The sequence below is a fragment of the Numenius arquata genome, chromosome 5 (genome assembly GCF_964106895.1).
Source record: "Numenius arquata chromosome 5, bNumArq3.hap1.1, whole genome shotgun sequence".
Classification (NCBI taxonomy): Eukaryota; Metazoa; Chordata; class Aves; order Charadriiformes; family Scolopacidae; genus Numenius; species Numenius arquata.
This window is the reverse complement of record NC_133580.1, coordinates 5,572,099-5,633,046: the sequence shown is the minus strand read 5'-3', so window position 1 is coordinate 5,633,046 and position 60,948 is coordinate 5,572,099. Positions and strand designations below refer to the sequence as shown.

The window sequence follows — 60,948 nt, the reverse complement described above, 5'->3', positions numbered from 1 at the left end:
CGGTGATGGGGCAAGGGAGTGATGGACATCAGGTGGGACTGGTGTTGGTGAGACAGAGGGGACTATATGAAACACCTCCCTCTGATGAACCAGAGACCCCAGGGATGCCCTCGGAGCCACCCAGAGAAGCGGCAAAGCCCCTCCGTGAGCATCAGCTGGCAGTGTGGGAAGGGAGACAGCTACCTACAAGCGGGCTCTGTGCCCTGCAAACCAGCCCTGGGGAGCGCCCGCGTGGGGAAAAGCTCCAGTTGTGTCAGTCATCACGTTTAGGCATTTTAAAAAAGAAATCCCTTTGGGGCAGGGGCTCTGTTTTCATTCAGAGCTGCACATGATGGGACATGTGCCTCTGCTCTAGTTTCTGAGTGCCACTGTTGTTGTAGGTTAATTATCGCTAGTAATTAATCATCACCACTCACAGAAAGGCTTTTCCCTGCTGGTCAGGAGTCGCATGGAGCATTAACAGCTTTTTCTCTCTGCAAGCACAGCTCCAGTTTGGCCCAGGGACTCCTCTGGCCCTGGCAGCTGCCTCAGACCTTGGCAGACCCTTGGAGGGTAGTTGGGGGGAGTCTGGGTTGTCCTGCCTGGTGATGTTTGTGGTTTGGGTTTGGGTTTGGTTTTGTTTTGTTTTTTTTTTAAATTAAATACAACCAGCTAAAATCTCTCCATGCTCATGCGCAGTTTTGCACAGGGTCTCCTAGACTAAGTCTTGTTGACTTTTTCCTTCTTTTAATAAGTTTCCGATGCGGTGAGACAGCCAGAACAAATCCAGTGATACGTCCAGTGGTAACACATCAGTTTTCAAAGATGTAGCTGAAAAAAACCCTAATAACTGTAGTAATTGCTTTTGCTATACTTAAAAATTAAAAAAAAAAAAAAATTAAAGAGAAAGAAAGTGGCATCAGGATGTTTCTGCTAGGGCCACCCCAGGGAAGGAGAGACCCTGGGAGACCTACCTTGGTGTGACACAGGTGATGGTACGGCCATGAGCCGTCTCTCCTGGCAGGAGCCACTTCCACCATTGGCCTCTCCAAGGCACTTTGGGATTGTTTTTTTTTTTTTTTCCTCGCAGATCCAGCCGCCCGATTCCTAAAACGGGTCAGGCATATGGGATCATGGCATGAGCAAATTCGGCTGGCTCAAGTTCAGGTTTATAGGGAACTTACTTCCCTTTTTATCTTTTTTTTTTTTTTTTTCCCCCCAACTCAAACCAAATCCCAAACATAAATTACGGGAACCAGGCGCTTCCTGGCGCCTGCAGCTGCTCAGCAAAATTGACTTTTCCGTCAGCGCTGCCGCTCGTAGCACAAACCTGGCAGCTGAGCGCCGGACCCAGTTGGAGCCCCGCTTTTCGATTCAACAAAAGTTCAGCCAACTTGGAGCATTTTCAGACTCAGCGAATTATTTTCTGACAAAAATGTTGGTTTATTGGGAAATTTCCGGCTGGCTCTAATTGGGACAGCTGTTAAGGCGGCAGTTTTCACAAGAACGAAAAGTCGCTTTCAGATGAGTACAGCTCTTAAAACGGCTGCTGCTTTGATAGCTGCTCGTTGCCTTTCTTGTCTGATTATTGAGCTTAGTATCTCCCTGCAAGCTTAAAAAAAATCCACTTTGCCTGTCTCATCTCTCTCTTCTCTTTACCAAATATTATCTTCTGCCCCTCCTCCTCCTTCAAGGAGACTCTGTCAGTTCGAATTTGACCCTAAATTTGAGCTTTGCAAAAATTAACGTGGATAGCATTTCAGATTAAGGGAATTTATCTTTTTATTATTATTATTTCCCCAAGCTTCCCAGGGTTCACAAATGCCGTCGAAAAGTCAAAGCAAACATTTGCCTTGTTGCTTTAACATGGGAGATCCTGCCAAGAAAATTAACGGGGCCTATCTCCACAAAGGGAACAAACTCATCTAATTCTGGCGGTGGCACTGAGAGACGTGCAGCTTGCTAGCTTTCTGTAATGACTTGTTTTTTAATTTAATTGTTTTTCCTTCCTAATTCCACATACATTTTTGCCACCAAAGCAAGGAAGTTGAATAAAGCATATGAAGGTTCTTAAATAGCTCATACAGTCCCAGAGTCTATGAGCTGGAAATTTTTTATCCTTTAGGGAGCTGGGAGCTGTAAGGGCTTGACAAAAGCCTGTGATAAGACAATGTTATGAGTCTTAACTCTGATCTGCTGGGAATTCTTACCAAACTCACCTTGCTCCTCATGTCGCAATGGGAAGACCTGGAGCTCCAGAAGCCCCTGGAGTGTCCTGGCTTTGTAGCTCTTGCAGGAAGGATGAGAGCAGGGATGTGGTATCCCTGACTGTAGCCCAATTGTCCAGGATGCTGGCAGCCGCTTAGGCTTGAGGATGGCATTGTGTCCCCATCCCAACCAGGGATGTGCTGCTGCTGGTCTTCCCCCGAGAACAGGGCCAGCATCTCTGTTGCCCCGGCTCTGCCCTCGGCCATCTCACCGCTTAGGGGTCTTAATTTCTGCTGGAGTTTTGCCACCGGCGGTCACTATTTCTCTTGCAAAGCTGGCCCTATGCTGGGTATCTGATCACTGCTTGAACAAAACTGGCCGAACATTGCTTGAACATCCCCTTTGTGTCGGCCGGGCACGCGGAGCTGGGGCTGCAGTGAGAGCGGCTCTCCAGAGAATACACATTGCAGATATGGAAATTGCTCTGGAGCAGAGTGAGGAATGGATTAAATTTGGTTGAGATTGAATCTAAACATCTTCGGGTTTTTTGTTTTGTTTGTTTGGTTTGGTTTTTTTTTCCAATATGGCTTTCCAGTGAAACAGGAAAAATGAAAAAAATTCATCTTGTCATCTCAGTATGTTTGCAAACCAAAACAGTCGTTCTTTCTCTACCTCTTTTTATTTAAAGATGGTCGAGTTTTAAATGAACAATGGTGTGCTGAAGTAGAAAAACCTGAAGCATTTAATTTACAAAATAGATCAATGAAACATTTTGGCATTCTTAAGCAAAACATTTCATTTCAAAACAGGTTGAAAACAGCGCTTTGATTCCAGCTGTTTTTTTCTTGGATTGTGGTTTTGTTTGTTTTTCTTCTTGCTTAAACTAATTGCCAGATTCTGCCTAAATTTGCCAATTGCTTAGGTGCCTCGGGGCTCTGTTGTGCACCAGTTCATCGAAGATGAAAAATCTTTGACTGCAAATCGGAGACATACAAGGAGTTAATGGGAGACCCCTGACTTTTGGCTCCTGATGTGCAGTTTTCTGCAGCTTGTTCTGGGAAGGGCTACCTGATGGCAGTGCATCCCATAATTTCCCTACAGGCATTGGTCCATGGAGTGCTGTTTTGCTACTGGTCATAAATAGGCTGCTAGAAAACCCTGTGATGCCAGCACTGTCCCTCTGGACTCTGTGCTAGTGTCCCTGCTGCTGAATGGCCCGTTCATGGGAAAAGAGTCCAACAGTCTCCCTGGGGTCCCCAGTCCTCCCTGGGCAGGTCGGGGGTCCCCTCTGCAGGACTCTGGCACCTATGGGATACATACAGTGCCTTGCACCCAGCTGTCGACCACAGTCCTCCCCCTGGGTGGCAGAGGGAAGGAATTTAAATAAAGAGGAGCGAAGTTTATATTTAGAGCCGGAGGATGCTCCTTCATCAGATTACGCCAGTTTTAAGTAGGTCAGGCGGGAGACCCAAGATATCCGAGTCCCCTTCAAAGGCATCCGTCCGTCACTTATTATTCCAGGCATTTCCCTTTCGCTCTGCCTTCCTTTCACAGCCCTGGCCCTTTGTCGCTGCTTCTGGGCTGCGCTGGCTCTTGCCGTTCTTCCCAACACTTGCTCCTTTCATTGCTTTTCCTGGTCTTCATCCCCCCTGGCTCCGGTACAGTGGTGGGGACAGCAGTGGCCTCAGCCACGTCATTAAGCTGCGGGGTGCTCATGGCCGCTGTTTTGGGGTGCAGCCCAGCAGCTGGAGAGGCTGCATGTGTGTGATGCTCCTTGCAGCATCATGCGCCCCCCCCGCCCCATCTGGGTTTTTAAGCTGAACACAAATGTTTTTAGGTGAAAGCGAGCAACAATAGAAATGAAAACATCCAAAATGCAAAAGAATTCCCCAAATCTCCCTGTTTAACCCTTTTATTCTGGGAAAATTATTATCTGCCCCGATCAGCCTGAGACCTCCTGTCAGCTCTCCCCCGCAGCACCGCCATCCAGGCACCCTTTCCAGCCAGTTACCCCCGTAACAGCCTAACAACAAAGGCTCTGGACACGTACAGGACCCTTCCTGCGCGTTCCCCGTCCGCCTCGCAAACAAATGCACAGCGAGGAGGAGAACGGCTTACAGGGTCTCGTTGCACAGCTCTGAAAGGCAACCCTGTCGCCTTCGTTACCCGGAAAAATTAAGTTCCCCTCTCCTTCGGTATAGGCAGCTCTGACAGGGGAGAGGGGACCAGCGAGGAGCAGACCCGGGGGGCTGATCCTCCAGCAAAGCACTTCAGCGTACATTAAGTCGTTCTGGTTTTTGGTTTTGTTTTTTTTTTTTTCTTTTTCTCAGCTGACTGGGGTTATTTGAGAGCTTGTGATTACGGGCTTTGTAGGGTCGCGGTGGGGATCTCGCACCTGGGGGGAGCGGGGTTTTGCCGCTGATGGGAAGGAGCCTGCAGGCAGGCTGGGCAGGTCAACGGTGGCTCGTGCCGTCAGCGAGGGCTGGCATTTGTGCCAGCCTCTGAGCGGGTCCAGCAGGTCCCAGCATCCCTGTGCTGGGGCCAGGGATGCTCCGTACCCTTCTGTCGGCTCCACACGTTCCCACACTAAAATCACCAGCTGGTAATACCTGCTTGTTTTTATTGAGCCTTTTTCCTTGCTTGCTCTCAGCCTATTGCATTTTTCCACTCTCGGTGGAATTTTTTATTTTATTTTTTTTTTAACTCAAGGCCTCCTTCGAGCTGATCACACGGGAACGCTGAGTGCTTGTTTTTTAATATTCTGACAGGTGCTATTTTGCTATTTGCTTGTGATGATTCAGGACATTTGCATCTCTTTGTCCTTAATTAAAAAGCACTTCACCCTTGCTGCAGGGGTATGGCAGATTTCTCTTGATCTGTTCATTTTGGGGGACTTTTAATCAATGTATCCACTCTATCGGTGCGGGTGCATTTCTGACAGGGGGGTGAAGCTTAGCGCAGTGTGGAGAGCTGTGTGGGTGTAATTATGGCTTGCTTTTTTTTTTTTTTTTTTTTTTTTTTGGGTGAATTTGACTGCTGTTGAAAGGCATTTTCTAACAGCCTCCAAGAAGACAGGAGTCCCTTGTCCACCAAACACATGGGCAATGACAAAGGCGAAATTTGCTGCAGAGCCCGAAGCTGGCAGAGCTACCTGGGGAGTAGATTCTTTGCCTCCCCACCGCAGGCTGTAGCCGAGACCCTGCAGACAGGGTGCCCCCCCCCACACCCCTTACAGGGCCCCCATTAGATCCCACCCTGCTTGCACAGACGTGATCTGGTTCAGTTTATCTACATCTCTGCACCTGAACCCCTTCCCTGAGGACCCCAGGGCTGGTCTCGTCCCTCCATGGGCTGTCAGGGGGGGTAAAAGTACTTGTGAGCTGAGGAAGGGATTCAGCAGCAGCTCGGTGGGCAGTGACACGGACATAGTCTGGAAACAGCTTCCACTGCAGGAACCCTCCAGGGCTCAGGGAAGGATACAAGGAAAGGAGAGACCCCTCCATGTTGGCATGGGGCTGTCTGCAGGGATGCTGCAAGGCAATGGGATGCGGGAGAGGTGAGGAAGCCCCAGGCAGGGTGGTGGGAACAGGGTGCTGCCCTGGCCTGGCTCCTTGACCTGAGATCCCGGGATGATGGGCAGCAAAAGCCCTGCCTGGATGTAGGCAGAGGTTGTCTGCCCGAGGTGACTCCTTCCATCCCTCCAGAACAGGTTGTTTCTTTGCAGATCCTTCCACCTGGCTGGATCCCACTCGCAGGTGGGGCAGTGGGAAGGGACCCCCCTGCCTGGGGGGGGTCTCACCCAAGGAAAGCATCCAGCCCCTCACATGCCACGGCTCCGGCTGGTCCCCAGACCAGTGGGGAACTTGGAACTGGGCTTTGTCTCGGGGACCTGAGTCCACCAAGCAGCAGTGACCCCAGGGATGGGGTCCCAGGGGAGGGGGTCAAGCTGAGAACCTGTAACTTGCTTCCTGATATTCTACCTTTAACTCTTCTGTCTCCTCCCTCAAAATACCAGACTGAAAAACAACTTCAGCAAAGCTCCCGCTGCTGTTCTGGGTGTTTATCTGTTCCGCTTTTAGCGGCTGAGGCGTGCAGGCTCGTGGGAACCTTTGAAGATTATTTCTCTTCAGTTTTCTGAAGAGACTTCAGCCTCCTCTTGAATCTTTTTATTTTACCTCCTTTCAACGCATCGGCTTGATTTCTCTGAGACTTAACAGCGACGAACAAGATTAAGATTGGAGCTTAGTGAGTATTAGGAGAAGATCTCTCATTCCTGACGTGCTGGCAATTACCAGATCCTAGTGCCAGCATCTCTCCTTCGGAGAGGTGCTGCGTGTGTGGGCATTTCTGCTCCGATGACTTTGGGAGCGCAGGAGCTGGAGGGCACCGAGCACGGAAGCCACGGCTCACGGTGTCGGCTTCTCTCCACTTCAGCTGCCGCTGATTGCCCTCGGCAAGCGGAGGGGCTGGGACAAAGGGGGAGAAAACCCAAGGTGAGGGGGGGACAGTGGATGCTGGGCACTGTGGCACCGGTTGCGTTGGCCAGATGGGGTCTGGGTTTCAACCCGATGGGGTGCGAGAAGCATTTGGTTGGAAAGAAAAACCCCCAAAAGGGGGGGTACCCGAGCGGGGCTCGTTGTGCCCGGCAGCCACGGCAGCACAGCCCCAGCTCGTGTGCGGCACAGGGTTGAGTGTTTCATGGGAGATCCTGGAGCTGAGGAAAAGAGCAGTGCTGGCATTTCTCCATGTACTCTTGCAAGCACGGGCTGAGGAGCATCGTGGATGCTCACAAGGGTGTGGAGGTGGAAAGAGTGCCCGTGGCAGTGTCAGCAGCAGAGAACAGCTGGCCGCTGGATGGAGTGTGGACTGGGAGAGCAGCTAGTGCGAGGAGCTAGAGGAGTTCCATACTAGCAGATCTAGTGTGTCTCTATCCAGAGGCAGCTGCATTTCTACAGTGAAGAGAAGCAGCTACTCTTGTTCCTGCAGCTGCATGTCCCCAAAGTTTGTGTCAGCAGTTGCACAGTACTTGAAATATGGATGTACTGCCTGGGAGTTATTCTGGGGGTGACGCCAAACTACCAGCTCGTGGTCCTGTACTGGGCATACAACATCAGATGTATGGATGGCATAGCTGCGAATTCCATTTAAAAAAAGTATTGAAACACCTGGTGCTCAATTTGCTGATATTTTTCCTTTTTTTTTTTTTTTTTGGTCAAATGCTGCCAATTCTCTTCCCCTCCCTGCTCTTTCCCATGTACGTTTTCTCTTTTCATATACTGATCCCTAGGAGGAATGTAACGCGTTAAGCCCTGAGCTGAGGAGAGCCCCAGAACAGCAGAACCATAAAAGACCAGGAAACGGCATCTTCCCCATGCCCAGGACGACAGCGAGAACTGTTCTGACACCCGGGATCAGATCACCTATCAGTTTGGTGATCTCTTCCCACTAAGCAACTAATTTTGAAGAGGGACTGTCCACGGTGGAAGGGATGTGGAGACTCCTTCAGGCCTGGCCTGATGTAGCAGCAGAGGATAAAAGTTAAGTTCTCCCATCAATGCTCTTGTCACCCTCTGGGACAGCTCGCACCAGCTCTTGCTACGGCCTGGGTTGTCCTCCCACACCCTTCATTCTCCTTGGAAAACATTCATGTCACATTTGCTCAGGCTCCAAACACATTTTTTTTTATCTGTCGGTGCCACAAGTTCGCTTCAGCACCTAAAAACTGAACTGTGTCCTGTCTGCTTCATATATCATCGCTGTCCATAATGGTGGGAAGCCCGAGCCCAGCTGGAGCAGTTATTGATGTCGTGTGAGCCCAGATGCAGCATCTGCTGCTGTGCCCGGTCTGCCTGGTGAGCCTGAAAAAGACAAAACCTCGGCGATGTTGAACAAATGCCCTGGCAGAGTAAACAAATGTTTCTCCCATGCAGGACATGCCCCAACCAGGAGAAAAGGCTTGAGGCTGAGACAGGGTTTTTAATCCTCCAAGTTTTCCAAAGGGAGACCCTGTAACCAGCTTCTCCTCGGTTGCCCTTCACCACTCTCGTCCCAGGCGTGTCGGCATCCTCAGCCTCACGGATGCTGCTGTAGGAGACTCACAGCCCCACCACCCTCTGCCTTCTGCCAGACCCCACAGCCCTGGGCACGGGGAGGAGATCCACGGGAAACCTCAGCGTGGGAAGGTTGCTCCTGGAGGATGCACTGGGTAGGTAATGGCACGAGCCCCAGTTCGTCACCAGGAGGAGAGTAAGTATTGAGGAGAGTGAGCATCAAGGACAGTGGCTCTAACTGTGCTCTGTCCTCAGACAGATGACGTGGAGCGGTGACGGGAGGAGGGGAAGGCAAATTCACCTCCATGCAGCCCTTCAGAGCTGTCTGCTGCATGGCCCTGGCAGTGGCTGCCTGCAAATACCCTGGCAGCTCCTTGTCCTGGCGTCCCCAGCTCTGCCAGCAGTGCTCAAGCCTGACCCGCTCCTGCAGTGCCCCGTGGGATCAGTGCCCAGGGTCCTCTCATACCACTGTGGGTCGCCTTGCTCCTCCACCCTTGAGAGATACCTGTCTGAGGAGGAACTGGAAATGCTAAAAGCCTGAGTTTTCTCAGAAATGAGTTCCTAAACACCTCAGGTTAATACTTTTCTCCACTTGTGTCTGTTTTCCCTCAGTATAGCGCTCCTGACTTAGCCCAGAAGAGCAGTCTGCGTGGAGAGAGACACTCCTTGTCTTTGGCGTTGCCTGGGGCAAGGAGCGAGCAGCCCCTGGCACAAGGAAGAGGAGGGCAGAGCGTTGCCTCCGTCCTCCACCTCCTGCTCCAGCCTGCAGCCACAAACACCACCCACCAACGCAGGAGCGGGCAGCACAGGTTTCCCGACTGACACTGCAAAGCAGCTTTGGAGAGAGCACAATGCGATTCAGAAAGGGTTGCAGATGTGCCCAGGGTCGTACAGGAGACTCTGGCTACGGGGCATCTCCCTCTGAAAGCACTGCCAGCCTTGCGAGATTTGGAATTCTTGGCTAGGGCTGGAATTGCCTCCTTGTCTCCCAGGGCTAAGTCCTGCAGTGAGGACTGCACGATCAAACCCTCATTTACTGTGGCAGCAGCCCCCCCCAGGCTCTGTGCTCATGAGGACTCTGTAAATAATAGGTTTTATCAGTTTGCCGGTTAAACTGAAACACCAGAAGGGACAAAAAGCATCTTGAATAAAACATTTCATCTCCTGTTTAAGTTTGGAGAATCCCCTGACAGCAGACCTCAAAACAAATGTCTCTTCAAAGTGGAAAATAGGGGCTGTTTCCTCCCAAAACATTGGTGCAGGACATTTTGTCCTTCTCAGCATTTGGACTAAGGTTGGTTTTCCCTGGTCAAAATTATTCACCATGAATTTAAAATGGGTTTCTCCCAGGCTGAGCCTGTGCTGTTGACAAATATGGTGTTTGCTTGAAAAGCAGCACTCCCCCCTTGCTCTCCTGCACCATGAAAACACTTCATTCTTATCCTTGGTCCAAGTAAAACACTCGATACCAGTTACAACAAGAAACCACTGTAGATGAAGGAGAAGACCAGGGAGGACAGCTGCTCAGATGCTCCTGGTGCATACAACTGCCTGGAAGGTGTCCCCAAAACAGCATCATAAATAGATGTTGTGATTCCCTAACACTGCTCGGACCATCTCCAGCTCTCCAAGGAGCAGTCCTCCCCAGATCTCTCAGGTAGCAGAAGGGGTGGTCAAAAGAAATCAGTCCCATGAATTTCCCCACATACCACTTCACATCCTGCGTCTTGAGGGGGAGCTGAGAGCACATATATGAACCCCTGGATTTTCTGTGATCTGTTCATGACCAGAACCCTTAACTGCTACGTCCTCCCTGTGGCTGCTCTTGCACCCTCCCCAACTTCGGCTTCATCTGGATCCCTGAAGAACTTCTGGGGCAATCCAGTGGCTTGCTTTGATGCTTTAAGGGCTCTTTTCACCTTCACTGCTGCTTTGATATTCATTATTTACTCTTTTGACATGTGCTGCCTGTAAAGCTGGCTTCTTTGCATGCAGTAAAGGAAACATAATCTGCAGCTGCTTCGTTACAGGGAAATGCCACCTCGGAGCTGTGATGCCTGCAGCTGGCTCCCATGGCTTTGAGGCTGCTCAGATCTCATGCTTGAGGGCTTAAGGTGATCATTGCAAGAATCAGCAAGGGAGAGCCTGCGTAGGAAGAGCCTTGAAAAAGTCACCCAGATGTGCTGCTGTTATTTACTGCTTGTTTTCCTGCAGCACTCCTCGTCCCCACTGAGACTGGTCCTGGCTATTAGGCACTAGACGTGCCTAGGAAGCAGGTATCTCCCTACCCTGCCGAGCTGAGCAAATGAGACACTGATTACCAGCACGATGCGGATGGAGAGAAGTGATTTGTCCATGCTCGTGTGAGGAAGGCTGTGACAGGACCAGGAGCAAGAGAGTCAGTTGTCCACTGTCCCTCTCTGGTACCAGGGACGGTCCCACTCCTGTCCGGAGGAGTGACACCAAATCCCCATTTGTCATCAGTGTTACCAGACCCTCTGGGAGATGCTGCTCCAGGCCCTTCTGGGGATGGACTCCTGCAACTCACGGTTGTAAGCAGATGAGGAAAGGACAATTATTGGTACCTCATGTAGCCGTCACAAAGTTGGTTCCGAGCAACTCTCACCCAAAACTCGCCAGGAAGTAATCTGTAATTCCTGTGTAGAAGCCGGATGCCAGCACTGAACAGAACAGCCCAAGCGCAGCTTGGCAAACCGTGAGAGCAGAGAGCCACAGGCTGGAAAACCCAGAGCCCACCCGTGACCCCCGGCTGTCCCGCAGCCCCTTACCCAAGCACCCTCCCGGCTTTTTTTTTGCGGGACAGCAGCCCCAACAGTTGGGAAAGGACCCTCTCCCCACGGCGGCTCAGCCCAGCGGGGACTGACGCCTTGCATATTTTAACAATAATTATCGTCTCTTTTTTTTTTTTTTTTTTAAGAAACAAACCCTGCTGTTGTGCATTAAAGAAAAAAAAAACAAAAAACAAAAAAACCCCAAAAAAACAAAAAAACAAAAACAAAACAAAAAAACCCCCAACTACTATTAAGAGAAATCAAGCGCCTCGTTAACGCAAGGAGGGAGCGAGAGATCCTTACAGCAGCTGACGGAGCTGGCTCCCCGGCAGCAGCAGGCTGATGCGCGGGTTGGGCTCTGCCGTACGCCCCCCCCCCCGCCGGCGCTCAGCCCCCGGGGGGGTGCGGGGGGGAGCCAGCCCCTGCGCGGGGAGGTAGGACCCTGCGCCGAGCCCCTCCCCGCCGCCCAGTCGGAGAAGAGATGCCCAACTTTCCCCTTCCTCCCCGCCGGCGCGGAGCGGTGCGCGGAGCGCGGAGCCGGGCGGGCGGCGGCGGGGCTGGTGCGCGGCGCAGCGGGCAGCGGGGGGGCCCCGCCGCCGCCCCGGCCCCCCGCTGAGCCCCGCCGGGGCGGGCGAACCGCCACCGCCGCCGCCCCCCCGGGGCCGGTCCTCGCCTCGCCGAGATGCCCGGGACGGTGCTGCTGCTCTGCCTGGCCCTCGGGCCGGTCCTGCGCGCCAGGTGAGCCCCCCCCACCCCCCCCCGCCCCTCGCCGACCGGGACGCCCCCTCCCTGCCTCAGTTTACCCGTCAGGGCAATGGGAAGGGAGAGGGCTGGAGTCGCAGCATCTCTCCCCGTAACCCCCCCCCCCCCTCCAGCTCTCCCCCCAACCGCAGCCCCAGGCTTCGGCAGGGGGTTTGGGCACCTCTGTGCCCCCAGCGGTTCCTTCCAGCCAGCCCCGAGGCAGGATCGGGTCCGGTGGCGGCAGCACCTAGTGCCTGCATGTCCTTTGCGCCCCAGGTCCCCCCCTTCGCATGGCAGGAATCAAGAGGACATCCCGTTTTCCACCCCACCATCGCCTCGCTGGCTGAATCCTGCCAGGGGCTGAGCCCCTTCCAGGGATGCCCAGAGGAGGACCAGAGGGAGCTCGGCACCTCCTGGGGCCACCATCTGTGACCAGAGCATTTCCACGCGGAGTTGGACTGGGTGGGAAGGAGCTTGCATCCCTTTCCCTGCGCTCCATCCCCTGACACCCCCACCCCCCCACCCCCCCCAAAAGGCTTGCAGCCTGGCAGGAGAAGGGCAGTGCAGGCTCCTGCCTTTGCTCTACAGGTTGGCCTCAGGTCCCAGCTCCGGGTGCCGGTTGGGAGCCCGATGCCAGCCCGATGCCAGCGGTGTGATGAGGAGGAGGCAAGCGGGGGCATGGGGCTGGCAGATCACGGTGCTCTCCCAGGGCCGGCGGTTCGTAGCGCTTTTCTGTAAACAGCGATGAAAGGCCCCGCGTACAAGGGGTTTTCAAGTTTCTTCCCCCCCCCCTTTTTTTTTTTTTATAATTTTTTTTTTAACAATTCCTAGCTCTGCTGGTGAGTTTAATGGCTAGATCGGGGAAAGAACATGTTGTCAGCAGATTGTTGCCCCCAGGGCTTGGGGGAAGAGGGATTTTACTGGCTGAAGCTAATTGGCAGAATAAGCTGCCTTAAAGCCGATCAAATCCCATTACAAATGCAGTCAGGGACAGGGAGCATGAATCCTGCTACTAATGGTCTGCTCTGCCAAGGCTTCCCGACCTCGGGTGCGGGCAGAAAGTCCGTCCCTGCCGTGGTCCTCCGGGGCTTGGCCTTCCCGAGGTCGAGGCAGCGAGAGCTGCCCCACGGCTCGTGCCCTGACACCCAGCCTCTTGCCAGAATTTGAGGGCTAAGGCCGGGGGGGTGGTGGTGTGGGGTGTCTGTGGTGGTCCCGGTTCCTGTGCCCTGCCGCCCCTGCAGCGCGCTGCCACGAGCGCTGCATTTTGAGAGGGTGAGTCGTAAGCTGCAGGATCACACGGAGGAGCAGTTAAGTCATGTATTCACATGCCCTTGAGCAGAAAGATTTACCCCGTAGCTGTCCCGGCTTCCCTCCTGCCCCATCCCTCATGTCTACCTCTTCCCTGAGCCCCGCTTTGCCAGGAGCAGTGTCTGTGCGTGTTGGGGGGGGGGTGATGGAGTGGGAGAGGAAGCCTGTGGGAGAAGAAGGAGAAAAGGAGCAGGTTACATTAGGGTCTTGCTCTGCGTTCACTGCATTTCTCCTGGCTGTACCTTGGCGGGGGTGAATCTTTCCTGTCCTACACTTGATGGTGGGCGCTGGGGTGAGGAGCCCAGTTCAGGTGCTGCGTGTGCGCTAGCTCTTCTCCCGGCACAAGCTGTAAGACCTGTCCCCTGGCGCTGGGGCGGGCTGGGTGCTTTGTGCCGGGTGACTCAGCATTCCCCAGATGGTCCCCCCCACCGCAAAGCCTCAGTCACCAGCATTTCCTGGGGCATTCCTGCAGTTGGGACCAAGGTACCCAACTCTGAGCCCTGGAGGCAGGATCCCTGCACAGTATCGCACCACCGGAAAGCTGAGCTTGGCAGATGGTTGAAACCTTGCAGGCTTGACCATTGGGGCTTCATGGAGAGTTCTGTGAAAGGAGAGGTACAAAACCATGCAACACGGGTGAGGGTATAGTTTAATGAGCCACTTGTCTTTAAATCCTCTGCCTGCTTCTAATTTAGAGTAATTTGCCTGTGCCCTGTGCCTGTCCCCTTGAAGGCATTGGGATGGGTGGCTAGAAGGACACATTAGCATGTGGTAATTAGGATTGACCACAGTGCTTTTCCACCCAGGGAAATGTTGTTCTTGCATTTTGTTTCTGTCTGTTCCTCAGGAGCAGGGGAGGCTTTGAGTTGCGTTTGCCGAGGGGCTGGACAATCCCAGCCCTGGTATCTGCATCTGCTCCAGGATGTTCCTTCCTTAGGGCTAGGGATGGCTGAGAAGGGTGTGTGTCACCTCCCCAGCAGGTGCAGGTCTCAGTACGAAATTTTACTGGTCTCAGACTTCATTAACACACCAGGTTATAGTATACCAAATATATATAGCATACCAAATAGTAGTGGGTATGCAGCCTGGTTAAGCACCATTGGCTGTCCTACCAGGCAAGGAGCAGAAGTGTCTTCTGGCTCATGGCACATGTTGCTCTTCCCCTCGTGCCAAGGGAAACCTTGTCAGACAGCTTGGGCACTTGGGGGAGGGAGGGAGCCAGCCACCAGCTCTTCAGGTAGCTTTGACTTTGACCATCAATGTGCTTGGAAACCTCAGCAAAACAGGTGTCTGCTTGAGTGAAATGGAATTAGGGAGGCACGGCAGAGCACTGCCCTGCTGTAATGCCAAGGGTTGCCCAAGGAGGGTCATCCAGCCCCATCCATATCCGTGAGTGCGTCCAAAAGGACATCTCCCTGCCATGCAGGTCTCCTGCGAGGGCCCCGACCATGTCTACGGGACCAGGGGTTTCCTCACAATGTCCCCAGCTCTGCCCTGCTGCCATCCCCCTGCCCACGCTTGCGGCTGCGTCCCAGCCCCGTGGCCGAGCGCAGGAGTGCTGTGCGGCCGATGTTTTGACATTTCGACAAGCGGAGGTGAGGAAACGTGGCTCTGCCTTTCCTCCTGGCTGCACGGAGACATATGAGAACTGGCTGTCCCCTGTCACCGAGCCAGTCACTTTGCATGAGGAGATGGAGCCGCCGGGCCAGCAAGTATTCACAACGCGTTGGGGATCACTGCAGGTTTGCAGTGTGACATTTCCATTAGCAGCTGGGGGGGGGGGGCACATGCACATGTCACCTTAATTCCTCTCCTCTGCAATAGCTCTTGGACTCTTCCCGTCTTTATTTGAAGTGGGGCCACTGGGACAAGAGATTGGGGAGGAGGCAGGGGCTTGCACAGGGACACGCTCCTGGCCAGCAAGAGCTGGTGTGTGTCTGCGTGTGCTCAGACACCCAGCAAAAGCATATTTTCTCCAGCAAAAGCTGGCTTGCTTATGCTAAGATGGCTTAGTATGGTTTAGTAGTCCAGGATTAGCTGCATTAGCAAAAAGCATATTTTTGGTGGTGTCACTGCATCTGTAATAGGGATGTGACTCCCTGGAAATGCTACCCCCGAGCCTTGGGGTGTTAATCAGCGACACTAAAGAGGGGGAAGTCAAAAGGTGGAGGTCAGTTTTGTTCCACCCTGGAGGGTTGTTCCGGTCCCTACGGCTTGCAGGAACAGGATTTCGGCAGGGCAGTGGGACACACAGAGTCCAGTGCTGGCAGGTGACCTGTCTTGGGCTGGCTTCACGTAGGGTCAAGGGAACACTGAAATAAGGTTTCAGTGTAGCTGTTCCCACTCTGCTACAGGCAGCCTGCATCACCCAAAATCCTGGCAGCAAGGGAAAGCATGCAGGATTTCTTTCCCCTGCCCTGAGTTGGGCTGTGGGCAGAGACACGTGTCCCTCTGTGCCCTGCAGGAGCGGGGCTGGCCCCAGATTTCGGCTCTCGCCAGCTTTTGGGTGGGCACACTGGTGGTCCCCTGCGCCTCCCGCAGCCACTGGATGTCACAGAGCTGGCTGCTCGGCTGCATCTCGAAGGCACGCCGGCCAGGCGAGCCCCTCGCTGGCGCTGCTCGGATAGGGAAGCGCATCCTGACAGTGTTGCTTGAGACTCCTTAAGCATCGTTAGAAAGTGTAGCGCAATCAGACAGGAAACAACAAGCTGATGTACCAACACCTAATGTGCGGTGGCAGGCAGGCAGCTGCAGGCAGCCCAGCCCTTGTCGGGGGACACATCCCCGGGCCTGAAAGCTGGGGAGATGCAAGGAGTTTTAAAGCGATTGTGAAAGCAAGTTTTATCTGGGGTTTTAAAAGAGGAGCATCTGATAAATCGACTGCAACATGTCAATTTAATGCTTTTTTCCACCCCCTCCCCTTCAAGTACCTTTGCCAGGCTCTGCCTCCCCAGGCACGGAAGGGAGATGTGTTTTGGTGGTGCCTGATTGCACCTCGGAGCTGCGAGGCTCCAGCTGGGAAGTGTCAACGGAGTGGCAGCTCCCGCTGCGAGACCCTTTCTGGAGCTGGAGCAGGTGACACGCTGACATGGCAGACGTCGAGGGGGGTGTGCCGGGTGTGGGATTGCTCAGCATCCTCTCCCGCATATGGCTGTGTCATTCCGGGGACAATCTTGTGAATGAGCTTGCCCAGCACAGCAGCAGGTGGTTAGAATTTCCCGGGTGACCATGTGGACCTAATTTAATTAGAGGGTTTAGGAAAACTCCTTCAGGAAAAGGGAGGGGTGCGAAAGGTTTAGAGAGGGCAGATTTGAAAGGCAGGGGGAGAAGCTGCTGCAAAGTAGATCATGTCCAAAGGAGGATGCAAGCTTTCCTTGCCTGGTTTGGAACGGGAAGATCAGAAAGATGGAGTGTCTTTAAATGGGAGCTCACGCCAAAGGCTGGGGAGGAAGGTTTGGTGAGCACAGGGAATGGGTTGTGGCAGGGCTTGGCCTGAGGGCAGAGGAGTTTGCATAAGGCTTTAATTTCTGAGGATCTGTGCAGGGCAGATGGCTGGGTTCCTGGCAAGCCAGACGTGCATTCTGCCTGCTTGGTAGTTTTAGGACCTCTTTTCTCTGTAATGCTCTTCTTGTAAATGCCTTGTTCCCCAAAATGCTGTTTGGTCACTGTCTTCTTCCTCAGAGGAAGCCCACTTCAGGTGCGAGCAGCAGGCAGAGCAGCTGAGCAGTATTTGGGGTTAATAGGCAGCTCCAGGAGCAGGAGCTGCTGGCAGCAGAGGAGGGTCAGGAGTGGGAAGAGCAGGAACTGCTTCCCGTGGTCAAGGATGAGCAGTGTGTCTGCACTCCCTTTGAACACCCCGTGCCTGCTAGTCCTGACTGCTGGCAGCAGGGCCTCTGCATGTCTGGGGACCCTGAAGGGAGCAAAGATGCCAGGTGAGTTGTGTCTTCTTAGCAAGGTGGCTGAGAGGAGATCCCTGAGCTCTTCAAGTTCCACCTTTTAGCAGTGCTGCATCCTCCTTTAGTATCTCTGAAGCCCACAGGGCACCAGAGAGCTGCTGCAGTGATGTCTCTCTCCTTTTGTCTCTCCGCTCCAGGTGTGAGAGCACAGAGGAATACGATTATGATTACCTCAGCATCAATAAAACCTGGGTCCTCACACCCAAGGCACAGGAGACTGATGCCACACAGATCCTCAACTCGCTGCTGAAGAACTATGACAACAAGCTGAGGCCTGACATTGGCAGTAAGTGTCCCCTGAAGTTCCCTGGGGCCACAGGTGGTGACCTGGTCTGGCTGTCTTGTGTTTTCCACACTTTTGTGGCTGCTGTAGTTGGGATTTTTGGTGAGATTAAGCCACGCTAATCCCAGATGTTCCCCCGGTCCTCAGCCCTTCACAAATGATTGTAGCTCCAGCTATTTTTTTTTTTTTTTTTTTTCCCCAGTCAAGCCCACGTTTATCGATGTGGATATCTACGTGAACAGCATCGGGCCGGTGTCTGTCATCCAAATGGTGAGTGGTGGTGTTGCTGCTGGGTTGTGGTATCACCGCAACTGAGAGTGTGGGAGGTAGCTGGCCCTGCGCTGCTGGCAGGCTGCGTCATGCTGGCTAGACGTGGTGAGAAGGTGGTGTTGTCATGAGAAGAGGTGGATTTGTTTCCCTTCCCCTGGGAAGAGGTGTTCTGACCTGCTGATAGCTGGAGCTAGAAAGGCTTGGCAGCCATCCCTGGGTAGGAGCAAGGTGGTCCTCGGGTACCCCTGGTGAGCTCAGCAACCCTACTATTCTCACAAGCTCAGGGAGAAGGATGATGATGCTCTTTGGTCTCCACTGGCAATGTGTGGACAAGCACCTCTGCCTGGTGGCTTTGCCCTCTCCTGCCTGAGAAGTATGTGGACACCAGGATGCTTGGGGCAAGCTGCAGCACCCTGGTTGAGCCAGTGCAGTGTTGGCTGGAGGGGGAGCAGTGCGCTTCCCAGGAGGGCTGAAACAGGTACCTGGAGATGGTTTCCATGGCAATGGTCTGATGGTGTGAAACATGGGTGCCCCAGCTTGGCCTGTGGTGCTGGGGAAGGACAGGCAGGGCACCTCAAGTCTGATGGCTCTTCTTCAGTATGTAGCACCTTAGACTGATGCCACCACGACTGCGACAGTTTCTCCTTATGGCTCAGGACCCTGCTGTACTGGGAGCTGCAGAAACGCTCAACAGAGATGCTCTTTGGTCTGAAGAGCTTCCAGGCTACCCACTGAAGAGCAACTGTTAATTATTTATTTTTCACAGGAAACTTCCATATTATTTCCCCTGTGAAGTAATTTTTCCCTCTTTTCTAGCAAGAAATAAACCTGACTGCTGTCAGGTTTTGAAAGACTTCTTTGGCCCACTGGGCAGTGGGGTAGAGAGGACAAAGGAGAGGTACAGCCAGGACAATTTGGCTTTTCTTGTATCCCTCAGTGCAATGGAGCAGAAAGAAAACCAGCCCCCTTTAAACCGAAAAAAGAAAGTTCTTGGGATGGGCGTGTTATTTTTAGTTTCCCAAACAGAAAATTTCCACTGAACAAACCCCTCTGGGGGTGGAGGAATGGCACTGTAGTTGTAGTACCACTTCCACTCCAAAAAGCATTTTGAAGCAGCCCTTCTGACTGGCCACCGCTGAGCATGTGCCTCACAGCAGTGAGCAGCTCATGAGCCACCAGATGGGCACCTGGCTGGGTGCTCGCTTGCCCGATGAGGGCACCATCAGGAGGCCCAGCAGGGACAGCCTCAAGGCAAAAATTTCCTTTCGTTGTTTCTGTGGGCCAGGTCTCCAGGAGGAGAACCACAGCCCAAGCCATGTGGATGTCATCCCTGGCTGCCAACAGATACTGCAATTCCTCCATCCCATGTAGGAGTGTGGACTTGAAGCCAGAGCAACATCAGAGCAGCAGCGCAGAGGGAAGGGTGCAGGGGCTGGGTGTTCTCACCTCCCTAGCCACCGCTGTGCCTGGAGGTAGAGCATAAGTGTCATGTTATAGGTGGCTGTCCCATCTGCTGCCCAAAGACATGCCAAGAAAACCACACAAAACCGCAGTGCACATCCTCATTCCTTCTCTTTCCCTCTCATCTATTTACGTTACCTCTTTCCACCCCTGTTGGAAGCTCTGCTCTCCTCCCTGTTGCAGGACACCATGCGGGTGGTAGCGGTAGAGAGTGGCTTATAAAATCCAGTCTTGCATCCAGAGTTCATCTCTTCTCCTAAACGGAGATACCAGGCACTGCAGCTAGTCCGGTTTCCTAAGAAACACAGCTTATGCCATGGTGATGGGTATGTGAGAACGTACGTGCAGCCATCCCAGTCTTTCAGTATTTTAGATCCACTGGGCTAATACTAGCCATATATGGCTGCAGGTTTAGGAGCTTCAGGCATACTGGCATCTCCGGTATTTCTGTGAAAACAGGATGCAAGGCAGTGACAGCAGCCATCCCCACTGAGGGGGGGAAAAAAACTGTGGTGTGAACCCAACCCTTACTAGAAACCAGAGAATCATATGGGAGAGTGTGGCTGAAGACGGTCCTGACCGTTCCTAGAGCAGCTCAGCCCCCGTGTTTAGCTCTTTCTGAGAGTCAGCAGGAGCTTTTACACTTTGTGAAGTGGGGCTCCACGACTGCACAGGATCCCGGGGACTCCCAACACACTTAATGTGAGCCAGGAGCATGAAGGCAAGACTGGTGGCTTGAATTGCCTACATCTGCAGGGCTGTGCTGGTGAAGCTGCTGCAATGGGGCTAATCTATCCATCTGCAGCCTTCCCACCTGAGGAAGTCATGGCCGTTTGTGGGAATGGCACGGCAAGGAGCTGCTCAGGCAGGGGAGGAGACCTCTTGGCGTAGTGACAGTTGAGGGATTTTGTGGTGTCAGTCACAACTGGCTGCACTGTCTCTCTGAAGTGCCCAGATGCTACAAGTACAGGGGTCCCTCCTGGGTCCCAACAGTCAGCAGTGATCTGAAGACACCTCCATATGACTCTCCAGGTAGACTCTCTATGGACATCTCTTCTTCCCTGTCCCCTTGGGTAACTTCCTAAGCTTGAATCTGTGATGTCCTTAACTTCAAAACCTTTCTCCCTGAGTTGTTGGGCTGATATTAAGGGTACTGAGGACAGCTAGACACAGGTCTCGTAGTTGCTTTCTGCTTTCTGGCAGCTTTCTGCCATCCATACTCTGAATACCTCCCTCTGCTCATGAGAGAGGCTGCATCCTGCTCTAGTGTCTCCTGAAGCAAGGGAAAAGGGCTGTGACAAAGCTGCCACAGTGTCACCTCTGGACTTGGCTGCTTCACCCACTTATTTTGTATTTGTTTGCTTTTCCTTGCTGATGCAATGAATTAAGTCATTCTGTGGGTCGTGCCAGCCACTGGCAGGCTGGCATCAAATGTGTGATACAGATTGTCTTTACTGGGGACGTGTCATTCCCACTTTGTCCCTTTTTATGTAGCTTCTCCCAACCTGAGAAGCTCTGCCTTCTCCCAGCTGTCAGGCCCGTCCCACGTGCCTGATCTTTCCCTTTTACCATATGCAACCTGAGGAAATGCATGTTTCCGAGGACAGGGAACCAGAATTTGACTCGGAGCTAGATCTCTCCTGAACCCCTGGTGAGATCGCTTCTCTGCCGCAGATGCAGCAGCTCATGTAGGCTGGAAGGTCCACTGGAGGGGAAATGTCCCATTGATCTCTTTTAGGCGCATTGCGATGACAGCGTCTTACGTAAATATTTCCCTTTCACATAGCCAGGCTGTGTGGAAGATAAAAACCTAGTTCTGCTTTTAAGAAATATAGCAGCATTACTGTGGCTATTAGCCTGGACCAGCATGATCTGTGCATCTGAAGGCTGTAGGATGGCCTCACATGCTGGTGGAATAGAAGGCTCCAACTTCATCAATTTAGCTTGAAGAACTGGTGTCCTGTGATGATCTGCTCACCCTTCAAAGGGTTAACTACTCACCACTGCCTTCAGTCTGGTGATGCTCTGTCAGGGCTTGGAAGCTGGCCCTGCCTAGCCGCTGCTCAACCTCCAAATGATAAATCATGTCAGGATACAAAACTGATTCCGGTCCTTAAAAATGAATAGGTGATTTGAAAATGCCCCGTGCTGGGTGTGAATTCTGCATCCCCCTCATCAATCACTTGTCATAAATAGCATTAACATTCAGGAGCCAGCAGAAGCCAGGCAGGTTTGGAGGGAGAAGAAATGTAAAGTGATTTCCTGGTATCTCTTGTAGACCGGAATGGCAGTCTTGTTTCCCATTTAGGTAGCAACTTTTACATTCTCTCCTCCCTGAGGAAAGGACCCTGTGTGCTCTGCCAGCCAGAATGTGGCAGTAACCAGAAATAAAGCTAGGAGATGGTTAAATGATAGGAAATGGGATGGGGCTTGTTTGAAAGAGGATGGACTGAGAGGGAAAAGGATGCAGAAAAGTGGGATCATCAGGTCCAGTCCCTGTACAGCCTGGAGTTTCCTCCCCATCCCCGTGAACCTGTTGGCTTTGGGTGGGATTGGGGCACCTGGCGTTTCTCAGGGTGGTGGGAAGCTGCGTTTACACCATCAGGGAAGAGATGCGCTCGGCCACAAGCCCTTCCAGAGCCGCCTGCTGCCGCTGGGTGCCAGCCAGCAGCACCTCAAGCCAAATGAGTTATCACCCACAGCGCCACAGCTTTCCAAGCTGTGTCGCAGATCTGGATGCCCAATTAGAGTCCCATTAACAAAGAGAGTGTTTAGGTGTCCTTGGCCTATCACTAAGACGAGCCTGGTGCAAAGACCCACCTTGGTTCCCTGAGCGTGTTTGCAGGAAGAGGTGCCAGGGAAGGCTGTGGCAGCGGGGACCGACGGAGGAGACTTTTTGGGTTCAATTTTTTTGCTGACTGGTTGTTTGCTGGAGGGATTTGCTCCTGGTCTTGTTTTGTAATGGGTTTATCGCTATAGATTATAGCTTTAACTGGTGTCAAGGGCACCTAGTGTTCTGGATCACCTTCCTTTAGGGATGCTTAACTCTCAGGAAATGATGCTGTAGAAGTAAAGCGGTTGCCAACTATTGGGGCTGAGTGTCTTTCAGTCCTGAGGATGTCCGTGAAGTGTCCATGAAAGCCAGCATGGGTGGAAGTGGAAAAAGTGCTTCTGTTCTGAGCTTGGGGATGGAGCAAGTCCTGCCCAGAGCTGCTCTGGTTCCTCCCAGAGGTCAGAGCTGAATGTCCTTTTCTTCCTTTCTTGAGCAAAACCAAGCGTGAGGTTCGAGGAGTTGAACACTGAGAACACAGGCCAAACACTGTGGTAGCCTCCTGGCCAAAGTGAACGGAGACATGCCACTCATCCAGGGACCTGCCTTGGTCACCTGCTTCAGGTGTCTGGGATCAGAGGTGGTGTAGCTAAGGCTAGTTTAGATGCTCGAGACTCCTCTCTTTGGTGTGTGCGAGGAGATTGCCTTGTGTGCCAAATTCTGTAGCAAAACTCGATGACAGCTCTTCTGCTGGGATTGTGCACCACCTCAATCTCATTACTTAATGATAATAAATACGGAAAGAGCAAGATTGGCCTCTTGTCATTCACCAGGGGCCAGATTGTGCTGCCTCTGAAGTGCCTGTGATTTCCAGGGGGCAGGGTTAAGCTCCTGCCTCCATTATTACAGCAAATTATTTTCTTAGCTCTGCCTGCGAGTGGGGGATGAGAACCCAAGGAGGGTGATACGTCCAAATGCACGTGTTGAATATTTTCCCCCTTCCCCTTTTAGCGAGGAGATGCTGCGCACTATTAAATTCATGATGCTGTGCCTGGCTGCATTAGTTACCATGCAACACACTAACGAAATTGAGGATGAAGAACGTGTTTTCCCACGTCTGGAGTACTGCGGAATAGATTTAATAGATTTGCATGTATGAAGCATTTGTGAAAACACTGGGAAAAAGGCTGAGGGAGGGAAGGGGGCAATGTTTTTTTCGTTATCAGCTGATGAATAATTAATTTACAAACGTTGTCTTGTTAAATATAAATTAAATCCTCATTTGACACACTTTATAATTTAGAAGTATAAGCCCAGCATGAATGAAAAGAACTCCCCACTGACTGCTTTCATGTAAATCCTGAGGAGCCGGGGAGGGAGGTTTGGCTTTCAAAGTTAAAGCTGACAAGGGGTAGTGGTGAGGAAGGGGGCTGCTGTCACAAAGCCAGCTTGGGGACCTGGGGCGCTTTGGCTTTACTCATGGGTGCTTTCTGTGCAGGGATGGCTTAGTGGGGCAGGGAGGCGGTGGCTGTCTGCACAACCCTCTTCCTGCTCCCTGCGCAGAGCTGTGGGTGGCCGAGCTGCTGGATCTCAGCTCTTTGAGTAAAATCCTCATCAATGCCACGTTATCGGAGCGTGCAGAGAGCTGGCAGCTGCTTGTGACCGGCTGAGCTGTCCCAGCAGCAGGGGCAAAGATCCCCAGGAGAGGAGGCAGGCTCTGCCAAAGCCGTACGGGGCTAAGTCACCCTTGCAGAGAGCCCTTAGGCAGTTTGAGGCATCTCCACACGGAAGCGGAGCCGCATCCCGAGGAACGGCAGCTGTGCTTGGTTGGAAGGCAGTTAGTGTGGGAGCCGCAGTGGGAAGCCCTGGTGTTACAGCCCTGGTGTCCCGCTGTAAGGCTTGGGTTAATATCTTCGTTTCTTCTTAATAGATGGGGAAACCGAGACCGGTAATAATTGTCTGGCTCTGAGGAACGCTTAAGACTTGATTATACTTAGCTTTGGCTGCTTTGGAATAAGTAGGGAGGAAATGAAATGAAAATGGCACACTTTTTAAGATGCTTGAATATGTTGCTCTGGAGGAGAAGATAAGCCTATAGGTAAAGGAAATTTGTTACCTCCCCCCTTCTTTCCTAATAATAATAATAGACTCCAGCGGTTGCGCAGCACTTCTTAACTGAAAGGACTCAAAAACGCTTCACAAATCATCTGTCTGGGAGGCAACAGCCCAGATGCACCCACTTCTTGGGTGGACTGCAATGCCCGAAGCGTGCTGCGATGCTCTGCCAAGGACTGTGTGCTCTTCTTGGCCTGCCCGGTGTGCAGCGAGTCAGGCACCGGCGTAAATCTAGTGAAGTCACACAGGACACACACTCCTGTTAATGAGCTAGGTCGGGTTTTGGTCCCTGACAAAGATGCATATCGTAGAAATTTAAAATGTTGGGAACCGGGTATTGCTCACTAAGGGCCCTAGTGCTTTTTCTGGCCATTAGTTTCCACGCTTGAGTGATGGCTCAGTGCCGCCGGAGCTGGTGGTGCATTTATAACGTCTTCACAAATACTCATTTGCTTGGAAAGTGCTCGTATCTCTTGACTCCTTGATGTTCAGGAACGGTCACCTGAGCCCGTTCCTGCGTGCCCCAAGCACTAGGAAAGTGTTCTGCACAGAGATGCTCGAGTTCACGAGGCGATGAAGTTGGGTACATGGAGGAGGGCAGCAGCCGTCCTGCAGCCATCATTTGTCATTGCCTTAAGAAAAAAAAAATAAATAATCACAAGGCCACTGAGGAATAGCAGCAATCACGTGTGACGTGTGGGACAAATCATGAACCGCAACAGAAGGTCTAATGAAATAAATGAGTTACTCCCATCCTGAAGGTATCCCAAGAGCTTCCGCAAGTTTCAGGGTCTGCTCCCAAACCAGAAAAGGGCTAATTTACTCACTATGCATAATTAAACCAGCTCCTCTTTTATTATCCAGAACGTACACTAATCCCCTCCAGATATTTTTTTGTGTGACATCCATGTCGGTATTTTATTTATAGGCTGTTTATTGTGCAGAAAACACAAGGAGTCTGTTATCAGGGAAAATGAACAAAAACCAGGGGTTTTGCCTGCGAAACTTGGAGCTAAATAAAATATGAAATTCTGGACAGCAGCCTCCTGGGGGGGAAAAGTGCTTTTATTCAGAGGCATTTCTGGAGAGCAAAGCCCTAAAGTTAATTAACATTTGTGCTCTCCTGTCCGATGCTAAATGGGGAACATGGCTGGACTTGGTCGGGTTTCTTAAACTGCAGCATCAGTCCTGGCACGCAGGTGCCTCCATCACACAGCCCTCAGCTCGGGCGGCCTCTGGCCACCGGGCAACACGGGGTAAATCAACATTCATCATTAAATAAGCAGCTCTTGAATTCCTTCCCCAATCCCATTTCTGGCCTTCTGCTGGCAGGAATGGCTCACTCCTGTATTCATCTAGTGCCAGCCTTTGGAGAAAACTCACATTTCTTCAGCCCGGCTGAATGCAAAGGGGTTTTTTTGCCCTGAACCCTTGCAGGCAGCCTGGGAAGGATGGTTACTGTAGGCACTTCCTGAGTAGCTGTTGTGCCTCACCTGAGAGCGTTGTACCTCCTAATTCCTCACCCTTACTCACAGAAAACTTTTCTAACGCAGCTCATGACCCCCGCAGCTGCTCCTGGTTTCACTTTCCAGAGGTCTCTGCCACCAACTGGGTTTCTGCTTGTTAGAAGACCATGATGATGGTTTCCCAGTGACCAGGAGACTTTCCTTACTGTGGCCTGCACCAGGCTGGAGAGATGTCCCCTGCCCTGGCAGGTAGCAGCTATCTCTCGGTTTGGTAGGAGCTTTGCCCTCTGTCACGGCATTAAAAAAGGCTTGGACATGGCTGCAGGCGGTGGGAATGTGACCTTGCCCATCACACGCTGGTGGGGATGTGCCTGGGATATGCGGGCTCGGGCTCAGAGCTGCATCTTGTGGAGAAAAGCACAGATGCAGCCATCTCCATCACACGCTGATGGAGTTGCTCTGCGGTTCCCACTTCTTCATACGGAGACGTGTGTGCCTGGACAGGCCGGGAAGCATGTGTTTGATTCCGGTACTGATCTGTGCTCTGAACCTCATTAAATTGATTCTTCCGAGTCAAAGGGAAAGCACTACTGTGTCAAATTTGAAAGATATAGGCTCTGAGCTGTACCAAGAGTTGTCACTTGACGGGCTGAAATATTTTTAAGGCAGAGTTGATTTATCTGAACTGAAGGCTTTGGATCTCTCCACAGGAGAGGTCTGGATATTTCAGGTGCGTGAGAGCCAAGCCAAAGAGCTGGTCAGAGCCCAGGGTTTCTGGTCTAGGGCGAACAGCCAGCACCATAGGGGAGGGCATCTCATTGTCACCTCCCCCTTGGGACAAACAGCCAAAACTCTTAAGCATTTCTGAGAGAAGATGGGTTTAGTAACAATCAAAATATTTATGTTTACAATCATCAGATTGCTTTGATTTGCTTTTCATATGGTGTCTGTCCTGTAAGTAAAGCATAAAAATGAGTATTTGAAAATAAAAGTCAAAATGAGGAGAATCAAATCGATAAGGATAAAGCAAAGTATTCTCTTAGCTTGCTGAAGAAAAAAAAAGCTTCTGAATGAAATGGTGAGGTTGAGGTAATTCGTTTTAGGTTTTGACACTTCTAATTTATTTTCAACAAAACTTCATTTTTTCAGTAGAAATCGGTTCTATTTATTTCCTGCATCCTCAGATGAAGCAGTCCTACCATCTCCCCTAAAAGGCTGATGTGAAATCTGCCTGCTATAAATGTGGTATGAAATGGAGACCATTTCGCAGAATTCAGTGGTTGTGGGTGACCAGAGGCAATATGTTTCAAGGACCTCTTCATGCCTCGATGTTAAAAGCTGAACATTCAGGCTATTACATCCCATCTCCGCGCGCAGGAAGGGTTTAATTGCCCATGATACAAATCACAAGCGAGCAGCAGTGGAGCGGTGATACTGCCAGCCTGAGCCTCCCCGTGGCACCGGGGCTGGCCAGGATGAGGCAGCCCTTCTGCTCCCTCCAACCCCTGGCATCTCCTCCGTGTCTTCAGCTTGGAGTCTTTGATGTTGGTAGGAGATGTGTCTTAGGGTCAGCAAGTGGGTGGGCAGGTAGATCTTCACAGTCATCTGCCGTGATGCCTCACACTGGTTGGCAGCCGCTCATCCTTCCCTGCTTTGGGTTTGCTGATGCTGTAGCTGTTTCACACCAGTGCTGCTGAGACCATCCCCACCAGTTCCCAATGCTCCTGAAAGCCCCACAGGAATCATGCTGGCTGCATGGGGCACTGTGCGTGGGGGAATGTCTGGTCAGGAGTCTTGGGCTTGGTGTTTGCTGGTATCACGGAGCTGATGGTAGCTGGAGACCCTACTATAAGCCTTGCTGGTCCATCTTTTGGAGGAGGTCCATCTTTTGTCCAGAGGGCTTTGCTATAAGGATTTCTGTGGTTGTTCTCTGACCTGCAGTTGGCTGGGAATGGCTCTCACCATCTGATCAGCTTTGTGCAACAGGAGAAGTGCGGGCAGTGGTAGTGGCTCACCTGCAGGCAGATGCACATGGCAAGTGTGAACCAAAACACTGAGGAGCATGGGTGGGGGAACACCTTGTCTCCGTGTGGCTGGGGACCAGGGAAGGTCAGAGCAGGGACTTCGCAAATGTTGTGAGGCTTGTTTCTGGCACATCCCCCCTGATCTGCTTCTCTTGCACTCCGGCTTTGCCAGTGTACCTGTTACATCCCCCACGCCAGATCTGTGTCCCTCGGTCTGTCATTCTCCTCCACAGACACCCAAAGCTACCTTAGTAGCGTAGTAAGGACAGGGAGGGGAAGCGGCGCAGTGAGCTAGAGAAGTGGGAAGAATTTGTGGGAGTTAGGTTGGCTGTTCTTCCAGGCGCAGGGAGGTAGGAGGGTGAAGTTAAGATGATAACTGGCTGATCTTCTTTTCATCTGCTCCTTGAAAAGAAAAGCTGAAGGCAAAGACTCTGGTCCTCTCTCGCTATGTCAGCAAGAGGGGAGATGAAAATACCTCAGTGTTGCTGCTATCACACAAAGCCAAAGGCAGGTCCAAGTGCTGGGATTTGGTAAGGAGCAGCAGAGAACGGGCTGTCCAGCTCCCAGGAACTTTGGACTAAGCTCAGGAGACAAAATTGTTTGGTTTCTTTGTATGTATGAATCTGGGATATACAAGCTCTGCCAGTGCATTCCTTACACCTCTGTGTGGAAACCCCGAGCCTTCATCTTTCTCACCACCCAAAGATGTCCTCAAGCCGTCTAGGGGGGCTGGGGAAGGTAGAGTGGTTGAGAATTAAAGGAGGCATCTGCAGTAGGCTGAGTCTCTACAAAACAGTTGGGAGCTGGAAAAAAGGACTGGGAATACCACCCACCAGTTTCTGAGGAGAGTCTTTTCCAGGCACCAGGTGCCATGGGAAGTAAGCAGCCCAGAGCAGCAGAGCTCTGCAGGTCCTGCTTGCCCGGTGGCTGGTGTCCTGGCTTCCAAATGACCACCACACTTGGCCTGAAGCGTGGATGTATGCCTGGAAAGGAGAATAAGCTGGCCTGGTGTCCCTTCTGTAGCTGCAGTCCAGCTTGTTTTGCCCTTCGAATACCCAAAGGGGAGAAATTGTTCTTTCTTTGTAACCTGATTCATTTTTCCCAGCTGCTTTCCTCAGCTGGTGCTCCCTTGAAATCTCACTAGGGCTGGGCTGTGATTTTTGCGGTGGCTTGAAAAGAAGAACTGTGAAAGGAAAAACAAAACAGAGCTAAATCAAGAAACTGGCGGGGCAGGAAGAGAAAGCTGGCAAGCGCAGCAAGGGGACATGAGAGACAACATGAAACGGGTTTCCTTGAAAGAGTCAGTGGAACAGAGTACACTGTCCCCACCTCCTCCTTCATCTGGGCCCAGGAGAGAACAGTGTCAGGAGTGAGGATTTCTGCAGAGGGCACAAACCCCTCCCCTTTTGTGCAAGCAGAACTTTCTCAGATTTTTTGAATGCGCTTTTTTTTCCTTGAGGATGAGGATTAGAAAGGGATTTATACAGGCAAACAGTGGCTTTCCTCCTGGCCAGCATGGGTATTTTCGTACAATGGATGGTACCAGATTGGAGGCAGGGAGACAGGCCCAGCTGGCAAGTCCTAAGCTTAGGAGGATGCTTGCTCTAATACTTCAAAACCACACAGCCACACGCCTCTGACAGTTGAAGACATTCATGTCATTTTTTCTTTCTTTCCTGCCTTCCTTTGCTTCACCTGAGGGCCATTTTCCTGATGCCACAACAGGATACTGCTCTCGTTCCTGCCCCTCCATCCTGAACAGAGCAGGACCCTGCAGGCAGCCTTGTGGGAATCCAGCAGTGAGTTTTGTAAGGACAGAGAGATGGGGTGAGGAACACATCAGAGCTGGAGGAGCCGATCACGTTCCCAGGCAACGATGGACTTGCACATGTCTCCATGGGGACAAGCAGACCATCCCAGAGACCCCTCCCCAGGAGTGTTTAGGACTGGACACCTTGGGGGATTCATGGGACCTCCTACCTCCCCTTTGCCTGGTACAGGGGAGCTGCAACAGCTGCTCCCCCAGTCCTGGGCAGTATTAGACTGCCCATCCCAGTGTTTCATTTTAATCGCAGTGGGTGGCACGGGAATAGGAAGTGCAATTAAAGGAATTCCAGCTTCTCATCTGAATCTTGTCAAGCTGTCCTGGAGGAGCAGTCTTGGGGATTTAATTGTATGCAGTGAGAAGGTTTGTCTTCTAGCCCTTTCAAAGGAAATTTCTTTTTGTCTCATCAAATGCCCCATGAGCTTAAAGGACAAATAAACAAGAGCACCTGCCCGAAGTGCTAAGTATTCTCTTCCAGTTATCCTATCTGTTTCTGTCCTCACCTCTTCTCTTCCCCCACCTGCTTTCTCCTTCCAGCACAAAGTTGCTTCAAGCCCAACATCACGGGGAGCATTTAAGCATTTAGCAGTGAGGTTTGACAGGTGAACAAGACTTTGGACAAGCGTGGCTTTGCTCTGCAAGCAGCCCAGGCATTTTATAGAGATCATGGTAACCAGGCTGTATCCTCGTTTGCATCAGAAGGTGCTTACACATGACTTTCCACCCAGGCCATGTCCTGTCCTGAGAGTGGTGAAAAAAACAAACTAAAAGGAGGCAGCTCCTTCCCTGTAGTGTTTTGCATAATACTTCATTGAAGTGCTCACTATCTTCCCCTTTAATTAATTCTGCCCCATCTACATATAGCATCCCGTGTCCGCGCCTCTGCCTTTTCAGTAATACCCTCGTCAGGGACAGTGCAGACAGACTGTGCTTCTATAAACCAAAGCCTGGCTGATGTCATGTCTCGACTCAAGGACTTTCCTTGATCCTTTGGGTAATGACTGTTAATCAGATGCTAAAATACACACCTCTGGGTCACATGCCCCCGGGGCTCACTGTGAAAGACTCCGTGTGCCAGGCTACATTCCCATGAAAAGAAGAACAGGTACCGTGGCAATCAGCAGCTGTTTTGGGGTTGCATGTGAGTAGGTGACATCACTGAGGGACTGGAAGCGATGGTAAAAGGGAGCAGCTCAGAAGAAAGGGTTTCGGGGGAAAGAAACAGTCTGGGGTGGTTGGCTGTCATAAGTATAAAAGCCTGACTGCCTTTTAGATGTCCCTGCTTGCATATGCGTGGGAGCAGGAGTGGGCAGAGCTGTGTGAGAATGGGCAGGTGGAGATCTCAGAAGCCAGCACTTGGTTTTGAAAGCCCTGTCCAGTTCCCTTCTGCAGAAACTCCAAGGGTGAGCAACCCACGATTGGGGAGTTTGCGACTGATGGAGCAGCATGTACAGCATGCCTTGTTTGAAGGCTCCTGGCACGAGCACAGAACATGGTGATGGTTTTTAACAGCGAGTTTGTATTATAAAAAGAAAGCTGTCTCAACTGAGATTCCCCGGGCAGAGGCGAAAGACATTCAGACAAGGACAGCACTGCTGGTGTTGCTGCAGAAGTGAAAACAGATGGGAAGTTCAGTGTGTCACCTTGAAAACACAGATCATGAGAATTGTGCTCCTTTTGTCCTTGCTGGCTCCCCTAGTCACTCCCACGTCATGTCCAGAAGGCTCTCTGGGGTCTGATTTGGAGAGAGGAGGACCTCGGAAACAAATGAAATGTATATCCTCATTCTTTCACTCTTTGTGTTGGGGAGACAAAACTCACCCAGAGGAGGGGCACGGAGACATCCACAAGCGAGGTGTCTCACCATACTAATGGGAGAAGTGAGAGAAGCCTGATGTTGCCCAACTGCCCGCTGAAGTGGTCAGTGTCAGGCATTAGGATATGCTGTTAGTCATTGTCCTCTCTGCTTGCTGCCTTTGGAGAGTGCTGGCACAAGTCATGCTAGAAGCACGTTCCTGCCCGCAGGCTGTGGAGGCAAGAAGTTCTGCATCAGATTTGAAGATTATTCTAAAATAAGGCTATTTTATTTAGTTATCCGAGTGCAGAGAGCGCGTCCGGGCTTTTTGCTGTTACTGAGTGTGTTCCCTGGGACATGGCTGCTGGGAGCAGCCCAGGGTTTGTCAGAGAGGTTTGCAGGCTGGGAGGGATGTGTGGGATGTCGTGGAGAGGAAAATGTTCACCTGTGCAGGGCTGTGGGGGTGTGGAGTTGCTGAACACCGTTCTGTCTGAAGGGGGGATGCTTGGGCTGAGCCCTGGTTTGCAGAAGAGGGAGACTGGAGGAGAGATTTCCTGCCTTGCTTCGAGCCGCACAGAGCGACCTACCAGCCCTTGAAAGTAATACACCCCATTCCTGGGTCTCCTCCAACAACTCCTGAGGTTTTCCCGAATTGCAGCACCTCAAACAGTTTGCCTGTAACGCTTGCTTTGCTTAGCTCTGTGACTGACAGCAGGGACCCATCAGATTCATGTCAGCCCACCTGAAACGCTGGCCGTGCCTCCCAGAAAAGCAGCCCTACTTTATTGTACTGCAGCGAGGGATTTGCTTGGAAGCGCAGAGGGAAGGGGGCACTATGAATAAAGACAGATATCAGAACGATAAAAGCTAGAATGAGACTGAGTAGGATATTAATTTCTCAGCCCCACTGTTATTTAGGATTTTTCCAAGCTATCTGTCCAGCAGAGGAAAATGGAGGAACCTGATTCCAGGTCTCTGTCTCCTCTATTTAGAGGTTTGCTTGTTGCTGTTAAATACAAGCAAAGTTGCAAAAAACACCTTTAGATCCTTAATTTTATCCTAATTTACAAAGACGTCTTCATCTCGTGGCTTTGCTTCTGTCTTTGGCATTTGTCAGAAGGCTGAGCTCTTAAAGAACACAGGGAAAGCGGCTCGTAGATGGATACAGAGGAGCCGTGGGGTCCCAACTCCTCTGTATCCCACTAACTGCACCCTTGAGAGGGGTCAGCTGGACTGCAGACACAAACTTCCTTTGAGCCATTTGAAAAGCATCTTCTGGCAGTTGCCCAGCTGTGTTTATTTGGTGTAGAAAGTAACCTGAAAATACAAACTGCTAATTTTGAGTTGTGTCATGCTAACCCTGTGAGTTTAAGCTGTTAGCCTGAAATTGGGTGGCCCTAACTGCTATCTGCTCTGAACCCAGGGTGGAACTTAGTCCAGAGTAGAGTTTCCGGGGCCAAATCAAACTGGAAATATGGGCTGATTTGCCATGTGTGCGCACACACTCAGAGAGGTGAGAGAGGAGGCACAGGGAGGAGCTAACTGGGGCCAGGCTGGATGTCCTTGCTGTATCGGGACATCAGGACGGGGAGCAGGGACGTGCTCCAGGGCCATGAAGGTTAGGACAGAGCGGCTGGAGCTGGGATGACCCAAGGAGCAGGGCTTAGGGCTGCACACAATGAGAACAGTGGCCAGTTCCCAACTCTCTTGTGCTGGGGACGGCTGATTTCTGAAGCTGTGTATTTTCTTTTGGATTGAAAATTTTGGGGTTTTCTTTAAAATTACTTTTCACATGGAAATTCCATAGCTTTTCACTTAAACTCAGTTTTTAAAAATCAAAGGGCTTGAGAGTGCAGTAAAATCCTTTTGTTATTTTTTTTTTTTTTTTCTTCCAAGATGAAATATTCTTGTCAACTTCGCATCCCTTTATTTCCCACAAGTGCTCTTTTACAGGACAGGTATTTTTTCCATTAAATGTTTTCAGATTTTACCATTTTCTGGAACTGGGTTTCCACCAGCATCTGTGCTTGCCCGTATGAGGAAAACGAGGACTGATCAGTGATGTGCGGCACTGCCAGGTGATGACAGTGGCCAAGGGCCAGCAGGGACACGCTGAAAGGCTGAGTTGGCCACGAGCCCACACAGCCAGGAGCGGCGATGCTGCAGGGCGCTCCTCAGCATCGGATCAAGTCACGTGGTAGTATTTAGGGTAGGCAGTTTTCAGTGTTTGCCTTACGGGTACTTTGATTTATTATTTTATGACTGACGTTTGATGCGATATCGCATGCGTGCCAACGTGTGTGTGCTACCCCATGTGTGATCCAAATGGCGTGACCCAGCTCTTAGAGCGATTCCTCTGATTTCGCCAGCTCCTTCTGTTGAAAACACTAAAAAAGCCCGTGCTTTTACAGAGGAGTTAACAACCTCCATGTGCTGCACAGCAGATGGTACAGTAATGTTGGAGGCGTATTTTACAATAACCTTTTTCCACATGGGGAAATTGAGGTATAGAGAAGTCTCTATCTGATGCTTGAGAATGTATCAGTGGCAGAGAGAAACTACAGGGGTGCAGGAGTTCAAGAAATAGCTTTGCCATAAGTTTTAGGGGCTGAACTCATCCTGCCAAACTTCAGCTATTCAGCCTTCATCAGCCTGGATTCTTCTAAGGTTGGTATGAGAGCGAGGCATTTCCAGAAGACAATCTGGACTGCTTCATATTGGGATGTCCCTCCAGAAGTGCCTGCCCCAGTGACTGTAGGGAACCCATGGTCAAACACCTCCTATTTTAATCACCTTGGTCAGATGCCTGCAGCTAAGTGGGATCTGATTAATGCTCAGAAAAGGGTCCGGTGAATGCAGAGCCGCAGTTGTGCAAGGTTCCTCAGCATCAGTGCAAAGAGCACCTGGTAGGAACCGGTGCTAAAGTCTTCAGGAACTGTCCTGGTTTAACCCCAGCCGGCAACTAAAGCCCCCCCAGCCACTCGCTCACTCCTCCCCCCAAAATGAGATGGGGGAGAGAACTGGGAGGGTAAAAGTGCTCCCAAAGGCCAGAGCATTTTTTGTATATATCTTGCCTCAGATAATTCTCAATGAAAATACATTTGTAAATGCCAGCATTTCCCACCTAGAGGCAAGGGAGCCAGCTCAGCTATTAAGTTCTTCCTCGTGAATAGCTGTGCTTATAATAGCCACTGAAATTAGATCAAACCACAGGACGGTGACAATAACAGCTCAGATTTTTCAGAAGAGCCAAATGACTTATGCACTACACCTTTTGCAAAGGCCAGCTGTGGATGGCGCAGGAGGAGCTCTTTAGTGCTCACCCCTTCTGAAAATCTGGGCTTGACAAGAAATACTAAACCCCTGGGATAGCTGACCCTCCGCTCTCCCAAAACGTTAGCATTGGTTATCCCAGACCCAAATGCTGAACTTGACAGCCCAGCAGGACATCTGACCTGAGCAGCCAGCCCAGAAGCCAGATCTCACAAGGGACTCCAGTGAGGAGGTGAAACTGATAGTGGCATCTAACATGGACTTATCATAGCATTTTTAGTTGCTTTCTCCTACACCAGAGATATTGCTGAGGAGGAGCAACGTAAGCTCATAGTGGCTGTAACGGGGTTTGCAGGGGTGGGGGAGAATATGTCAAATGTTGTGTTATTTTGGCCCCAACAGCAAAAGGAAAAGAAAATGGCCCCAAGCAGAATAAAGTTAGCCCTTCCCATCAATGCCATTTTCTAGGGTTGCCATTACTCCATCTTGTCCCTGCCATGCCAATGTGTCTTTGACCACCTGTGGGCTCTATCTCACTGTTTCACAACCTTATCTGTGCCTTCATCACCACATACCCTACGTCCAATCAGTACCCAGTGTGATCCAGAGCACTCAGATGCTGGAATGGGCTCTACCCACCTGCTGTTTTCGGGCAGTGGACATGGTTGTACGCTTGACTTTGAGGGATGCCGCGGTCCTAGCTGTGTCTCCTCATGTCTGTTTTGAATGAACTGTGGAGGCACCACCATCACTTTGAACATGCTGCATCTGTCCCCATTTAGAGCTACGTGAGGACCTCATCCCCATCACCTTCGCTCATCCCTGTGTCTGACCAGGGTGAAGGATCAGCCCAGAGAGTGACTCGACTGCCTGATGCTTTTTTCTTATGATCTCGTTTCCATGCAAGGGACATTTTTTGGTACCAATCACTCATCACCAGCTGGCTGACAGTGGAGTGAGGGCAAGGAAAATGAAGCGGGGAGTCGTGCGCTGCCCTGCTCTGCCTCCCCCAGGCAGGACACGCTGTCCAAGGGAACGCACTGAGAGCACGGTGTCTATTTTAACAGCGTGGTTTGGGGAAGTGAGCTCTGAGCCAGCAGCGAGGGCAGCACAGGGAGGATGTGCTGCAGTCATAAAAATTCCACCGAGATAAATCAATAAAGGGAGGAGGAGAATGGGAGGGAGAGATGGCAAAGTCAGACATTGTTCGTCTCTACCCAGAGGAGAGAGGGGAGACGATCCCTCCGTGGTCACGGGGATTTAACAGGAGTGAAAGGGAGCAAAGTCCAAGTCAGAGAGGTGCTGTCAGGAGCAGGTGACAGCCTTTAGTAGGGGCTGGTGGAACTGGATTTGGGGGTCTGGTTCAGACAGCCACTGAATGTCAGACATGCTCCTACATGGCACTAATTAGCACCTTCTCAGGCAGGCTGAAAAAGAGGGTAAGGAGCAAATTGGCTTGCAGCAGCAAGCAGCAGAACAGTGGGCTAATGGTGTGGACTACTGACAGTCCAATCCAGACAGGAGCTGCCTCCTAGAAACGCTAGTTATGGGTGAGCTAGGACACCCTGTCTCTCACCAAAACTAAAGGTCCTCATTATGATGGAAACTCTGTTTTCTGTTTGCAAAAGACTCAAGATTTTGAATGGGTTACACCAAGAGATGAGTCCATAACAGCCCCTGCCCCAGCTCCAGCTTTTCTATTCTTCAGCAAGGGGTATCTGCCCAGGAACCTGTAGTGCCCTGTTTTTTCATATAAACTATTTACAGTATAAGTCCTGCAGCAAGGGATGGATTCTCCCTAGGTTTATGCACAACACTACTATTGCTATATGTACGAATTAGGTGTATGGAGCACTGCTGGGCTGCATCCTAACAAATGACAGAAAGAGTTGTCTGCCTGCCTTCTCTGATAAGGTGGTGAATAGCTTTCCTTGCTTTCCTTGCCTGGGCTTGAAAGGTGTAGCTGAACTTAGAACTGGATTCAGCCAACGTCCACACTGCCCCTTCATGCCTGCGCTTAAAAGGACCGTCTGGCTTGTGTTGTCCATCAAGAGGAAGTCCAAGCCTGTGTTCATATACTCTTGGTTTTCCAGGCATAGGTCAGACCAGACGTGCTACGGCTTAGCCCACCAGTCAACACACAGTCTTTGGCTTTTGCTAAGTGTGCCATGGATGTCCTCACCCTGAGCTAAAGATGCACCTAGAAAGGTGTCAGTGGTCACCAACACCCGCTCCCAGACTTAAAAAGAAAACATTCTGGCTGGGACTCCAAAACGGTGGCCTACAGACCAGAGGACAGGGCTTTGCTTTGCCTGAATCGCTCTCAGAAAGACATGTTCTTCCTTCTCTTTCACAGGAATACACCATTGATATCTTCTTTGCTCAGACGTGGTATGACCGGCGTCTTCGTTTCAACAGCACCTTGAAGGCCCTCACGCTGAACACCAACATGGTGAGCCGCATCTGGATCCCAGATACCTTTTTTAGGAACTCCAAGCGGGCCGATTCCCACTGGATAACCACTCCTAATCAGCTCCTCCGCATCTGGAATGACGGAAAAGTACTCTACACGCTCAGGTACATCCAGCAGACACCGTAGCTGGCTGCTGAGGTGAGGGAAGAAGGAGCTGGTGAAAGTAGAGGAGGTTTCCAGGTGCCCTGGGACAGAGTAGTGGAGATGTCTCCCAGTGCTGATGGGAGTACACATGCAGTACTGGTTGCAGAATGGGCTGCTTCTTCCCAGGATAAAGGCTTCCAAAAAAATCAAACTGTTTTTCCATATCGTACCTAGAAAAAAAGTCAAAACTACAAATTGTTTCCTAAACCAAAATCCTTTCAAAGTTTGAGTTGGTCAGTTCAGCTATTTCATTCTGATAACAAAGACGTGGCTTTTGTTCCCATAAATTCTCACTCCGATAAATGAATCTGAAAAGCTCACTGAACAAAAAGGCTTTTTGAATGTGAAAATTAGATGGTTTTTCTCACTTTGAAAATATCCAAACATGTTTTGTTTTGCTGCTGCTTTGAAATGTTTCTGCAAACAGACTGATCTTCAACAAATTAGTGTTTCTCTCTCAAAGAAGCGAGAATCCCTCTGTCACATTCTGGCATTGGCATCAAACCACCTTCACCAACACAAAATCTCAGTCTCCCTCTCACTCTCTTCCCCTCTCAGGCTGACAATCGAGGCCGAATGTCTGCTGCAGCTGCAGAATTTCCCAATGGACACTCACTCCTGCCCTTTGGTTTTTTCCAGTTGTGAGTATACATCTTTGTAAAATAGTTTTAGATGGCAAATAGAGAAACCCCAGGAGACTAAAACTCTTCTGGGGTGACCATCCTCCCTTTTAGCTACATTTTTCACCTAATCTTTACAGCTGTCTTCCTGGGCCATTATCCGTCATGCACCTGAAGCATCCTTCCACTCCTGGGCTAGCAGAGGTCTTCAGGGACAGATTCACAGCACCTCCGAGTCTCTCCTTAATTTGGGTGGATGGTTGGAGATGACTATTTCACTGACCTTCTGGTCACTCTGACCTACTAGACAGAATATATCCCTTCAGCTGGCAGGCAAATGGCACCCGTCCTGCCTTGCAGCTTCCCCCTTCTCCTGCTCTCTGAGGGGGAAGCTTGGCTTTCCAGACCTCAGCCCAAAGACAGGCCCACTTTCTGCACCCAAGACCATCGCAAAGGAGGGGTACTCAGACCTCCCCTCTCAGTCCCCACGTGTCCATTCTAATCAGCAGAGAGGGCTGCTGATGTTGGCACATCTCCATGGGTAGTTTTGCAGAGAGCCTTTCTGCACCAAGAGATTCCTCTCCTCGTGCGTTGGTTGGAAATCTGATTTAGTCATCTTAGCTCGGGTTTGCCTCTCCTGCTTCCCCTGCCACTGAAGAGGTGCAGCTCACATGGTTCTGAGGTGCTTCAGAGGGAGGCAGCATGCTGAGGAGAGACCAACCCCTCATCTTCCACCATCCCTCATTCTTTGCTAATTAACGGTACATGCCATACATGCTTGATAATTAGAAACACACTTTCAGTTAGCTGCCAAGCTCTTGCTCCTTCCCTCCTCTGAGGAACTTTCTCGTAGGTGTCCAGGTCCCTGCTTCACAGTAGGCTTGTTTCTTTGTCGAGAGAGCCAGAGCCAGGAGAAGCACTGCTCCAGCCTGTTCTCCTTCTCCATGGAGAATGCACCCCTTCCTTTCCGTACATAGATCAGCTCCCAGGGTGAGAGGTACAGAGGTAGTCAGAGCAGCCACAGCCATGCTGCCTCCCACTTTGGCAGCTTTGTGTTCCTGGTGTACTTGTGCCTGGGAAGGTAGTCATGAAGAGTGGTGAAGGCCCCATGCTGCCCCAGCTGGGGGAGTCCTCTTACACCAGCCCATTCCCACCAGTGCAGACCTTAGAAAGGCTCCATTTCTAGCGTTGCTTTTCCCATCCTAGGATTTGAAGCGGCCCTTAACGGGAGATGCTTTCCCTGCTCCCATTGCATGTGGGGATGCCTAAAGGGATCAAAACCCAAGGCATCAGAAATACCTGCCTGAAAGCTTCACGTCTACAAAACAGCTAGAACGAGATGCCAGTGCTTTTGCAGTCAGGGTGGTGAATGAGGTGGAGGTACATGACATAACTCCTTTCATTGATGTCCTTGCCCCTTTTCCCAGATGGCTACCCACGTGAAGAGATTGTCTATCGCTGGAGGCGCTACTCCATTGAGGTTTCTGACCAGCGCACCTGGAGACTCTACCAGTTTGACTTCACGGGGCTGAGGAACACCTCAGAAGTTCTCAGGACTGGGGCAGGTGAGGCAAAGGGAGACATCCCACAGAAATGCCCGTGTGTTGGAGATCTCATAGGAGGCAAAAGAGTCATTAGACAGCTCCACAGTGATGGGGAAAGAAGGTCACAACAGCACAGCTAGAGAAACATAACAATGAAAGGATGGACCTTTGCTAGAGTGAGCAGAAGTGATGGAGATGAAGGTGAGGGGAAGATAAAGCAGGGGTAGGCCAGAACCGCTGACATCTGTGAACTGTGGGGTGCAAATCAGAACTCACAGGTCTCAATCTTTCCTTCTGTAAAGTTGTGTGGAGCTGATGAACTCCTAAATTATGCTTTAACAGACAGGAACAAGGCTGCATGTGTGAAGAAACCAGGGACTGGAGGCCCTTCAGCTCCTCTTCCTAATAGCTCACATCCCCTTTCCTTCCCACAGACAACTGAGGAAAGCCTCTTCGGGTTCCTGCAGGTGGGGTCAAATTTGTGAGCTCATATTTTTAAGCCTTGTGAAGCAGCAAGTTCAGGGTAATGTTTCTCCCACTCTGCAGAAAGCTGCTGTTGTCAACACCAGCAGCCTGCCTCTAACCAGGGTAGAAAGGCAGCACAAAATGGGACAAGAAGCGGTGCATTGAAAGTGTCTTGAATGCACCAGTGGCTGTCTGATTGTAATTCTCTTTTTTGGTAATTGCTTGCAAGCTCCATCCTAACCCTAGAGCTGTCGAGTGGCTTTCTTCCAGTACTCACTAGGAACCTCTGAAAAAGAGGAAGAACCTCAGCTGTGAGCTGCCAAATGAGCAATTAGGATGTACAGCACCGCATGCCTTTTCCAGGGGCAGGACCAGAGTCCCAATGAAAGTGATCGAAGGGCACCTCCTTTGTCACAGCTCAGGTAGTTAGTTGGCAAGCCAGGCCACGTAGCCTGTCACAGCTAAATAGCTTCTACAGAAAAGAAACCCTTGCAGCAATCAGCTGAAGATGAATACTCTCTCTAGTTTCTTCCCTGAAACTTTTCCAGGCAGTGTGCTTTGCAGTGTGCTTCAGGCCAGTACAAATGCAGCCTGATGGCCACATAGCCAGCCAGCCAGATAGGCAGCTGGGCAACCACAAAGTCAGCTCTTAAATTAATCAAAAAGACATCAAGTCAGACAGCTACGGAGACAGCCAGGTAGCCACAAAGTCCACTAGCCACAAAACCAGCAAGCCAGCCACAACGCCAGTGAGTCACCAAACCTATTCAGCTAGCCACACAGCTGTCCATGAAGCTAACGATCCGGGCAGCCCCAAAGCTGGCTCCAAAACCAGCCAGCCAGGCACTTAAACCAAAAAGAAAATCTAATCAGAAATACTCCAAATTCTGAAACTTTGCCTATCTTTGTGTTTTAGGAAGCCACCTGTTAAGATTCTAATGTCTCTGTTGCTTTTTCCTAGGGGAGTACATGGTGATGACAGTTTCTTTTGACCTAAGTAGACGTATGGGTTATTTTGCCATTCAGACCTACATTCCCTGCATCCTGACTGTTGTTCTTTCCTGGGTTTCCTTCTGGATCAAGAGAGACTCTACACCAGCCAGGACATCTCTGGGTAAGAGGCAGGTTATTGCATGTCTGCTGCTTGTCAAACTCTGCAAAGCTGGCAGACTGGCAGTGTGGGGAGTACAAAATCTCCTGAAGCATTTTGCCATTTTCTGGCATTATTCAGCTTCCCAGAGGACAGTCCACTCCTCCATCTTTCTGTTTGTAACATTATCCTCAAGCTCAACCGAATCTCCAGCTGTGTTGGCATGGACTACTGGATTATTTCAGGATAGCACAACGCTTATCATATCTTGATCTGAGATGTGACCACAGTCTTTTCACAGAATCACAGTTGTAGGGGTTGGAAGGGACCTTTAGAGACCATCTAGTCCAACCCCCTGACAAAGCAGGCTCACCTAGAGCAGTCTGGACAGGAAAACTTTTCCAGGTTGACAATGTGGTATTCTGATGTGCCGAATGGGAGAGGGAAGGGGTGAGCTGTGGCATTGCAGTCTGGCCAAAGGGCTCCTGTCACATGCATGTATTCTGCATTTCCTCGTGACTTTTCACAGGCTCAGTGCAGGATCAGTGACATGAAGGTTGTAGGGTAATGAGCAAAGTTGCTCGGCTGTATCCACCGAGTCCCAAGCTCTGGCAGGATGTGGAAGCCCTGTAGGTACAGCCTTTCCCTGTCAGTCATACCACAGTGCGAGTCCAGGACGTGGCAACAGCTCTGCCTATTGTTTAGATTTTCAGAGCAAACTGCAGTGGCTCTTTGAGGCAGGAAAAAAACTTATGTTAATTGAATCCTGCTCTGATAGGCTCTAGAGAGGTCTTTACAAATCTTTAATGTACTTTGTCTGTATCTGCATTTTGCAGCAAGCTCTGCTTCCCAGCGCTGTCCTTCCCTTTAATTGGAGGCAGCATCCCCATCCCTGCCTGCAGGCCTCTGCGGGGAGGGAGAGGAGAGGGGCCATCATCATCAGGCAGGGGCTACTCAGAGCCCATCCATTCTGACCATCTCTCCCCACCTCCCCATCAAAATCAATTTCTTTGGCGCCCATGGAGAGAGCAGGAGGAGGAGTGGGGTGTCATTTCCAATGGAGGTGAGGGTACACCATAGTCCGTGACTGGGAAAGGAATGAACAGCAAGAGGCAAAATGTTCTTCACGGCTAACACCACTATGGTGGCTGTCTCAAAAAGCAAAGGCAGGTTTCCCCAGGAGGGGGGAACCCTCTCTGAGAGTAATGTATTCTCTCCACAGCCCCTGTTGTTCTTAATACAAATGATCCCCAGTACATTTCAAGCCCATCAGCCTACATTAGGGAGATGTAAACCGGACCAGTTCCATTGGCATTTCAAATATATGGGAAGTCACATCACAAAAAAAAAAAAAAAAAGAATAGAAAGGAGGACCCTGGGAATTAACAACCTGTCAGCCTCACCTCTATGCCTGGGAAGATCGTAGAACAGATCTTCCTTGAAGCTATGCCAAGGCACAGGGAGGACAGGGAGATGATTCGACACAGCCAGCGTGGCTTCACCAAGGGCAAGTCCTGCCTGACCAACCTAGTGGCTTTCTATGATGGAGTGACTACATCAGTGGACAATGGAAGAGCTATGGATGTCATCTAGCTGGACTTCTGTAAGGCCTTTGACAAGGTCCCTCACTTGAGACATTGCCAGCTTATTGCTGACTCAGTCAGACATCACTGACTGAATCCCAACTCACCCGCTGCCTGCCCAAAGCCATCCATCCAGTATAATTCCTTTTCAGCATATCCTTCCTTCGTGCTCTCTTCCCATCATCCAAGCAGTTGTTCCTGTGTACAGCCTTAAGCAGAGTCCGAGGTCCCCACTCCTTTACCAGTCTGCATTGATGGCCTGTGTGGTACCTGGGTTTTGAACAGCTCTTTTTCCTTAGAGCATTGCCAGAGGGCACCTCAAGACCAGGGTCTGGCTGAGCAGAGGGAAAATGGGACCAAACAACCAGAGCAATTTCTCTCCCACAGGGGAAGGGAAATGGGGATGTTTTGGGGACTGGATGCATGTAGAAGACAGAAGTGGTTCTGTTCATTACTAAAATCAGCTCTTTTCTCTCTTAGGTATCACGACTGTGCTAACAATGACCACCCTGAGCACCATCTCCCGCAAGCACCTTCCCCGTGTTTCCTACATCACAGCCATGGACCTCTTTGTCTCTGTGTGCTTCATCTTCGTCTTCGCAGCTCTCATGGAGTACGCTACACTCAACTACCTGGTGGGAAACAAGAAACCACTTGAACACAACAACAGGAAAGCCAGGCTGGTAGGTCAAAGGGGCAAGCAGGGGTGGTTGCTGTTAGAACCCCAAGCTATTTAGACATATCCCTCCTGAGCCTACATTGGAAACTCCTGATGTGGTTTAGTGCCTGACCCACACTGTGTTCATAAGGTCCTCAGACCACTCTGTGTGCTGGGTCTGAGCACCTGAAAGGTGAGACACAACCAGAAAAAGCAGCTGAGGCTCCCCTAAAACAGGGAGGTCCCTCTCAGAGCCAGGCACCCTGTGCTCTCTTCAAAATTGCTGGAGAGCTGATCAGTACAGTTTAGGATGACTCACATGACCAAATGTAAATGTCCATTTCAAGACAAGGTGATCCATACCCAGGTTCTTCCACCTGTACCAGTTTGATCCCTGTGGATTACAGAGGTATCTTAGGGCAGAGAGATGCAGAAACCTACTTTCTTTTGTGGTCTATCCATCAGAAGACCTCCTGAGTGTGGGGATAGCGAACCCAGAGTGGTCGTCATCCCCTTGAGATCTGCCTAAGGTCATGGCAGGTACTTCTGACACATCAGCTGAAACAGGCCTCTGAACTGGGACAAGACTGGAACAAAAAAAGAGAGTTCTCTTCTGTGCCAGCCTTGTTTCCCAACACAGGTGGAGAGAGCTCTTCCATGAGGCTCATGATACACCTCTTGTCATGGGCCAAGAAGTTAGGAGTCACAGCCTTTCACCATTTTTTTTCCAGCAACTTACAGCAACCAGAAGACACATCTGGACTGTGTGCTGTGTCTTCAGAGATAGCTGAGCTCAGAGGAGGCTAGCACAGCTGAAACCAAAGAGGTCCTGTTTCTGCACTGACTATTAGTGGCAGAGATGGGGAATCAGAGCAATTAGATCTTTGCTGACTAAGGCTATGCCCCAGGGTGCCAGGGAGGAAACTCACAGTCATGCATGCCAGTCCCCACAGTATGCCAAGGTGGTGATTTACAACCAAGTGCAGATATGGGACATGATCAGTCACCTCTCTCCATTGAACCGCACCTATGCTATGAACTGATCTACTGACAGTTGGATGAGTTTTGGTGTCTAGAACATGTTTTCTTGCCTTTTCCTTCCCTTTAATCCACCTACCCCTCCTCATTTCAGCCACCTGCCAGTGCACAGGTGATGCCATCCTTTACCACAATCAACATCAACAACATCATGCACTGGCCCCCAGAGATAGAGGAGGATGAGGATGAAGACCCTGGCTCCCCGTGCCTGGAAGGAAAAGAATGCGAGAGGTTCTTCTGCTGTATTGAGGACTGCCAGACAGGAATGTGGCGGGAGGGGAGGGTCCGCATTCACATCTCCCGCCTGGACTCCTACTCTCGTGTCTTCTTCCCCACCGCCTTCCTGCTTTTCAACATTGTCTACTGGATTGCCTATCTCTATCTCTAGCTGTTCTTTGTCCTCAGCTGGAATGGACTGGAGACCAGCAAGATGGGCTTCTCAAGGAGCATAGAGAACAGCATCTCTTCCATTGTACTCGATTGTTGGTCTGAACAATCCAACCTGGTGATTCCCTCTTCCTGCTCTCTCATGTCTTCTGAGAAGAACCAGACAGCTTTTTTTTAGCCTTCTAACATATCTTTTTAGAGAATCTACCGTTCCCAAACAACCCCCTTCCACCACCACCAGCATTTTACTCATTGTAAGAGTGCCCCAAAATGTTCTGTTCCCATCTCAAACATTAGGGATTTTGTCAAAAACAAAAACCTTAATGTGTTTCATTTTTCCATGCAGTCCTACTCCAAAATTCATGGGAAGTGATGGCAAATGGAGTTTTCTGCATAGTTATTAAGGCTGCAAAGGAAATAAAGTAGATCTCATGACTTCTGCACCACTTCCACCAGAACAGACTTTGTGGAGTGCTAGGGACTTGGAAAGGTCAGAAGGAAAGCAGAGTGAAAGAGGGCAGCAGTACAGCTTTCCCACAGTAGCTGGGCTTGGCTAAAATGTTTTGAACCTGCCCAGAAAGCTGACAGTGGTACTGACAAGGATGGAGTAGCTGCAAGCCTCCACCAGCTCCCCATAGAATATCCATGGAACATTCCTCATGGATCACTCCACCAAAGCACACACCCACTGAGGCGCTGCTGATTCTCATCAGATGGTGGTAAAAAGCACTTCACAAGTTTGAAGGGCCCATCTGCCTCACTGGAGCAGACTGCAGGGCCCACGGTGACATTCTGCTTTGTGATCAGGACTCTGCGCAGGCCATGCAGGTTACATTGGGCGTAGCCAAAAGACAAAGTCCTTATGCTACGAAGACCAGAGGTAGTCTCATAAGCCTGTTGTTGTAGCTTTCTTTGGCCTGTCTCATGTGAACGGGGTCCTATTGTACCACGCACCATAGCAGGGCAGTGTTCTCCTTCACGACGCTCATTGAAACCATCAGGTCTGTGCTTGGTAGTAGGTGCTAAGCTCAGAAAGGGATACAAAAGGGAACATGATCAGCTACCAGTGCTGCACCTAGCACTGGTGGGGAGAGAGCGTTCCAGCAGCTCAAATGTATTCCCTTACTTCTTTTTTTTTTTTAAATAATTACATAAAAAACCAGACTTCACTAAAGCTGTATGGCTCCTCCCAGTTGCCACCGATACTTGGCCCTTTTTCTTCCCCAAATCAGGAAACGGAGCAAGTCGTCCTTGGTAGATTTCAGGAAGGTCAGACATAGTGAGATGGTTCCTTACTGTCCATCTTAAAGGGCTACAGAAATGTGTAATACCATCTCAACTGGGGAGAAACTGCATCGTGTAGAAGAGGAAACTCAGGCCCAAGGTCCATAATGTGTAAATCAGCTGCCTCCCCATTTATACCAACTGCTGATGTGGCCCACAGCATGTTTGTTAAAAGCAATGCGCCATTAATAGTTACTTACTGTGTAAATTACAAACACACACAAAAAAATCTTTTTAAAACCAGCATGTTTTAGAAACAATTAGTACTTAAAAGGCTTGCCAGAAGAAAGCTGGCATGGCTGCAGAGAAAAAGTTAGGAACGGCTGGCTCACAGGACAGCTAACGGGCAGGAGGTTTTACATATTCTTAGAGAGCAATTTGATCTGGTTTAAAGATGGATTTTGACACTGTTAAATCTGATCTGAATAATGAAGTGTCATGTTTAATTCATTCATAAATACAGCCTTACCTTGGTTCCAGAGGAACAGCTAGAGCACCTAATTAAGTATACAATAGTACAACACTCAGCTAAGTATAACCTAATAGGGTCAGACCAGCGTAGCTCTGGAAGGGGAAATTGTGCCTGTCTAACCTGTTACAGTTCTTCTTTTAAAATACCAAGTAAGAGATAAAGGTTACCCAGAAGCATAATTTGCTTAGCTACTGCGACAGCTTTTGAAAGGATGGAAAGAAATTATGGCGGGTGGTTCTAACTGAGGAAATTGATTTAGCAAAAGAATTATTAAGGAGGTTCTAATTAGAGAAAATTAACGGAGGAGAGGGGGGAAAAGAATTGTTAAGGAGGCTCTAATTAGAGGAAATTAATGTTTTAGAGAGAAAGACACAGAGAGGGAGAAGTCTAAGAAAAGAATCAAAACAACTTCCAGACAAGGAGAGCTGCTGGGTGACAGTGCCAACTCCCAGCCAAGCAGGTTGATGTTCTGCTCCTGATAGCAAAGTGCTATGAGACGTAGCAACAGAAAAACCTCCTATGACTCAACCCTACACCGACAGGGAGCTGGATTAAACAGGGTCCTCTGATCTCTGTGGAGAGCCAACAAGAAAGAGCACCCCAGATTAGAACTGGCTCACGCGACAGGCTCTGAGTGAAGCGTGTCCTCACATGTCAGAAGGCAGCTGCTAGCGTGTCCATGGGAGGGGGCACCCTGGTGGCAAGTCGGGGCCTGTGCCAAATATGCTCATTAGCAGTTCGGTGGCATAAAAGGTGTGCAGGCAATGCAGGCTGCAGCGAATGCAGGCACCAAAATGTAGAAGGGGAGCATCTGAGAAAGGGATGGTGGAAGGGAAAATTTCACACCCATGTACGAAGGAGTCCACCCATCTGCAATTCACTGCAGCTTCGGAGCACTTGGGAGCCTCGATGGACACCCATGGTGGTCATGGCCACCGGAGTACAGCCCTGAGAGCAGCAGCTTTTTGAAATTAGACCTTTTGATAGAATCAGCCAGGAGAGAAGCAGGGTGTACGAGAGACCTAAGAGGATGACAGGGACTTGGGCAAAGCAGACTTGAAAGATTATAAGATTTCACCAAAAAAAGATAAAGCCAACACACACCTAGGTAATTTAACCAATGATGGAGGATTTGACAGAGGAAAATAGCCTAGCGTGGGCTGGAACACAAGGAAGCTGATTACTAAGGCTGGGGAAGGAGGAGGGAGGGGGCTTTTTGGCTTAGGGAAATCTGCGCCCATCATAAATAGCTCAATAAATAAAGGCATGCACAAATTCAATCATGTTTTTAAGTTTCTACAGTATCTCAAAAAAGGAAAGCTAAGAAAAGACAGAAAAATCCACCATTTTTTGGAATTACTTTGCAAAGCTCCAGTTTCTTGAAAAAAAAAAAAAAAAGGTTTCCCTGCTATCAGCAGGGAATCCAGGACACAAAGACATCCAGTAGCCATGTGTGGCCCCACTCAGCAAGGCAGTGGGAGCTGAGCCCCACTGGTCCCTTCCTATACCCCCCTTCCCTCATCCACTCCCTCCCCTTCCCAGGGACAAGCGAGTCACCTTCCTGCCCCCTGCACCTACAGAGGACCTCTGTCAGATAGCTACTACACGACCAGTTTCCTTGCTGGTGGTCCAAGAGTGCTTGGTGTATCATGGCTGATCCTGTAGCAGAACACCATGCATCCCAAGCATGAACACCATCCCCTAGCAGAACACCATCACCCAAGCTGGTGAACTTCGCTGTGAATGTGGTCAGTTCTACATCTTGCTGGACAATCATCTCTACAACTTCCAGGATGTAGTGGCCGGTGAACTCATCTGCCACATCTGCCTTTAGGCTCTGCTCCAACCTGTGGACACCCCTTGTGGACAGATGTACTGTTTCAAATGCCTTGAAAACTTCATGCAGGACTGTAATTTTGTCCTGTGGATCAGAAAAATGCTCTCTTTCCAGCAGTGCCACAAGTTCAGCCTTCTAGTGTGAAACCTGTCAGATAAGTTGATTGTCTTCTGTCCTTTCAAGGCAGAGTGTCAGCAGAGAATGCAACGGTGTGAACTAGCAGCTCATCTGCAGAACAGGTGTCCTGGTTTAAAGAAAAATCTGAACTACAGCGGAAAAAGAATCCCATTTCCAAAGGGAAGGAATATCTCCCTACCAAGGTGGAGACAAACATATCCAAGGGTCCAGAGATACCAAGTGGAGGATGGTCACTTGTCAGAAAGCTCTGCTGTGGTATCACAAGGGACTGCAGAGCCTGGATAGGTTAATACAGGAAAAAATTCTTCACAGAGAAGGTTGTCAAGTATTGGAACAGGCTGCCCAGGGAAGTCGTTGGGTCACCAGCCCTGGAGGTATTTAAAAGATATGTATACGTGGTGCTGAGGGACATGGTTTAGTGGTGGACTTGACAGTGTTAGGTTAATGGTTGGACTCAATGACATTAAAGGTCTTTTCCAACCTAAATGGTTCTATCATTTTATAATTCTAACATCTGGCTAATGATGGGGACTAGAAATGGTCATCTCAGCATTTATGTTTTATGGCTTTTGTTTAGAAGATGAGAGGAAGTCAGGAAAAAGGTTGATTTCTCATTTCTCTGTCTCCAATTCCTATCCTTCCCCTCCAAATTATGCCATGTAAGGGACCATTTTTAGACTGTATGCTCTTCAGGGCAGGGACTCAATCTTATTGTGTGTTTGTACAAGGACTGGCACACTAGGGCTTGATCCGTAACTGCGATTTCTGGATGCTACTTATTATAGATAATAAACAACAGTATGGACTACCTGTCTTCAACAATATTGTCTATCCACATCTTGTAAAAAGGTCAAAAATTGTCCCCTGTCCCCTCCTGATGGGCTTGCTGGAGCTGATTAATATTTTTATTTCTCCAGAGAAAAATATCTGGTTGGAAAATGAGGAAAAATGTTGGTCTGAGACTTTTGGGGTGGGGATTTTTCTGGGTTTTGTTTTTATTTTTTTTTAAGAAAGAAGTTGCTTGAAATCAACACCACTCAGAAGCAGTCTCTACCATTTAAAATCATTGTTTCTAATGCAAGAGAAACCCTAATGCAAGAGAAAGCTTGGTCCCCTCAGTCTGTTGCCATTCTAAAGAAGATACTAATTGTTTCCCCATATGTTTGGGGGTGGGAGGAGGGGTGGCATTAATATTTGGAAGCCTTTCTTGTGGCCTTTCTGTTCCCCATTGTAATGCCAGTGACTTTGGGGGTGATCATAATCGAAAGGACAACCCCAGCTCTAAAGAAGGCCTTTCCCAAGAGCCACCCAGCCTCGGGTCCCCGAACCATGTGGAGGAGCGAAGGCCGGCAGTGCCTGTGCGGCTGCCAAAGCCAGCCCCAGGCCCACACAGCCACCTATGTGAAACCTCACCCTTTGCTCCCTGGGAGCAGCATTTATCAGCCGTGCCTGATGCGCTAGAGAAATTAATTTGCCTTGCTATTCCCCCCAGCAAAACACCATCCCCCCTCCTTCAGCGCTGTCTCCCTCCCCGTGTCCTGCACTGCCCTGCTATGCTTCCGCCATTCCCTCCACCTTGAAGCTCCCCCAAAACCTCCCCTAAAACATCCCATCTACCAAGGGATGAAGGAAAAGGAGCATTGATGTTAAAGCCCCCTCCTGACCGTTAAAACCACCACAGGCTCACCCTAACACATAAAGCATCACACGAGGCCTGCCTGACGATGGCCTGTTGCCCCACAAGACTGCTCCACCTCTCCTCAACAACCTGTCTGTGCTTCATGAACTCGTGGGGAGATGTGGCCCTGCCATTGTCTCACCTCACCCACAACATGGAGGAGAGCTGAGCCACCTCCACCAGGCCACAGCCCACGCCGCCTCCCGCCCCCTTATGCCATTTCTTCTCCTTAATCTTTCTTTGGGGGCTTGTTTTCTGGGTTTCATCCTGCCTCCCACCCCGTCCCGGGCTGCCCGGGGTTTTCCCGACACACGACGAGAGTCGGACTCACGTCGCCGACCGGCGACCGGCGCGGGACAGCGTCTCCCGCGCAGGCGCGGAGCGGGTCCGTCGCCATGGAAACCATTAGGCCGCGGCGCTGCCGCCGGTGCTTGAACCCTAAAATCATCGTATTTTTAACGTGATTCCCACCACCACCACCATCTTTTTTCTTTCCCCGCTTTTCAGTGCCAATGGGAGGCGTTGTTATTTTTATTTGAAGCGCAGCGAGAGAGGGCAGTGGTTTCTGAGGAAAGTCAGGGTGCCCATGGGCCCCGGGGCTGAGGGGAGAAGCTCCATCCAGGCACTTTTCACACCAGGAAAGGGAAAACCTCCCTCCTCTCTCCAGCACACACTATATCCCTTCAAGCTCTGACAGTTCCCAAAATGTTAAAAACATGAGGTGGTAAAGGGGGGGGGGGGGGGGAGGGAGGGGAGAAGAGAAAGTTATATTAAGTCGTTACTTTTTATATTCCTGTAATACTTCCATTATAATTTGTCTTAATGCCTCAGATTTATAGGCTTTGGGAAGATTGAATTTCAGGGGAATGAGCATGGCCAAAAATGTTTCAAGCTGTGCGCCGCGGGGCAAGAGAGGAGACACGAACACTTGTGGCAGCACAGCCCCAACATGGCTGGCACAGGGGGCTGCCACCCCAGGCCCCTGCCAGGAAAACGGCCACGCCACGGCCGTTTGTCACCTTTGTCTCCTCTTGGAGAAATGGCATCCATCACCTGACAGCACAGCACAACGTCTGGCAGCCCATTAGGGGCAGGAGGTACCCTCTGCGAAGTGTTGGGGTACAACATGGCGAGGCTCCCAGTGTTCCCATCAGACGGGGTGAGGAAACCCCAGTACCCAGGGGAAATGCCCTACTGCCTGCAGGCCGTGTTTGGGAAAAATTGAGTTAGTTTTTTTTTTTTTTTTTTTAAACGATTGTGCAAGAGAAAATTGACTCAGTTTTCTGTCAGAGGAATGTCAGGTCTTTCAGGTTGTAGGGTTTTGTTGTTGCTGTTGCTGATTCTTCATACTGCCTGGCATGATTTTACCCCTCTCTCCTTGGTTTTTCCCCTTCTCCCCACATCTTCCAAAGAACTAATTGAGTCCGGGCCTCATCTGCCCCAGCCACACTTCTGGCACCATCTGAGCCCATATGACAATAACACCACCACAGGATGGAAGGGAGCAACCAAAGCCGTAATAGTTGCTGTAAGCAGGTCGGCATAGCAACATCTCCAGAGAGAGCTCTCCATGGGGTCATTTCCATTCACTTTAAAGCCCACTTGGGCTGCTAGAGTGCTATAAAATGGACTCAGAAAAGCTGTTAATTAGGATTAGCAGCTTCAGGAACATCAAGCCACAGTGCTCCAAGCTGAGCCATTTATCTGAATGAGAGAGAACTTGTGTCTCTTGACTGCCTTCTGAACCAAGACACAGGACACCACATGTCAAGGCAGACAACTTGGAAATCAGATGGCAGAGCCACCTGGTCATCTATGAGAGAAGGGTCCTACCCCAGCTGCTGAATGACACTGCAGCACCTCTTCCTGCATGAAAGGCCCCAGGAAGGTGCTAAGTCCCTTGTGTAGCGGTAACATGGAAAGCCAGCTTTGCCATAGCTTCTGTCACACACATGAGCAAAACAGGCTGTTAGGGAAAGGTTCAGCCATTGCCAGGCTGCCATTGGGCTGATTTGCATCTCTCATGTGTTCCTGACCCTGACAAAGCTCCAAAGGCAATCTTTTCGGACATCTCCCCTTTCCAAATGCAAGGTGAAACACAGATGTCTCCCTCACATTATTCTGCTTCTCTTGGTGCTTTCATCTCCTCAGGGTAAAATACTACCTGAATCAGAGCTGAGCTGCAGGGAAAACTTCCCATCTGGGAGTGAAGTACTAGTTTCCTTGCACATGTCACTTCCTGGAGAAATACATTAGGTCGGGTCAAAGAAATACCTGTGGCATCAATTCAGGCATTCATACTGCAATCTGTTTTTCAAGATCATGCAGTTCAGGGCTGCTGGCAGCCATCCTTTCAGCTGTGTCCATCATAAAGGGAAAAGTCTTGTACCATATTGACAGATAGACCATGTTCAAGCAGATCTGAAATCAATTTTAAGGCAGAACTGGGCCTACACTCTTCTCCCATTGTAGCCACAGAAACTCTCGGTAGCCCCAAAGAATATATATGGCAGCAGAGACTCACCCAGCCAGAAAAACAGAAATCCCTACCCAAGCATTTACAGTCAGCATCTTGAAACTGGTAAGTACCTGCTGTGGTCCTTGCCATAATGGAGATCTTCTGTTGCTCCTCTCCAGGATATGTCCTTCCCCAACCAACTCTTCTATCACAGAGCTTCAGCCAGCCCCAGCAGCGTCCAACAGAGATCAACAGCTCAGGGAAAAAAGTCAAGAGAGCATGTGAGAAGAAAAAGCTGTAGGAAGAATTTAGTAAGCTAGAACTATCACATCTCAAAAGAATATGTACAATGTTGGGTGACTAAATCTGTGAGTAATACAGCATGGGCAGGCAGGTAAAATCATAGAATAGTTTGGGTTGGAAGGGACCTTTAAAGGTCATCTAGTCCAACCCCTCTACAGTGAGCAGGGACATCTTCAACTAGATCAGGTTACGCAGAGCCCCGTCTAACCTGACCTTAAATGTTCCAGAGATGGGGCATCTACCACCTCTCTGGGCAACTGTGCCAGTGCTTCACCACCTTGATCATAAACATTTCTTCCTTATATCAAGTCTGAATCTACCGTCTCTTACTTTAAAACCATTACCCCTTGTCTTATTTTGGTACTAAACCAAAAAGCAAAAGGAATCACACAACTCTTGTGGAACCATCTCAAAGTCCCTGCATGTCCCCGCTGCCCAACACCACTGGGATATGAAAACCTAACAACCAAGTGGAGAAACATACCGAGCTCGTTTAGGCACTTCTCATTAGTTTCCCAGATTTCTCGATATTCTGCTTCTCAGTATATTCATCTGGCACCAAATTATAGATGAGGGAAAAGCATCTCTCCTGAAGCCATCCAGAGAACACAAAGCAACAGAGCAAAAACATAACAGACAAAGAAACTTCTTATGAGTCATCATCTTCCCTCCTTTCCCTCTCCCTTTCCAGTGTTGCTGATAGCCCCAGGATTGTTCCATGCAGCCTGGAACCAGAAGGTACCTATTCCTGCTGCAGGCGTAAACCACTTCACCCCAGAGGAGAAAAGAGGGTTTTCAAACACAACAAGACTTTTACTTTCATTTTATATAAGTAAAGGAAGAAACCAGCAATTGCATCTTTGTATCTCTCTACTTAGGCATCTTGTACACACTCTTCTGAGATTGATGGCCCAGTTATGCCAAATGCATGAAATAAAATAACTATCTCTTTACCAAAACACTAGCCATCATGCTCAATATGTTCGCCCCCCCCCCAAAAAAAAAAACCCCAACATATCAGACCACCACCAACAAAAAAAAAACCAACCACCACCAAACCCAACCCAACCCAACCCAACCGACCAAAATAAACCAAACAACTGGATTCATCAAAGAGAACACAAGAGCAGTCATGATCAGTGCAAAGCAAGCCAGGGTGGCTACATATGTAAGAAGTCAAATGAAAGGAAAACAGCCCAATGTCTGCAGAACGGAGAACATGTTTTTGTCAAATCTTCAGATCCATGTATCCAAACTGCAGGGCATTTTCAATGGCATTGATTTTGCTGTATCCTACCACATATTTCAAATTACGGCTTGATCACCAACTTTCACTGCTCAAAAAAGGAAGATAAAAACTTGCTCTAGGCTGACACATTTTAAAGAACCATTTCTGATTTCTATGGCCAAATTTTAAGAACAAATACTTTTGTCCTTGAGATAAGTTTTGTTTGATCTGCATTGATATTCACAAAGTAACCCACTTCTCCCTGTCTGAAGAGACTGACATGTTTGCCACAGAGACTTCAGCTAAGCCATTAATACATGTTGCTGATTTTAGGGGTTATAGGGTCACCATTCCATGTGGACTACAGGCAGCCAACATTTCTACAGTGTTTAGGACCTGAATTTAAATTCCGCACCAGTACCTGTATTTATATTAGGGGGAAACTTGGCAGGTTCAGCATATTTCTAACATGGTTTCCTCAATGTGTTCTTCATTTCCCAGGGAACCTCAGAATTTGGTCTAAGGGGAGGTCCAAGCAGGGCCAGCAAACCCCATCCGAGGAAGCTCTGCTCTTCCACTTGGTGCACAGAGACTTCAGGCTCATGTAACGGAATTACTCGATGGCTCCCCCAATTATTACAGCCCTCAGTCTTCAAGAATCAGAACCCAGCAGATTTCATATTGGATTAATTTCAATGATGGCTCCATGTGTTGGCTTGCGGACAACATTATCAGACTCAATAGCATGAATCTCCGTAGCCATAAAAAGCAAGACCACAAGAACTGTCACCTCTGAAGCTGAACTCGTGGCATGAAGCTCTGCCACATGCTCATAAATGAGTTTTGATTGATCTTACAGAATCACAGCTCACAACATGCTACACATTGATCCCCATCCTTCGTTAAATAAAGCAATACAAACATCTAGTTTGGAACTCTTGGGATCCAAAAGTACAAAAAATTGCGTCCACAAACTCTGCCCCACTGGTAAAAAGATGGTTAAAAAGCAGTGAGGCCCAGGCACAGAACTCCAGAAAGGGAACTTCATGAATTCAGTTTGCCCCTGGGTGCCTGCCACCTTCTTTCTGCCCTGTAATTCACTAAATTCAGGCTACTGCCCTTGCAGAATTGGAAATGTTTATTAAGTGATGTGCAGAAACCAGCCAAAGGAGGTTGCTCCCCCTGTTTGTTCCATAAGCCACACACACATACAGACACATAAACACACGCTTTGTGCCATCAACTATCATCTCTTGCAGAAACAGCTTTCACCTACTGATTGTCCAGCCCCCTCTCCAGGGAAGAGTTTGTCTCGGTGACTCTTGAAAACACCGAGTCAGGAGAGACCTGTAGTGCTGTACACGATGTTCGTGCAGGCTGGGGCACTGGAGTGTATGAGCCATGCTGGTTTTCACCATCTTAGTCCAGCCAGCGGTCCAGGCTCTCCAAGAGCTCTCCAGAGGGAAGCAAGAGTGAATCAGCAAGGGTCTCAAGAGAGCAGAAATGCATGTGACTGATACGTGCCTTTACAGGAAGATAGAGGAAGAGCAGAATGTGAGTTTAGAAGGAGTTTTACCCAAAAAGGCAGCTGATAAAAAGCATCTGCTCTCACATGTAGTTCATGACTTTGGATGGAGGAAGCACAGCAAAAAAAAAAAATATTCCAAAAATAATATAAAATTTCGGCCACCTAAAAATGTATCAGAACAGAAACAGTTTCTCACTGTGATCAGATTCTAAAGCAAAGCCAGAGCTCTCCTCAGAAGACTGGACTCTTTGTAGGCTGCTTAAAACAGACTCTGTGAGGATGAAGCTCAGGGACCTCACTTTCAAGCAGGTAAAGAGCCTACCGACCCCGAGCCACCCAAGTCAATATTCCCCAGACCCCAGCCTGGCCAGAAGAAGTCAGCGGCCCCTACCCAGTCCCACTGCATGGAGGCAGATGAAAATTGCTCCAGAGAAGTCTGGTACCTGGGAGCAGGTCTCCTTCCCCGCTGATCCTACTGCTCGCCCACACTGTGCCCCGGGGAAAATGACTTTATCCCCATGCTGTATTCAGACATCCTGCTAGAGAGTACTCACAAGGGGTCTAAATTGAAGAGCAAATAGTTAGATTTAGGCATTGCGACCCTGCATTAAGGTAGTCCAGGAATGGGACTAGCCCCCTCCTCCATACAAATGGCATTAACCCCTCTGGAGCAGCCAAGACTTCCCTGAGCCCCGAGACGGGACAGGGTCCATAGCAGGACCTGCTCACTGCCTCCTCTCCTGATCTCAGCAACTGCTGCATCGTGAGGGGAGATTATTATACTGCAAAATTTATTTTGGCTATAACTAGAAAAAGTAATCAAAGCAAATGCAACAGCTCAGAAGGAATCAGAGTAGGATTAGACATTTATATGAATAAGAATAGCTTCTGCGCTTCGACTTGCTGTGATAAAAATATTAAGTACCTCAGTTTTCACGCTCCCAGGCAGAAACCTGATCTCTGAACAACGTGTTAGAAAGAAATTTCCTCTCCCAGTAGTAGTCCCCAACTGTCCAGGCCACAGGATAGGGTTTAGTGGTGTCCAGTGGCCATCGCTAGAGACAAAGCTGGCTGGAAGCCCACGGGCTTGTTCGGGAGCTGCTGCAACAGGGAGGGAGTGAGGTGGGTTGCAGTGTATCAGGCGTAAATTAAACAAGCCTGTCACTCTCTTTTCTCTTTGCATTTCCTTGCTAAATCTTAGTCCCTGACGATCAGTGAGTTTCTATACCGGATTCCAGGGATCTCCTGGCTTTGTTTGGTTTGTTTCTGTGCAGAGATGGATCACTGCCGCCCCTTGCCTCCTCTACCCCCATGCAATCTGAGCCGTTAAACTCTAATGGCCTTAGCCCCAGCTGATTAATAAACTGGCTTGAGACTGCTGATCTCTTTGGACCATTAAACCTTTCCCCAGCATCTAGTCATTAATCCCCCAAAGAGTCCTCCTTGATGAGGTTGTTGTTAGCCCCATCAATCCTTTTTAAGGCCTCAATTTGCAGCGGAAAGGCGCAGGGAAGAGGGGGGGGACAGTCTGCATTTGTCAGGCGGTGCCATCTGTTCCCCTGGGTTACAGACAGCCACGCCAGCCCCTGCATGCCAGAGCTTAGCATTTCCACCCAGGTGAGGGTTGTCGCTCTGCGGCACAGACCGTCCACTGAAGAGCAAGAGAGGACCGCACCAGACAGCTGGGGTACTAAACGAGACCAGGAGGAAAAGCCGACATTTGTTTCCTTAATTGCAATGCCTTCGGCTGGGACCAGAAGGCATCATAACATACGGTTACCGTAGGAATACCTGCTGTATCAATTTCAGCAGAGATGCTTTCAGACAAACAGGTTTAGGACATGAATTACCCAGAGCATTACTACCTATAGGCCTGAGCAAGTCCCCTTGTTTGCTCAGCTTCTGTTTCTAATCCCAATGTCTTCATTATTAAAACAGTCCACATCTTCAGCCAGAAGACTGGATTTGCTTTAATGATGACTCTGGAAAGTGGCATTTCAGCCCCCCTGGCCATAGCTTCCTCCCCCCCCTCTTTCAGCCTCTTCCCCCATGTCAGCTAACACTAACCCTGATTATCTTTCCTTAGCGCTTCTAGGACCTTCTGATATCCTTAAATCTCATTACCATGAGCCATGCTTAAGGGCTTGAAAGGAGGATGGTGGCAGCAGAGGTTTCAAACCTCCAAAGTTCATCCTGGATGCAGCATAGAAATCACATCTGCAAAACCAGTCAAATGCTTCTGGATTTTCACCTAAAAACTCAGCTATTTCACCACCCCCACCCCTGTTCTCTAGAAAGTTACAGCTTTTGAACTCTGGTTTTTATGTCCACATGAGGTTTTGAATGAATGGGTGGTGCGTGTTTAAGATCAGGTTTTATAGACATGAGGTCATATAAGCCTGTCAGCTGGAACCAAGCTACATTTGTAGCTCCACGCAGAGCAATCTGTGCCCCAATCTGGTCTGCGCTGCTGCATATTGCACTGCTGTTAATGGTCTGCTGGAGCAATCATAGAAAGGAAGGGAGTGAGGGATGATGCTGGTACACAACTTATGCTCTGGACAACATTTATCTTCTGCAGCTACTTATGTTGAGGATGGCCGTTGTTGAAGGCCAGCATTCAGGCCACATCAGAGAAAATAGCTTCAAAGTTTAAGTTGGTGGCTTGATTTAACCAAGATGCTACTGCTCCTGCAGCATGTCCAAAAGGGACAATGAGAGGGCAAACCCCTGGCACTAGCACAGCTTGGAAGAGGACATCGCCATCCTTGGCCAAAGTGCTAGTCAGTGCTATGCTCTTCATTAGACTTCCCATGTGTTTGTGCGAGAGTTGGTTCATGTCTCTGTGCCTCAGCTGCCAGCTATAATTTGGAAATGACCATGCCAGTTCTATCCTTTCAGTGTGAGACTTCTTATACCATGAAACGTCCTTCCATTAACGAGCAAAACTTTTACACGTTCTCATCAGGTGTCCTGGTGTGCTGCTTTACTACCAGCGCAGCGCATGACTTGGCACCCGAGCCAGCTCACCGGATTAACGTGAACATGAGCCTTCAGAAATTATTTTGGCTTTAGCAATGGCTTGGCTGGTGCTAAGCACACCAAGTATAGCCAACAACAGCTGGACTCCATGGGGAGAAAAGGAAACAACCACACACACAAGTAAAAACCATCAGTCAGGCTCCTTTTAAATAATTAATGTGGTGCACAGTGAAAGGCTTTTCAGCTCTCAAATCTTCACATGATTATATAAACCTTAACTCATCCCAGCTACCGAGGACCTGTGTTTGTTTGTGGGCATTAATAGCTGCTGTGGTGTTATAATTAGAGCAGAGAGTGAGGAGTCCCATGGGGAAATGGAGGAAACCCCACATTGATCAAGTCATTTAAACATTCAGGGAGATAAAACACTGCAGAAGAGTTCTGGAGGGAGCAGTGCTCAGGGAAGGGAGGGGTTACAGCCACTGCAAAAGTTGTTTCTGCCTCTCTTGAGTCCATACAATTAATTATGGTTATTAATTATTTAGGATGCTACAGTAATAATTAGTGCAATAATCATCTCAGCCACTGAAATAGCCCCTTCCAGCCCCTGAAGGTCTTACAGGACCTCACAGAATCCCATGCAGTCTCTTGCCTCTCTGCCTGTGGTCTTAGACTCCCTACTGCACCCTTGGCAAAGTGAAGGGTGGTCGCCCCAGCAGGGAGAAAGGACCACCCCAGCCAGGGCCTGACCACCCTCCAGATACATGAACAAGGGCCTGGGGTGGAGGGTGATGGGAGCTGCTCCCATATGGGAGGGTAGCAGGAAGCACGTGGTTTGGATGCTGCAGAAAACTCATTGGGTGCCAGCATGAAGTTGGGAAGGTCCCTGAGAGCCTGCCAAATGAAAGCTTCTCTGGGGGCAATGGGGAACTATGGAGTGGTCCTGCTGGCCCTGTTCCCCAGCCCTCTCATGGGCACCAGTCCAAGAACTTGCATGTGACCCCAGATTCATCCCCAGAGAACAGCTTTCCCCAAATCCATCACCCATTTTTGTGCTGGTGACTCCTATGGCCTGTCCCAGGAGTGCCCATGCTTGCAGCATGCTGCTGTGATTTATCCCTCTGTTCTCCCTGGCTGTGGGCATCATGAGCCAAGAGACACCTGAGGACTGAGGACACTGCACTGATGCCAGAGGTTTTGCTTCATCTCAGGGCCCTGTAAGCAACTACATTCCTCAGTGAGCAGCCACCAGCCAGAGGTCACTTCCCATCCCACAGCCTCCCACCTCCATCCAACCCTTCAGGTGACCCCAGAGTACAAGAATGCCCCAACTGCACTCCAGCCTCTCTCCTTCCCATCACGTCAAGTGGCACCTCACACATAAGAATTTAGCTTAATCAAAAATTAACATATTTTACAATGCCCACACCCTGAAAAAACACCGGCGGACCCACACCATCAAAGAAATAACTCTGAAAACCAAAAATCAGCTCTCCTCCTCCACATCCAGCCTCTTCTTCCTCCCCCAGGCAAGTCCCAACTGCTGCTTACAGCATCTGCGGTCCTCGGATGCCACCCAGCAGGTCCCATCGCCCAGCCTCCCAGGGGCTTGCGTAATGGGGAAGTGTCAGAGATTAGAGACAAGAGAGCAGCGACTGCAATATAAAAGCAAACTGAATAATTAAAGAGAGGAGCTGTTCCTCGCAAAGAACAAAATGAAAGAGTTGTGTGATTTGAGCAGAAGTGACCTTTACACTTCATTACAAGGAGGTGGCGTCCTTATAGGGTTATTAATATTTCCAGCTGAATTAGCTTGGGTTAAAAATGGCTCAAAGGAATGAAGAGAGAGAGGGAGAGCGTGCACAAAAATATATCATTCTGTCATTTTCTCCTCCTCTTTGCTTTTTACCTTTTTTTTGTAATTTGTTGACCAGGAACAAGGCTTCATTAGAAAGGGTGAGAGCGGCAGGATGACCTGGCCGAGAGATCTTTGCTCCCCACTGGCTGTGCTTCAGCAAGAAGCTTGTGTGATGCCTCTGTGGCTGCTTCCCCATGTTCTCATCTAGGGCACAGATTGTGTCTTCATTCACCAAGCTGCAGACATGTCACAGGACCGACATCCAGTAGGTTTTTAGCCAGCAGTGGAGCTCGCTGCTGCTGCTGTTGGCTCCACATGGAGTCACTAGGATCTCCTAGGGCATCACAGGTATCACACATGCTCTCGTGGTTACTGTTCACCTCCCTAAGGGCCAAATGATTCCCCTTCCTGCTGCCCACAAAATATCTTCCCGCTTTCATCAGTGGGGAAATGGACAACTCTGCTCAGCAAGCTTTACCCCGTCAAACCGTGGGGGCATTTATACCTTGGCACAAGGGACAGACATACATCCTCCTTCCCAAATGGAGACAAATCCAAGACCTTCACTAAGATTATTTAGTACAAGGCAGCCCATAAAAATGCCACAGAGAGAGGAGCTGCTCTGATGTTGTAGTTGACAGAAGTTCATACACACAAACACTTTTTTCCCCCCACGTGCACGCAGAAAAGGACCTTTACTTCAGCATGTCCCAGCAGACACAGGCCCACACAGCCTTACAAAAGCATGACTGCCAATAACGTCCCAAAGCACTGGGTGAATTAGATGAGCGAAGCTGAACTCGGCAATCTGAACCTAAATCCAAGCTGCAATCTTGCTGCTCAGAGCCTCGAGGTGTACACAGT

The 60,948-nt window shown here is 49.9% G+C and overlaps 1 protein-coding gene across 1 annotated transcript; it reads left to right on the top strand.

Annotated features, from left to right (window-relative positions):
- The first annotated feature begins 11,711 nt into the window (after positions 1-11,711).
- On the top strand, positions 11,712-44,319 carry LOC141465007 (gamma-aminobutyric acid receptor subunit gamma-4). The gene is made up of 9 exons (XM_074148182.1): positions 11,712-11,767; positions 17,172-17,320; positions 17,520-17,587; positions 36,673-36,893; positions 37,492-37,574; positions 38,981-39,118; positions 40,524-40,676; positions 42,716-42,918; positions 44,026-44,319. The coding sequence occupies exons 1-9, from the start codon at positions 11,712-11,714 to the stop codon at positions 44,317-44,319; spliced, it is 1,365 nt and encodes a 454-aa protein (XP_074004283.1).
- Positions 44,320-60,948: the final 16,629 nt, after the last annotated feature.

Coding starts and splice junctions, on each gene's coding strand:
- LOC141465007 (XM_074148182.1), top strand. CDS start 11,712: ATGCCCGGGACGGTGCTGCTGCTCTGCCTGGCCCTCGGGCCGGTCCTG. Junction 17,588..36,672: donor CGGTGTCTGTCATCCAAATG/GTGAGTGGTGGT, acceptor TCTCTTTCACAG/GAATACACCATTGATATCTT. Junction 40,677..42,715: donor ACCAGCCAGGACATCTCTGG/GTAAGAGGCAGG, acceptor TTTCTCTCTTAG/GTATCACGACTGTGCTAACA.